The following is a 72,089-nucleotide window of genomic DNA, read 5'->3' as shown; positions in this document are numbered from 1 at the left end:
TTTTATGTGTAGTACAATACAAAAGCTACCAAAAGAGGGCAACATATGAGCCAACAATAAGAAATACATTCTGACAAGTTTACAGTTGTGTATTTGTGACACCCTCCCCCCCCTTTTTTATTTTTAATAGAGAAAGAAATTTTAGCAGATCTGGTCAGTAAACAGAATTTCCATTCTATGGGAAATTCCAGCACTTGGGAAAAAAGTGAAGGTGCTGAATTTTTCCAGGATTGAAAATTCAAAGAAAATATATTTGGCATGGTGGAAGTGTTCCATAAGTGTCAAATCATTCTCACACCAGAAAGCCCAAATTTATAATGACATTAAAATATTCAGTTTAGTAGGAGAAATGTTAAATGTATGAATGCTATATAAAGTTGAAAACAGGATTAAATGAAACAAGGAACCACTTAAATGTTTTCACTTTATGGAAAACAATAATTTAAATATAATTTATTGTAAATAATATTTTAATTTGTCTCCATTTAAAATGTTGTCAAAATAGGTATGCTCTCAAAAAAGCAAGCTGATTAAGATGAAGTTTTATTTCGTTAAAGAATGTTTCCTTTGAACATTGTTTAATTATGTTTTCTCTCCCTGAAATGCCTGAGACAATTTCAAAATACTCTTAATAACCCTGCAACAGACTAAGGTAAGCTGGCCATGTTCCAGGACTGTCCCCAGTGCTCTGTTTGTGAAGTGAGAGAACGCCAAGTGCCCAAACGCCAGGCGTGTGAGCTCAGGAGGTACTATACCCTGGACAACATCGAATGTGCACTCATTGGCAAACAGTTTGTTATAAACAAAGTTCTTTTTTTTTTTTTTTTTTAAACTATTCAATAGCACTCCAAGGAATTACACAGTCTTGAACACATGCCAGGATGGCAATGGGTACAATAAGCAAATATAATCTACCTCACTTAGGGTAAATATTTGGCTACAAATGTATTGGGATCTCTTTAATTCTTTGTACACTTCTGTGATGAGAACCAGAGGAAAGGCAGTGGCTATGCAAGGACTGGAGGGTGATTTTTTCTTCTCTTATCAGCTGCCCAGATAGGCTAGCTGCCAGTCAAATTAAAAACCTCACTGGAGGAAATGAATGAAGACCTGTAGGTGTAGAAATCTGCTGTTTATACAGCTGCTCTAAGTTCTGCTAATGATTAACCAGAATCAGCCACATCTTCACGGAGATATCAAAATTCTGTGACAGTGTCCAGGAGATTAACTATGAAATTTAGGGCATCCTCAGGTTTGTTTTTTTTTTATTGGTTTGTTTGTTTGTTTGTTTGTTTGTTTTCTTTCCCTTTATTTGTCTCATCTCTTTTTTCAAAACAAACTTCTATTTTCTACTTGTTTCTATTATGGCTTAGACTGCTGGAAAATATCCGGGAAGGAGAGGGAGGCAGATCTATTGAACTATTTGAATGGCAGTGAAATATCTGGGAAGTTTGGAAGGACTCACCCATTTTGAAGACAGGATGTTCTGCTCGCAGGAGCAATACCTTATCTTCTCTCATTTATCCATGTCCTGCTTTTGCATCTGTATTTCTGTGGATTCCAAAAGAAGGAAAGATTTATTCTTCCTAGTAAGAAACAAGCAGAGGTTTCTGTCTGCAGTGTTTCTCTACCGTCTGATCTATCACATGAACAACGACCTCACATCGCTCACCTGATGAAGGGCTGCAGAAACACAGGGTATCAATTGAGATGTTCAGAATAGGGATGACAGCTGTGCAAACTGTCTGTGTGGCTGGATTGAGTGTATTGACTCTAATCACAATGTTTTCAGGCAGCTCCTGTATTCTGGATACACAGGAAGATATTTATACTCATAAATATCCTTCATTTCCTGTACTACTCATTTATTTTTGATTAATGGCTTGATACTACCTCCCAGGCAATGATGTTACTTTCGGGAGACAAACAAGGAACAGTTATGGAATATAACACATATATTTTATTGGCACTGAGAGGTGTGGTTTATTATCTGGTTGTGTTTATTTGTAGGAAAAAAGGTAACTCGCCTTAAACAGCCTTTCCTCATGGGTGTGAGCCTACACGTCTGACTGCCATCATATATTGCCACTTTACCCAGCAGCCCAGTGACTGGTGTTTATTCAGGAAAGAATTGGCCCATGCACACAGGCACACTGATTCTCACAAATGGTTCTGTGTATGCCTTGGCTTTTTGACTTCTGCCAAATTCAAGCCTAAATTCTAGGAAGCAACAATAACACTAACAGGAATCACGTCAGACTTGAAAGGGATTGCTTTAGCTCTGTGAGCACAAAACGGACTTCTTTTTCTTCCTTAGAAATGATTTTTAAACATGCCTTGGCTTCTCTGAGCCAGCATAGTTTTACCCTGCCAGTCAGGTTACGCAGAGGAATCTGTTACCCCCTTTTGCAGATGTGGTATGTAAGCCTAGTTACATCACATTTAGAGGCAGATGGATCTCTGAAGGAAGCTCCAGTATCCAATTGTGTGCCTTCTGCCCCTTGCTATTGATTCTTGTGGTTAGTCTGTTTCTGATTTTATTTTTCTGTGTAGTTTAAGGGCAAGTCTGTGGTTTGCCCCATGTGCCCAAACGAGGGAGTAGGGGTGCAGAAGACTGCCTGAAAATAAGTAAATCAGAAACAGATAGACTAATTACAAGGACAAATGCCAAGGAATGGAGAACACACAGCATCCTCATGATCAGATACGCCTGGCCTGTTGGAGGAGAGATGGATGTTTCACCATGTGATGTAACTGCACCACATTGGAGAAGAGAGCCAGAGCATCGTCTTCCTTGCCTGGCTGAGCAAAACCCTCTCATGTGGTTTGCCCACACGGCATGTCCCAGCATGGGGAGGAATGGCTTCCCTGAGGTAGGGGTGGGAAGGAGCAAGGCTGGGAAATGAGAGGCTGCTCTTGCCTCCCCAGTGCCTTCCCCAACAACCAGCAGGGCTAAGCTGACACAAGGAAGGATGTAATCTACTCCTGGTTGTTTCATGGTCAAGGCACATTACTTCCTTCCATGGAATAAGAGGATAGTCATGGATGTCGTTGTGACTCACAGTCTCCTGGGGCAGCATGGCTCTGTGCCATGCCTATAATCAGATGACCTGGGGGGTGAATTAGGAAGGCTTTTGATGTCATTCTCTGAGCACTGCACCACAGGAGACAAAGACTTCTTAACGTAACATCAGGCTATCTCTTAAACATAACCATGAAACTAACTTTGACTTGCCAGCAGCTGGTACAGGCAGTGGCCTCCCTACACCGCTCTGGCACTTAGCATAAGAAATGTCATTATGTGGGTGGATTAGGCAGAACCTGTCAAAGTTGTGTGCGTGTTCTTTGGCTGCGTTTCCCTCCCTGGGCTAATAATGCTGAAGAGGTGGGGAGTGGGTTGACACATTTTCTGGCATCTGTCATGTAACCTCAGTGAAGTGAAGGACACGCCAGTCACAAGAGTTTTGTGCTTTAGTAAGGTGCAGGCAGCAGTGACATGCTGCAGTGGCTAGCAGTCTTAATCCTATGTGTATCTACAACATCAGTGCCTTCATCATGGTTACAGCTTCCCCAAAGTTCTCTGACAGACTCAGTATGTTTGGAGAAAAAGGTAAGGAAATGTATCCAGGCATATATTGTTTAAGCTCATGTTACCTACAGACCCTGAAGCTCTTTACAAGTTGACTGACATGATCTCCATAAGAACCACTGAATTTGGCACAGATATACAGGAGGAAATATTCAGTGACTGTTTTGCAGTGGGTAGAAACGCTCTATACCAGTTCAGCAAAGGATATAAAAAATAGGCACACCTGATAAGAAGAGGTTTTTAGGACAGAAGATTCTAAAGCAAGACAACCAGAGACTGATGAAATTTAGGACAGAGTCACTGTTGCTAGTTCCCGTAGCAAGTATTAGGAGAACTGGGGTGAGAGAATCTCCCAAGGTCCAGCACAATCTCAAGGTAAATCATCCTCAGGAGAATAGGGAAGAGCAGTGTATTCAGCATCACAGAGAAGCCTGGTTTTGCACAGCTCCCTTCTTAACACCCTGGGCTGAGGCAATATGCCAGGTGGGTTCCTCTCAAATCACCATCAGAGTAACAGGAGATGGTATGAACATGTATACCCAGTGTAACAGAAATGCCATCTCCTGTCACTACAGTATGTTGCAAGCTATGTTTTGTTGTTGGGAAAAGATGTATCAGCTTGGGTGTCAGCTGCATACTGGTGATAGGTCTCATGTGACTTATAGAAGGCACAGCACCCAATTCACTGGTAAGAGTAACTGTTCTGTTTTCTTCGTAGTTCACAATCTAAAAAAAATAAAACCCAAAAAAGTAGAGCCAGCAGCTTTTGCAAGTAACTACATCTGAAACAACAACTGCTACTCTGTTGTAGCATGTGTAGTATTTCAGGTTGAGGACTGCCATCCCCAGGTGCCATGTTCTCCTTCTGTGTAAAACTGAAGAGCAGTAGCCGCATAAGAAGTAAAAATATAGCTTGGCAGACACAGAGGCAACCTATGTAGACAGGGGAACTGCACAATAGCCTCACAGGCTGGGAGTGCCTCCTGTCTTCACTTGCTGGTGTTGTCAGTGTGGGTATTATGGGGGCAACAGAAACAGCCCCATCTCCTGCAAACACACATCATCGCTCTGATGTGGGTGCTCCCCTCTGCCAGACGCAGCTTGTTACCAGGTAGTCAGTTGGCACCTCATGTGTGGGGCTGAGGAGCTGGAGAGGAGCTTGAGGGACTGCAACAGAATGCTCTGAGGGATGTCTCATGCCAATTCTGTCATAGGGGAGGAAGAGATAGAGGATAATGATGGAATGGGATATGACTCTGAGAATTTATTCTTGCTTGCACTGCATGATACTTTTGTGAAGTTGAGAAAACCTGCATCAATGCAATGCCTGGTACAGAATTTGTATTGTCCCTTGACCAGTGTGACTCTGCTCAGATTGCCAGATAACGTCACATCTCCAGTTGTGTAATACCACCATGCTCTCTAGATCCTGGGCCTTAAAACGCTATTGAGCTGACTGTACCTGTGGAGGGAATTCAAATGCTGTTTATCAGTGGAAATGTTAACTATGTGTCCTTTGTTGGCAGTGAAGCAACCTGATTTCTCATACGTCCTCGTATTGAAAATAGGAATTCGCTGGAGAGAAAAAATGTGTGCCAGCGGGACAAAGGAAGAGCTTTCATCTGTGTGTGAGTACACAATGTGCAAGGTCCACAACAGTGTTTTGGTAGATACCAGTGTTTTGTAATTCAAGGATCTTAAAAAAAAAAAAAAATCCACTCCTGCCGTGATATTTTTCATTTACAGACAAATAAAAATTAAGTTAAACTCTGTTCATTTATTGCTTTTATTTCTCCCCACCTTGTTTGTTTACCATTTTCTTGTATGATAATGAGTATGTTTTTTGGTTGTTTGTTTGCTTTTATTTGAAATAATTTTGCATGTAATTTTCTGAACTCTTGCAGAGCAGAGAGACTAGTAAATGTGTATGTTTATGCACCTTTGTGCATGTACAAAGAATGATGAATAGTTAATAAAATGCACATCTCTGCAATCCTTTCATGCTTAAGATCCCGAAACAGAAATTGTGAGTATTCAAATAAAATAGAACTGATCCAAAATGTACATATTTAGCTTAGATAATAGCAGTCCCCAGATATGTGCCTCTCTCTGCTGTTGGAAATCTGTCACTTGAACAAAGAGCAGGATATAGTGTGAATCAGGCTGTCCTAAAAGCTTTATGTGATAGACACACTTTATGAAGTTAGTTCCATTTCTCTCACATTTCAAAAGCAGACTCAGAGCCTAATTATCCTGAGGAAAAAATTCGACAAATTCATTTTTTGTAGTCTAGGACTGCAATGTTTTTTAGAAGTCAGAATACACCTTAAAAGAACACAGTTTGTCTCAAGGCTTATGGTTCAACTGTAGGAAGCTTCTTCTTGATCCGTCCATCTGAAAAATTATTCCTGAAAAGTCATTCTGCTAATGGATGCTTTTGCTGTTTTTCAGGGAGAAAAAATATAAATGAGCTGTAAAGCTCATGTTGTTCTGAACTTTTTCTCTTTTTCACCAGTGAGTTCATCAAACAAAATTCCACAAGAAACAAATGTTATTATGAGATTAGCAGAACGAATGCCAGAGTTCAGATACTAAACTTTTTTTTTCAAAAACAGTGAGCTTAATGACGTGAAGGAAGTTGTAGTTTAAACATCAAGGTCAATTATTTCGTTAAATATTATTTAAAAATTACTTGCCTTGAAACAAAACCAGAGCTATCAATTTCTCAAAAATGCAAAGAGATTATTCTGCCCTGTTTGTCAGCTTCACTAGATAACTTCTATTTGATCTTCAAATGAAAACAGTTTCTGTTTCAGATTTATATAACAGGCTGCCTCTAAAAAGAAAAAGATCTTAAGGTTGGACTACTGTTTACTTTCCCTTCTAATCCTGTGAGAAGATTTGCATAAGAAAAGCAAGTAGATTTGAGTCTAGGTTTTGCTGTCTATATCTAAAGCATGAGCATCACTCAGTCCTCTCTATTTATTCAGAAAGAAAACGATTGCTTTTGTAAGTCAGGTGAGTAGGAAATCTTTCAGTAAGTTCAGAAAGGTTCCTCGAAAAGTAACAAGGGCTACTTATCAAGACTAAATGGAGCTTAGTTAAATAATTATAATAGTCAAACACTGAGAGTTTAACACCTAAACCCCCCAGCTGCAGGTCTGTTTCCTCATACCATATACTTAGGTTTAAAACAACATCCAGAATTGGTATTTCCTGGATCTCGCAAAGCAGCCCCTTGTATTTGCAGATAGCCTTCTCTCAGTTCATAACAGCATAGTTTCATGGGGGACCTCACTGAGTAGAGCAGTGCTGGGTGGTGATGTGGGCTCTGGGTATCAGAACCCAGCAAGTGCCCGAGCTACAAGTGTGACCCCTGGAGCAAACCAGTTAACTCCTCTGCAGAATGGGAATAGAGACTCATACCTACAAGAGAGCTGTGAAGCAGAATAGTTCAATGTGTGCAATGTACTTGATTTTTTTTTTTTTTTTTTTTTGTATATAGAAGGGCAAGTTATTATGTTTTAGGGAGAGGATTAGAAGGGATGTTTTGGATCACGAGGTCAAGTCCCTTGCTGTGGGTGGTAACCACATCTCTGAAGCTGGTTCTCAAACCAGTCAAATTCCATCTTCCAGCTGCTTTGATTCCTTCCTGCCTGCGGAAGGTCCCTCTGGGTCCTCACCACTCTGGTGGGGTGAAGGTGCTTTTCTGTTTCCATCTTGAATCCCTTACTGGACAGTTTGTACCAATTCTTTCTCTCATAATTATTTTATTTGGGAGAAGGGGAGGGAAACTGTCTCATAATTTTCAGATTAATTTGAATTTTTCTCTGAGCCCCAGACACCTGGTGGAAAGACGCCAGCAATGCTGTAGGCTGGTTCGATGTACCAATGAAAATAAAATTAAATTAAAAAAAAAAAAACCTCGAGTAAGAAAAGCGCCATTCTTAGAAAGCCTCCAGCGTTCCAGCTAGAGCACAAACAGCTGCTTATTTGGGACTCTGCTCGGGTAAATCAACAGCCCCGGGGCCAAAGGGGCCGCAGCTCTTGTGGTCTCGCAAAAACCCAGACCCACCCCGGTGGGGGAACACACAAGGGAGGGAGGAAGGAACGAGTAGGGAGAGAGGACCATCCTCAAACCGCGGTTGAAACCTCGCCCGGGGAGGGTCGACGCTCCGCTGGGGCGAACGAGAGCGGAGACCCCCCCTCGGGACGAGGATCCCTGCACGGGTTCAGCATCACGCTCCCTGCCCGCCCTTGGAGGGGCGCAGGTCCGCACCCCCCGCCCGCCCTGCCCGGCTCTGCCCCCTCCCTGTCGCCCCCTCTGGAGTTCTGCCCGCGCCCCCTCGCCCCGCCGGGGTTCAGCCCCGCGCCCTCGGGCTCCTGCCGCCGGGAAGAGGCAGCAGGGCTCGGCGAGGAGGCAGATCTCCGTTTTACCCCTTGGCTCGGTTTTCCCCCTGCCCAGGGAACAAGCGCCTTTGTTGGAGCTGCGCTCCCCAGGGCTGGGGGTGATTTTTTCGTTTGTTTGGTTTTGACCTTCCTCCTCCGCTGCCTCCCGCGGTCCAGCACGTCCCCGCACCGGCGGCCCCGAGGGCGGACGGACAGCGCGCTGCCGCCTGTCCCCGGGCGAGCCTAGGGAGCGAAGGGGCTGAAGGGGCTGAAACGGTGGCGAGCGGGAGGGGTTCGGGAGCTCTTCGCCAGGGCAGTCGGTCCGTGTCCCTCGGCGACCTATGTCCCTGCTTCCCAATGGGTGAAGGCAGTGCGTGTCTCCCGTGGAAAAGCTGTGTGGCAGCAGCCCTCCGCTCGCACGCGGGGCACGGGCTACTGTGGAGGGGCGCGGGCTGGAGCCAGGGCCAGGTGTGCCATCGGGAAATACCACTTCCAGCCACGGATCGAAGAGCTTCCAGACCGTGGCTTCCCGGCTCGACAGAGGGCCAAACAGCCTGTCCTCATCCCCCCCTCCAACAACTACACCCCCTGCAGCCTCCAAGGCCATTAAGGCTGAAGCAACAGCCACCAAAAGCCCTCGAAAAGCCTCTGCCGAACATCTGCACCCCCAAAGAAAACTGAAAACCAAAGTGAGAGTAAGCCAACAGCCCCACCAAACGAGCTCCTCAAAACGGCGGGGCGAGCCAGCCCAGGCAGCGCCGCCAAGACCGTGGCCGGCCGCAGGGATGCCCGAAGCCCGGGGACCACCCTCCCCTCCACCGCCGACTGCGGGTTCCTAATTCCTACGAATTCAACCAGAGTCCCCAAATGATAACGGGAGCGGGATGGGGTCTAATGCCCGAGTCCAGTTGCAGTGTAATCACAAGAAAACAGACGCAGGTGAAGGGCTGAGAGCGCACCCGCAGCCGCGAGCGCAGCGGCAAAACTTGTGCTGGGGGGCCGGGGTGCCTCACACAACGACGGGCGGCAACGGGGGAGCCTCTCGCGAGGGCTCCTAGAGCGGAGAGAGGAGCCGAGGAAGAGGGAATTTTCCCGGGAAGGGGGGGTGGGTGTGGCAGCTGTCAGTGCGGAGCCAGCCCTCGGTGCGCACCTTCGGCCCCCGCGCAGCCCCACCGGGACCTGCGCGGCTTTTACATGGGCGATCGCGCCTGGCCGACTCGCATCGAGCAAGAGCCTTTCCGGGAACAGGCTACCAAGAGCAGAAGGAGGAGGGGGGGAGGGTCGGTATGAAATAAAAGGCTAAAGAAACAGTGAGATTTTGGGACCAGGACCAAATCCTAACGTGTTACATAAAAGCCACGGACGGTTCTTATCAGCAAGCCCGGCCTGAAGAAGAACGATCCCCAGGAGCGGCTCCAAAACAACCCTGTTAAAGGAACAATTGTGAAATGCCAACTTCCCACCAGAGTATGAACAGCAGGAGCCGGGCATGTCCTGTCTATAACCGGGCTTCTGACAACCGACAGAGAGGGAGGGGACGGGGTGGGGGGGGGATCCTCTCTTGACAAGATTTATCAAGAAACATTTAACTGGGCTTTAATCATATTAGCAAGAGCCCAATTAGGGCTGAGAGCGAAGCGAGGCGGCCGGCGGGCTGGGGAGAGGAGGAGGAGCAAGCGGTGGAGTCACTCGAGGATAAAGTCCTTTCATCAGGCTCCGCTCTCGGCAAGCAGAGGAGTGCGAATAATCATTGCCCTTCACTGGGGGGACGGGGGAGGGAGCGAGTGGGGAATGTGTGTAAAGGATCATTAAGGCCAGGCAGAAGGGGGTTTTTGTTGTTGTTGTTGTTTATAATTATTACGGCTATTAAGGTGCTATTTGTGGGTTCCCTCAGGCGCTGCTCCCAGGGACGGAGCGGGGAAGAAGCGAAGGGGTTCGGAGGCACCTGCTGCACCGCGAAGATCTGATCTGCGTGTGCGGATAGGGCTCTCCCTACCGGGACAAAGAGGGGCTCCGTTCCTTCCATCCTCTCCCCCCCCTTGCATCCCCGAGGGAGAATTTCCTTAAAAGCCTTTTCCCCAGGTCTCCTCTCCCTGAAGTCGAGCCCTTCTCAGGCTCATTCCGCCTCCCAGTGAGGCTCCTCGGGGTGAGAGCGGCGCCCTCTCCCCACCGCCCCCGCTCCACAGGGCGCGGAATGAGGGCGCAGCGCAGCCCCCGGCTGATGCCAGCCCGGTAGCTAGAGCTCGTCGAAAGCCCCGGGAGAAGTGCGGCACTGGGAACGCCCGGGTCAGGGGCAGAGGGCAGATGTCCTCCCGGGGTTCAAACTTGCCGTACTTTCGCGTGGGCAACCTGCCCCGTCCTTAGGGACTCGCTTGCTCCAGCTATAGGGGATAGAAAGGGCGGACATCAAAGAAATAAAGAAAAAGTAAAAATGACAGGTGGGAGCAAAGGAAGAGGCTGGCTATGAGCCCATAAGCACCCCCCTCCCCGGGTTACGCCACCTCGGGGACACGGCGGTGGGAGCGCGGCAGAGGCCGTGACCCTGTCCAAGGCTTTCGAGACATTGCCAGCAGCTGCCGGCAGCTGCCCCGATTTCCTGCCGCTCCCCGCGGCCAGGAACGGGGAGACAGGGCTCTTGGGCAGCGAGGCACCTTTCGCCCAAGAGGAGCCAGGTCTTTGCACCGCGGGGCAGAGAATGCTGTCGTTTTATTTTTTTAACAGGGCAGGGCCCGGGTGGGGTTTGCCATTCTCACCGACGAGCATCCCTGCTGTCGGGAACGATCTGCCCCCTGCCTGGCGCGCAGGGACTCTCGACCCACACATCCCCCCTCCGCCTCCTCCCCGCGCCCCGGGCCGCCGCAGCCCCATCATCGGGAACGGGCGGCCCGTGGGGCAGCCTCGCCCCCGCGCCGTGCCCTTTGAGTGACCGTGCCCCCGCCGCACCTTTGTTGTCCCACTCTTACCTTTCCGGCCCGGCCGCCGAGGGGCTGCCCCCCCCCGCTCCCGCCCCCCGCCCCGTCTCTGCCATCCCCGCCGCAGGGGTGTCGCACGCCGCCGCGCCGGCACAGCCTCGGCTCTCGCCTTGCGCGCACTCGGCTGGCGCTGGCAGCCCCGCCGGGTTCATCCGAGGACAGCAGAGGCTCCGCGCCGCGGCTCGTCTGGCTGCCAACGCCGCGGCGAGGCTGACGCTGCCGCGGCCGGGGGTGACTCACGGCGGCCCGCGGCAGCCGCCGGGTAGCGGATCCGCCAGTCGAGCGGGAACTGGGCACGTCGCGGCCACCCCTCGCCCCCTTCCCCAGGCACCGCGGGCCACCCCTCGCACACATGTCCCCCATCTCCCCGAGCCCCCCTCCGCTTCTGCCGAGTGGAATAAACGCCCCGGTTTTCCGGCAAATATTCACCCTTCAGACACCGAGCGGGAGGCCGCCCCCCTCCCGGCCGGGCCGGCACCCCTGTCGGAGGCGGGCCGGGGTCCGTACCCGCGGCCGGCAGCGCTCCCGGCGGCGCCCGCCCCCAACGTAAGTGACCGTCGGGCCCGGGAGGGGGTGGCCGCGCCTCGCGCCCCTGCCCCAGGGCTGCGCTCCGGGGCCGGGGCTGGTGCGGGCGGGCGGGCCGGGCCGGGCCGACCCCCGGCCGTGGCCCCAAGCGCGGCCCCGGCGCTGTGCCCCGCGCTGCCCCCGGAGCTGTGCCCGGCCTGCGCCTGCGGGAAGAGCCGCCCGCCTGCACCCGGACAAAGGCAAACAACAGCCCGGAGCCCGCTGAACGGCGGGGCTGGGAGGGGACGCGGGGCGCAGACGCGGACAGGGACCCGGAGTCCCATGTGCAGGGCAGCGTCGGTGTCATCACCGGTATGCTCTGCCCTGCTCGGGAAACAGGCTGCAGGGTTTTAGCTGCCTGCGGTTTCCATGGAGTTCTCCTGGCACGTCCGAGCCAGAACGTATGGCAGATACCTTCACAGGCGAGCCTGCAACAGGTCTCCCGCTTCTGCTCAGAGCTCCCAGGTGGAGCCTTTTCAGGTCCATTACACTGCGTAGCTCAACACCAGCAGTGCTTTTGAGAAACATGCTTAGTGCATGACATCCCTGTTCTGAAACAGAATTTTGATGTGAAGCTGTGGCAATACACATCTCCCAGTCCACATTGTTGGCTGGATGCACAGTTTTAAAAGCAGTGGCTCCCTAAAATGAAGATACTATTAAAAGCTCATTTATTAAGAAACTCAGGCCACGAAGATAATGAGTGCTACATTCTCTGCATACAGGCTCAAGTTTTGGATATAGGATGAAGGCTTGACTGGGCCTGTACTTAAAAGTACTCTAAATCTACTTGTCAAAAATGTGCTAGAATGATAAGCCATGGATTTAGGGACATGGATTATGTTGTCAGTGCTTCAACCTTAAGTTCATTTTTAAGTCCAAATTTCAGTCCTTGAGAAACGAAAGGAGGAGGAGGAGGAAGAGACTATTATAATTGAAATGCTGACATTGCTAACCGTGGCAGTGTGAATTCACTACTATAATAAGACCTCAGCTAGCAGCCTAATTCCAAAGAGATGATGTTATCTAGTAATAATGTAATCAGTTTGTTGGCTGTAACTGGCAATTGGTCTATTTTATTGCTATTTTTGGCCAAATTTTAAAAAAAATAAAAATCCATAAGACGCCAGGATTGAGGCAGAAGAGCTACCTTTGCTATTTGAAATAACAAACCAAAGTTCTTAATGAACATTTTTCACTTCAGTGCAGTTTTACAAAAGCATACTTAAAAAGGGACAGCTAGTGAGAATGCAAGCTTTCAAGCTAGGAATTGAAGGACAGAAAGGCCCAAGGGTGTAACATTGTTAAAAGTTTTCAGAGAGGTCCTGAAAGCACAATGTTCATTTTATAAAATAGAAGTTTTCTCCTGGGTAATTGCTGAATGAGTTTGCATTGATTTGCAGCTGCAAATTTAAAGGAAAAAGAGGGAAAGAAAATAAATGAAAAAGACAAATGCCCTGTTAGTAATTTAGAACTATGCCACAACCATTAGGAAAATTGCATCAGATACAAGAAAAATTCGAAACGACTGCTTAAGCTTTTGAGTTTATATATTCAGGATTCTCGAGCCTACATATCTTTCTTTTGATAGTTATTTTTAAGGAGTAAACATTCTGATAATTGTCTTGGCAGCTGATTCTCAAATTAGAAATAACAGCATAAGTGATCTAACTTGTAAGGTGCATGTGCCAGTGAAACCTTACCTGTGAAATCTTCTACAGAAGGTTGGTCAGTGATGTTAGTGAAGTCAGAATTTCAGCCACTATGAAGGAAGCCTTGTTGCAGAAAATTGCAAGGATAGAGTAATTCAGGTATATTCAGGTTTAGATTTTGCTGTTGCTCTTGATGGTGTTCTGTGTGTTTAAACCAAAATTCACTTTGGTCAGTGGGACTCTTTGGGTTGGGACCATGAATTCTTTGAAGGAGCAAGTCTTAGGTTTCTTCATGTTGCTAGGAAGCCTAGCAGTATCAAGACAAAGATATGGGAAAGTATGTGAAAACAATGAAAGCAAAGTAATGAGTATAGCCAAATCATAACTGCCCATTTTAACAGAGTGGCTTGTAAATAACAGAGCCTTACAAGAATACTTGGGTGTGTCTGAATCAACCCATTCTGAAAACCCGATGATATGCAGCTGCAGAAATGATACAAATTCTGGAAAAACTGCCAACAAAACCTGAGATAACACTGCTGGGTTTTTATTCAGATTTGTTGAAATTTCTTGAAAATTGTGTTTCCTGAGTATCATAAAAGCTCTGTTCTGCATATCAATATATCGCATGTTGTCCAGTAACTCTTGAAAAGCAGACTGAAATTACTACAGTGATTACCTTGTTCATCTGATATTTTTAAGGCAACATTAACATTCTTTTAAGACTTGTAATTTAAAAAGCATTATCATAAGCATTACAACCATTTGTGAATGCGTGTAGTCTGGGCTGTGGAAAATCAGGGGCTGGCATTCCCCGTCAGGCTTACATCCAAAGACATACGAGTTAATTTGCACTACATGGCCATCGACACTACAGAGTAATGAACTGGAAGAGGTATTTTGAGAAATGTGGATGGTTCCAGAGCTGCCCTTATACATTTGCTTGAAGCTAGAAAACAGATGTGATATAATGATAGTTGTTTTGGTTTTATTGTGGAAGAAAATACCAGCTTGTGACTGCTGATTGGATGTGAAACAAACTTTACGGCTGTAGGGATTGGATGCGGCACATCAGCAGTCATACAGGGTGCTAGTGGAAGCATTGCGTATTAGTTCCGTAACAAGAGTCACTAATTATTGTTTCTCACAAATACAAAATGAGAGGGCAATGAAAAATTAATCGAGGAAATTTATGTATGGATGTGCAGTATGGCAGTCTGGATGCCAGCAGCCACACGGGAAATCCCCAAACTACTAACTGAAGGAAATTTTAAGAACTTAACAGGTTAGTCGCCTATGTATTTTCACTTCTTTATTTTTTTTCATAGTTATTCACTCTTGGTCACCACAGAGAGATTACATTAGCCCAGTGTAGACATTTTTGCTCTCTTGGTGCATTGTTCTTGAAGTCCAACCTCCTTCTTTGTCATTACTCACAGTTACTTAGTTTTTTATTTTTTTATGCAAAAGGTCACTTTTTTTATTGGGAGATTGAGTATGATAGTTAGAGGTAAGTCTTTGTGTATACAGGAGAAAAGAAGTGAGTGAAAGAGGAGAAGGGAAAGAAGAGGGTGCTTGGAGAGCACAGAACGAAGATAGGAAATGTGGGGCTTGCAGTGGAATGGCTTCTGGTGGGATGGGACAGGAGGAGCCTGTGCAGACAGCATTCAGAGTTTGTCATTTGACCAGACTATCCCTTATTTACCATGCCCTGCATTTCTCAGCGGGGATGCAACTTGGAATCTATGTGCAACACTGAAAGATTGAGAAAGTAAAGAGAGAATGAAAAAGCAAGAGGCAATTTCTTAATTTGTTTCTTTTCCATTTCTAAAGCCTGCCTAGCCCACACATCGGGTAGGGTACACTTAAAATCTTGGACAAAACTAAGCTGGAACTAGAGAAAATTTGGAAAGAAATTCCAGTAATTTTAAAGATGATAAAAAATATCTGATACCTCTTGTCCCCCCTAAAAAAAATTGAAGGTACTTAATGTCCAGCAAAATCATCTGCCCCATGGTAAATGCCTGACAACAAGAAGACATGTATCTACTCTGAAAGCAGAGTTCAGAATATATATATGTAACTGCAACTCATATCTTGTCCTTCTGATAATATGTTGACCTAGAACTTTCACATTGTCATCTTTTTCTGCTTTCTTTTTCACTCAATTTTCTTCTTTGCTTTTGGGACAGAAAATCCCTCATGCAGTGTGGTCCAGGTTATACTGAACTGTGGATGTCTCATGCAGAGCAGTATCTTATTCTACTCATGACTTACTCATGTTGCAAAAGCAGGGTGAGTAATGGGTGCTGGAATTTAACTCCGTTCTGCATTTTGAATCTGAGGTTTCTGTAATAGGTTCATGAAGTTCACAGACTACTGTTAGTAATTTTTCTTACTCTTCTACCTCCCACTTGTGCTTTTTTTTTTGTTTCTCCAGAGATTTTCTGTGGTCCCGGAGGACTTTAAAACTTTGCAATATGACACAGAACTATATAAAAATGCTCCAAGCATGGTATAAACATACAGAGTGCATTTGTACAGCAGAAAGACCAGGGTTTGACTGGGCATGATCCCTTATAGTTCTAGGACTGTGAGTCATCATTGCACCTTTATCAGCAGCAAGGATTGCAGTGACTGCAGGTCTTAGGGATGTGGGCATAGAGGAGAAGTAGTGCTGGACTATTCACATTGCAAGTGGGATGTTTTAAACAGTACCCTGCAACATCATCTTGAATCTGCTGGGAGAAAAAGTGGTTTTGATATGCCAGTGATGTTCTCAAGTACATACTGTAGGACTCCAAGTAGAGGGGCAAATTTGAATTTAATAAGAAGCTCTGTGATGCACTAAATTGCTGATGTAGGACTTGCAGTGAGAAATATCCTGGTCCAGATAGATCTTTTGGGAGTACCTGCAGGTCAGACAAAGAGGGTCTCAGAAGGAATGCAAACCAAACAAACAGAAGTGTTCAAAATCACAAACAAGTCATTATCTGATCTGGAAACAGAACTGAGGGGTTGCCTGTAGCTGCACTTTGTTCAAACTTCAGTTGGGCTTGTGATGTAACTTACCATCAGCACACACAGTTCATGTCAGACTCTGGACTGTGGGTTTTCCTACTGATGATTCTGCAGCCTCCCAGGGTTCCTGGGGCTAGTGTGCAAGGGTCTGTTTGCTCAGAGATCTCTATTCAGTGCAAAGAGGTGGTGACAGAAGTTACTGTTAATTGTTGCCGTATGGGTAAAGGTTGGGGGTTGCTATGCAAGCAAGTCTCCTCTGCTCTGTTCCAGTTCAAAGTTGAGCCATCTAGACAAAATTAGGGAGAAGTGTTAATACAGCTAGTGTTAGGCCTCAAAAGAATAGAGACAAGGAGGAAGTAAATCATCCAAATGAGTACACAGCAGTGGTAAATCTCTTGGGTCAAGCCCCAAGTTCAGACCCAGAGGGTGCATGCAGTATAGATGTTCTGAGTCCAGCCTTGTGTCTCACTAAGCAGATCAGTCATTTGTGAAAAAGCATTTGATGCTTTCCAGGATAAGCTGGCTGTTTAGTTTGTCTTTCTAACTAGTCAATAAAACTCAAACAGTGTTCTTCTAGAAATTATCTTTGTATTAAAATTGCCTTCTTCCTATGTGTCTAAGCCTATATTTGTATGTGAATTGTAGGACCCAATGTCCTACAATATGTACAGCCCAGTTAAATTTTGACACAGGAGCAACTGCATTATTTTTCTATTCATTTTCCTAATCTGTAAACAAGCTTTTGTGCAAGACTATTGGCACTGAAAGTCTGTTTGAAATTGAGTTGTGGAAGTGCAAGAGTTCATAACCCTTCTGTTGCAGCAACCGTCAGTGCAATCTGAACACCGAGTGCCTGCAGTAGGAAGTGGTGAGATCTTAGCTACTCTGGCAGAGCCCTGGGACAGTGCAGCAGTGTTGCCAGCTACATGTCAAAGGACAGAGATAGTGCATACAACATCCTTTTCTCACCTCTACCGGGAAGAATTAACAAGACACTTTATTATTCAAGCACTTCCCGAGGCTGAGCTTCAAACTCTTTAACCTAAGAATGGATTCAGCAGCATCTAGTGAGCTTTGCAGCTCACCAGGTTTCACTTTTGACAGCAATAGAAGAGTTGTCCATTGTAACCTTTACTTTCTTGTTCATTTAATATATACAAATCACTGCTGCTGGCTTAATATGTTAACAGTTATTGAAAGAATGATCTGGTAAATACTTCAGTTCATGTATGGATTATAAAATATATTTCATTATATTGTCTGGTCACTAACTGTTTTGTTAAAATTTCATTAATATGCTTTTCTTAAATAACAAACAGATCTTGCAAAGCTGGTTAGCCATGTGAGGACCATGTGGTGTAAGCAGTTATAAATACATCAGTAAAAAACATTCCAGAGAATTATAAATCACTATAATGTTCAACTCCAGTGGGTTGATGAATAGTATCTTTATTAACTTATTAACCACTTATCAAAATGATTTGTCTTGTACTTAGACTTAGGTTTATGTATGGTGTAAATTTTATATAAAGCCTGACTTTGTTTTCTTTTGCCAGACGTATTTATTTCTGAGTCAAAACTCAGACTCTTTTGCAAAAAGGAGGAAAATTGAAGAGGCATAATAATCAGCCTAAACTCATCCAAAGCACTTTAAAAATAGCCAGCCCACCTACTGCACTGGGAGATTTTATAGTGCAGTGTACAGAAGCACAGTGTGGAGTAGCTAAGGAACTGTGCAATATGTAAGCATTTCAAAATGTACTCAAGGCAGAGTCTCTCTAACCAGTACCAGATCTGCTCCTGCTAGGGCATCTACCTCTCAGACCCCCACTGCCTTTCAGATTGGTGCCCAGGCTGTTTAATTCTGCTTTCCATGAGAAATGTCCCTGCATGTATTTTTGTTTCCAAATCAGGGGCTCGTCGTGGAGAGGTCTGTGGCAGGAGGTGGTTGAAAAGAGCGAGACGGCATTGCTGCTCAGTCACTGGCGCAGTGGGCGGCGGTGCATCGGCATTGTCACTTGGGCTGTTGCACAGATGGCCCGTGTAAACTTGAGTAAAATTCTAGCAGATAGGTCTGCAACTGCACGCAACTGCACTGTGTGGGCCTTGCTAGGTTCCATAAAACCATACCCAGCTGTCATCTCATTTTCTGAGTGCCTTGGCTCTGCCAGGGAGCGTGTTGCAAACTGCCTGCAGGTTCTGGTAGGGGTCTTGGGTAAGACCTTTCCTGGACAAGTCTTCTCAACAGAGTCCTGTACAAAACCGTTGGACTGTTTGGGTCTCTGCTCATACAGGGATATTGTTTCTTGATGGATCCTATTATTATCATGGTGACATGTAAATACATGCTGCATACAGACACTAAATTAAATTGTTCTAATTTTCAGAGACTATTTTTATCTTTTTTTCCCCGCTCTTCCTTCCATCAAGCTTCCTCTCTCTTGTTACAAACCCCTGCTTCTCTGTTCGTCTAGCCAGCTTTTATCAGTGTTTTACCTTTAATTGGTACACATAGTTGGCCAGTTTACCTGATTTCCCAATAAAGGGTCTAACGGTGAAAGGGTGTTTGGCGTGTGAACACCATATATTGCAAAAGATGCTGCAGGAGGAAGGGTAATATGTATGTGTATTACCACACTATGGCTTAGGTCAGGTGGTCACATTGCTGTATCTGAGTGGAATATTGCACCAAAATAAACTTTGAAGTAGACTAAAAAAAAAGGGGATTTTCCCATGATAGAACAAATAGAATGTACTATGCAGGGAAATGAGGTAATTCAGTCTCATGATTTTTAGCATCACTGATGCTTTGAAAAGAGAAGGCTCTGGGGACCCTATAGCACCCTTTCAGTACCTAAAGTGGCTACAAGAGAGCTGGAAAAGGACTTTTTACAAGGGCCTGTAGGGATAGGACAATGGGCAATGGCTTTAAACTGACAGAGGGCAGGTTTAAATTAGATATTAGGAAGAAATTCCTTGCTATGAGAGTAACAAGACACTGGAACAGGTTGCTCAAGGACGTTGTAGATACTCCATCCCAGGAAGTGTTCAAGGCCAGGTTGGATGGGGCTAGTGGAAGGTGTCCCTGCCCACAGCAGGGGCTGGAATGAGATGTTCTTGAAGGTTGTTTCCAACTCAAATCATTCTTTGATTCTATAATTTTATAAGGGTTAACTACCTGCCAGAAACTGCATCCTATTAATGTAAGGCATACTGGCATTTGCTTTGAATATCTGTTACAGAATTTCATGAAACAGCTTTTGTTTGTTCACACTTTTCTGTCTTAAAATTTGTATATCATCAGTAAATGTTATTTTTTCTGCAACAGCTTGCACTTTCTTCTCTATGAAGACAGAAGTCAAGTCGTCCTATTGCTTTGGTTATCATTTTCAGCTTCATGAAAGATGTAAACATGTAGACTTTTACTGCTCCTGACAACAAGGATTGTAACTAGTTTTCATGTTGAAATTCATTAATTTACTGACTGTATAAGTCGATCACTATAGGAATGGAGTATGATATTAGACCCTTAATACACTTTGTGGCAGTAGGAAAAAGCAATTGATAGAGAGAGTCCAAGCTAACACACGCAGTAGCCTTCACTGTTTCCAAAGGGAAGGAAATTCTCTACTTCTTTACAATGTTTTGCAGACTTTTGGTGCCCTGTGGTAGCAAATATGTTCTCAGGATGAGGGTTGTCTAGACTGTACACTCCAGATTATCGTAAGCATTTTATTCAGCTGAGAGCTGGAGTTCCATAACTGGTTGTTGGGATTTGAAAAGACCTCAATGTGCACGGGGAAAGAGGAACCTGCTGTAGATCTTTTGGGTCCTGAGCTGCCAAGCATATAAATATGGATAAGCATGTCCCACTGACTGCAGCAGAATTTCAAATTAAGCTCTTTCAGAAGTTTTTCCAGAGTTGGGATTTTAAGCAGTTTCTGTGTTAAGCTACAGTGTAGCAAAGAGTATGTGCTCATACAGTGAGCTTCCCTGAGCCAATGCAGAAAATCAGGGAGGTTATTTTGCAATTATTGCTGTATATCTTTCTGCTTTTAAGCCTAAATTCTCCTCTGATTTTTTTTTTTGGTGTGTTTTTGTTTAAATCCTTGAAAAGATGTCATTCTCTCACTGAATGTGTTTTTCCTCCTAAACACAAGCTGTAAGTACATACACAGATAATATTATGTGATTTCTTGAGTCAGCTGCTTGCAGTTGTTATGTGTTTTATGCTAGGAAAATTTAGAAAATTATTTTCAAACCTCATAAGCTCAGACATGGAAGCTCCTTGACTGGTCTTTACCATGGAAATTGCAAGTTTAGACATGTAAGTGTATATGTAAAAGAAAAACCCCAGAGGTAACAGACAAGTAGAATTTTGCAGGGTTGTCATAGACACAGTGACATCTGGTTTTTATTGCAGTTAATGATTCCTAATATTATGTGCCATTTTGTGTTATGTAACCATTTATTATTAATCTACCTCTCCTCTTACAAATCAGTTTTCAATGGTTTTTTCTCCCCAATCGTATACTGAGAGAGTATGTGGGTATACATTTAACTAAAATAAAACTAAAGGTGTTCTTCTATATTAAGAATTTTTGAAGTACTTGGAGATGGATTCTGTGTTCTCCATGAAGTAACTGTTGTCCTAATCATTACCAGGAATTGAACCTGGAATTACCAGAGCTAGAGAATAGTTTGACAATTTGAGCTCAAAAAGGCTAAATCTTCTGGCTAACAGTTGTAGGAGAGTCATGTCTTTTGTGGCTCTGGCAGAAGTTACTAGTTGGAGAGGGAATTATGCTTGAGCAACTCAAAATTTTTAGTGAAATCCAAGGGAATTTGGGGATTTGCAGGGAATGCAAAATTGGGCTCTTCCAGGAGCTTCCCAGTAAGCATGAAAGAGGTTTTTTTTTTTTTGGTTTTTTTTTTTGTGTGTGTGTGTGTGTGTGTGTGTGTGTGTGTGTGATGGGTAGGGAGAAATCCTAGCGCCTGACAATGTTCTGGCTAAGTGTGCTCTTCAGTTTTCCATTAGTGGTGGCGTAGTCCGTCAGTGAATCCTTTCAGTAGTAATCATCTGGCATTTCCTAAACCCTTGTCTGTGTATCATGTAAAACTTAGTGTTACCACTCTAAAGAAAGACCTTGAAAAGTTAAATGCCATTGGAATTTAGTAATGTAGGCCACAGTGTAAACTGTGGTTAAGTTGAGCCGAGACCTTCTTTGGAGAAAGAACCTGTGATTGATTAAACCCTGCCTCTAGTTAGATAAAAATGAGTTCGAAGTAGATTAATATAAAAACAGTTAAAAGCTTCCTTTTTGTTTTCAGTTTTCAAAATTAAACTTGTCAAGAGTTTGGCAGAAAGAGGTCAAAGGCAAATCTGATCTAAACTGAGAAAAACAAACCTAAGGAACACAGAGCAGTGTGGACCTTCTCATGTTTGGTTGATTTAAATGAATTTTCTCACTGAAGGCTGTGATCTTTAAGATCCTTCCAACTCAAATGATTCTGTGACTTTATGGCCTTCATTTTGGCTCGCCAAGCCATTTTTCTCCAGACTACTACCCTACATGATTTGTGTGTCATAGCTTTGTCTAACACAGAAATTTCTTCTGTACTGCCTGGCCTATCTTCTCATGGCCTTCATGAATCTTCTCTGACATTTAATGGGTGTAATTATCATGAGAACATAAACCAAGGGCAAAACTCAAAAGATAGTCTTGGATTCAGTAAGAAACTGTTTGAGAGAGAATTGAAATGGAGACAGCGTAACCTAACAGCTAGAATGATGTCAGACTTTTTGCTGGAATCTGCTTCTATCTGTAACTTTGCATGGTATGTGGCCTCTGTGTCACACAGTTTGTTCTACTGAAGGCACAGCTGCAGTTTGGTGGCAAGGGGGTGCAAATTTCTGTAACTGATATGGATATAAATTCTGTAGCCCAATGATGAGTGAAAAGTGAGACTCAGAGACCATCTCCAACAAATCCCACCAAAGTGTTTATCGAAAAACCATGTTGATTTTACTTAGTGTCACACTGGAAAGTAATTTTAGAACACGTTTGGGCTTTGACACCTTTTCTTAATATTTTTTCTCTCATATCCCTTTGTATGTACAATTAGGTCATGTTAGTGACCACAGGTATGAGTCTCCATTCCATTGCATCAGTTTCATGCCAGAGTAACCCCACTGTTTTTCACAGTATAAAAGTTGGATGGAATGTGGTGAAAAATTGATCCCATACATATTCTAATCTCTGAGTGACTTAATATTTAGTGCTAAAACATTTTCAACCTTTAAAAACAACACTTCTATCAGTCATGTTACAGATTTAAAGTCTGCTGTCTCACGACTTGCCAGAATTGCAGCAAATGCTGGGAAGTGAGCATGTCCTTAATCACAGCAAATCATGGGATATTTGATGCTTACATTTGACAGTCCTGTTGGAGGGTTAGCTAGTGCTCTTGTATATTGACCTCGATGTTGAAATATGTACCTTTTCTCCCATCTCTATTTTAAGGTAAAATTACAGCGTAATTTCTATAGATGTAGGCTATTTGTTCATTTTAAATGGTAGCAGTTTGAAATCTGTATCAGACCTGCAATCTTATGGATCAAGAGATAAGTTAATGGAGACCTCGAGAAAGTAAACAAGGCAGAAGTCAGATGCTGGATATTTTATGGGTCCAAAGGTTGTTCCATGACTACAGAAGTAAAACTTAAGTCTGTTGTTACAACAGCATACGTATTGTAAATATGCGTTTCTATTATTACATATATACATATATACATATTTCCTCTAATTACTAACTAATCTACTGTTCTATTTGCAATATGAGGGAAGCATTGTGGTATCTCTAAATTTCTGAAGTTAATGAGCCTGTCCCCGTTAAAATTAGTTACAAAGCTCCTATTTAGCAGGAGGAGCAATCTCATTACTTTTGATGATCATAAGCTAATACTCCTGATAACTAACTTGGGAAACAGAGACAGACTGTAGTCTCAAAGGAGAGATCATTGAGAAGGTATCAGTGTGTAAAAGGGATGTAGGGATCTGTTGGATTTGAGACTTTGTTACATCACAGATTTCCCGTATGACTTTTAGGCTAGTTAATAGTGTTCCCCTTTGAATCTCTAAACCGGGCATAGCAGCACATCCTTGCATTAAAAGGAGTGATGTGCTCAGATGGGTAGCAGTACCAGATGTATCTGTGGCACATTTTATCATTGGGAGAGATTTCTCATAAGACTCAGGCATAAGTTAACAGTTGGGTAAATAGTACTAGTAGTTAATTAGTTATTAGTTAATTATGTTAGTTAATTAGTAGCTGGTAGAGTAACAGCTGTTGCTCCTGCTTTTTGTGTAAGGTAATCATAGAGTGATAGGATGGCTTGGGAAAGGACCTTAAATAAGGGACTTGTGAGCCTTGGTCTCATGTGGTGCTTCTAATGGTACTGCAGTATCACAGCAAAGTCATGGTGCTGCAAGTCAATTATTGCCTCTTTTCTCATATATATTCAAATTGCTGCAGATTAATGAGGTGTCAGACCCCTTCAACTTGAGATATTCTATGACTCTATAGGTGAAATGTGGTAAGTGTTTATACATTTGGGCTGTGGCATACTTAAGACAATGAAACTTGGTTTAGCCTGTGACAAAAATGATTATGTCAAACCACATTGTCTTGTGCTACTTCAGGGCTGAGGATGTACAAAACTGCTTGGCTCAGATGACATGTGGCAACTTGTTAAGCCCTGGTAATTTGATCTGAGCTCATATAAAGGTTGAGATAAGAAATTGCTGTTATTCCTTCTGGTATCAGCATCTTTGACTACAGGAAAACAAGTCTGGTAATATAAAGGTCTCAAGAAGATTTATACAGGTTAACAGTACTCCTTCTTCATTTTCTCCTTTCCACTTTTTACTGATTTAAATTGGCCAAGGAACAGAAATTCTGTTCATAGGAAATCTTCTTTTCTTTTATTTTTACTGATTTTTTCCTTTTTTTGGTGGGAGGGGTTTTGGTCCAAACTGATTTGGGAAATAAAAAGAAATTTTTCTGCCAACCAGAAATTTTTTGATAATTTGCTTCTGGAAACATTTTACATGTTCAACAACATTTTATTTCTGGAATTCATGCGCTCCCTGGTTCCTGCAGCTTCTCAGTTAAAATGGCATTTGACAGGTGACTTTGACTATCAGCTCTGTAGAGTAGTTGTGGAGCTATATGCCATCAGTGATGTTTTGGCAGCCCTGCTCTGTGGACTGACTGGAAGTCTGTTGCAGGACTTCCAGCTTTCAGTTGGCATTTACTGTTAGGCAAATAGAAACTTTGGAAAATACTGGGATTTCCACGTTTTCTCTACCCTTAATGGGAAGTTACTCCTTTTAAGGTCACGGTTTTCAAGACTTCCAGTTTAGGTGGCTGAAATCGTGGAAGCTTGGTGTTTTCCCTCTTTGGGACACTCCATTGAGCAGATCTGCCTCCTGATTCTTCACTAAACACCATTATTTCAAGTGAGCCATTTCACACCTTGTTATCCAGCATCGGGGTCGTGTTCTTTGTTGTAGGATGCCAAAAGAAGGGGCTCCTGTCTGAAAGTTTCATCCATCTCTTTTGGCTGGGGATGTATCTACCATGCTTTCAACTAGCTTGCTGTAGTATGGGTAGTAATCCAGCTGTGGAAGCATGGAATTTAGCGTGGGCTAATTCCTGCATGCAGTTTACCCAGCTTCTTTGGGTGTGTCCTGCATGGGCTGCTAGACCACAATGGAAACTACCCACGCAGCTTCAGACAGCTAATGAGGCGACCTCGCACCCACCACACCCAGCGACTGGAAGATTCTGGCCCATCTTGCAGAATAGCACTGTGCAGAGTTACAGCATCTGGCTTTGGCAAGTTTGCAGGCACAGACAGTCTTTGAAACAAAAACAAAACCATGCATCCTCACCACTGTTTATTCCCATATTTACATGACTAAATGCTGCAATGCACACATGTGGGTAAGAGCAGGAAGAATGCGCTCCACCAGTGATTGTGAAGGAACTGTAGTGGCTTAGCACCCTGCAAGATCTGCTGCTTGAGCTGATCCACAGCTTTTTCTAGCCACATCAAGGGTTTCACACATCTCAAGCAGAGTTGGTGCTTGCAATGTGAAAACTACCTAAAAGGTGTCATATTTGGCCTTCAAAATTCAAGTTTATCAGACATTCTAACAGATTGCCGGTGCACTTATCCTTAACCCCCAAATATCCATACATTTCACCAGAGACGAAACTCTTTTCTGAATCTCTTTCCTGAAAGAGTGATATGGATCTTCTGTGACTGACATGCAGGTACAGAAAAAAATGGATTTCTTGTAGTCTTGCTTGTGTTGCTACAAATATACCTCTCATGGTGAAGAACTGAGCACCTTCAGCTCTTCTATTGGCCTCAGTACTCTTGGTCTGTGGATAGCTAGATATGGCAGGAGATAGCAAATATTTTAGATGAAAGAAGAAAGCAAGAATTGTCTTCAGTCTTAGTTGGCACACCACGCTGTTTCTGCATTTCAAACACTTTTGTAGAAAGGCTTATTCAGTGTGAACACTGAATGTATCTGATCTTTCAAAATTTAAATGATTTCTGCGTGAATGCATTGTGTTCTCCTCGTGCGAGTACCTGTGGGGGTGAACAGATCTGAGCCCATAAAGTCTGTTATGGCTCTTCAGTTCATCCTTGAAGATGTTTGCCAACCTCAGACTTTTACAGCAGGAATCTTGCGTAAGACCACATGTGCAAGAAAATCATCCGTGCAACATTTAAAAGCCATTGTTTCCTCCATTAGTTAAGAGGAAACACAGACTAATTTCTTACTGAATGTGTTTTTATGGCCTTCTCACAGCTTTGATTATCTCGTGGGAGCATGTAATGATAAATTATTAAAAGGAAATTTAAGCTGCTCAAAGCTAAACATATAAGTTATCTTGTTAAGGAGGAAAATATATGTGAATGGATCAGTAGGGTTAAATCCCTGCAAGACATTATAACCTTCTGTTGTGATTGCATATAGGGAACCTGATAATCTTAGTTGTCTCTGTCACAAAGGAGGAGAAAGATATTTTTATGCGTGCATTTTATTGCAAAATAAAACACGGTGCTCTAGGCACAAAGTGAAACAAGAGAGTGTGTGTAAACACGTATGTACATACTTGCATATACACACATGCATTCTTTTGGTACGCTTCCTTCCAGATGCAGTTGGAGTCCTGGCTGCTGTGAGGATTTGGCAGCTTTCTTGTGCAGTGTGGGTGTTTATCATTCTACTGTGATTGTTCATGTTGTGATGAGTTTCCTCTTGAGTGCATTTTTCAGGCACATGTTCCTGTCATCCAGGGTCAATGCTGAGCCAGAGAAGCACTGCACAGGTGCAGTTAGCCTCTTTCTTTTGGCTGCAGATAGTGGCACTTCTCAATTTAACTTATGATTAAACCATTGCCCTGATACAAAACCAAATAGAATCTTTCTGCATGGATTTCAGAAAAAAAGGTTCTTTATATAAACAAGGGAAAAAATGAGTGATTTCATAAAAATAGACTCTCAAGACATGACCAAGAGCCTGTTAAAATTGATGGAAAGACTCTTTGGATTTTAGCAAGCTCTGCTTCAAACCCTTAATGCATGTTCTGGTGTGTATAATCCCTGGTGGGAGTAGCTCCTTGTTAAGCAGGAGATACTTTTACTCTCACTTAGTGCTGGTATCAGCAGAGAAAGCTCAGGGTGGTGGGAGAGTTCATGACAAAGAATGATTTTTTCTTCTTGGGCGGCAACTGGCTTCTAAACAAAAAAGCCCTAAGGGGAGAAAGGCATAAGGGTCATTACAGCTGTCATTTGGCACTTACTAACAGTTTCTTGAAAGAAACTGTTAACACAATTTTGCTACTTGCCAGACAGCGAGGGCAAGCTGGCAATGTTTTGAAGCCAGAATTGGACTGCAGGCTTTAGAGCTCCTCTCTAGGATCACCCAAGCAAGAAATATGGGAAACTGAACATGACTAACCCTTCTACCTGCAGAAATCCATGCTTGTCCACTCACAAACATGAACCGTGTTTCTGTCTGACTTCAGAGACGGTAGCAGAGGTTATGGAAAGGTCCATTTGGAATCAAATCTGGCAAGGGATGCCAGGGACAACACGAAGAGCTTCTTCAAGTACATCAGTAGCAAAAGGAAGACTAGGGAAAATGTGGGCCTCCTGCTGAATGGGGTGGGTGCTGTGGTGACGAAGGATTCAGTCAAGGCGGAGTTACTGAACTCCTTCTTTGCTTCAGCCTTTACTGCTGAGGCCAGCCCTCAGGAATCCCAGACTCTGGAGGCAAGAGAGAAAGTCTAGATAAAGGAAAACTTTCCCTTGGTTGAGTGGGATTGGATCAGAGATCATTTAGGCAAACTTGGCGTCCACAAATCCATGGACCCCGATGGGATGCACTCATGAGTGCTGAGGAAGGTGGCAGATGTTATTGCTAACGCCTCTCCACAGTCATGGAGAATAGGAGAGGTGCCTGAGATTGGGCCACTCTCCAAGGCCATGGAGAACAGGAGAGATGCTCGAGGACTGGAGGAAAGCCAATGTCACTCCACTCTTCAAAAATGGCAAGAAGGAGGACCCAGGTCAAGGGAGGTGATCCTGCCCTTCTACTCAGTTCCAGTGAGGCTGCATGTGGAGTTCTGTGTCCAGATCTGGGTTCCTCTGCTCAAGAAAGACAAGGAAATACTGGAGCAGGTCCAGTGGAGGGCTACAAAGATGATCAGGAAACTGGAATGTCAATCAGGAGGAAAGACTGAGGGAGCCTCTTTAGCTTGGAGAAGAGACGAGGGGATCTTATCAACGTACACAAATATCGTAAGGGCAGCTGTCAAGAGGATGGGGCCAGACTTTTCAGTGGTATCCAGTGACAGGACAAGGGGCAATGGGCAACAACTGAAACACAGGAAGTTCTGTCTGAATATGAGGAAAACTTCTTTACTGTGTGGGTGACAGAGCTCTGGAAAAGGCTACACAGAGAGGTTGTGGAGTTTCCTTCTCTGCAGGTATTCAAAATTTGTCTGGACATGATCCTGTACAACCTCCTGTAGGTGAACCTGCTCTAGCAGGAGAGTTGGACTAGATGATCTCCAGAGGTCCCTCCCAACACCAGCTGTTCTGTGATTCTGTGTTTTTTGCCTTTCTTTCACAGTAATAATAACCTGTGATGAGGTAATGCTTTAAGATCAAGGATGTTGGTACTAATTGACCTGGAAGGAATTTATTCAGCTATTTAGACGGTATAGTGGTTTTGATTTCACTTAGGAGCAGATAAAAGCCAGATTTTCACTAGGAGTGGATAAAAGCCAGATTTCAGCTTTGTTGGGCCAGATTTTTCCCGTTAGAGCAGCACATACTGTCCAGAGTAAAGGAGGAGTTGCTTATTCCTCCCAGGACCTTGTTGTTTCTCTTTGTCCTGTTTTGCCTGGAACAAATGGTAGAACTCTCCTCTCACTGTGTCTAAATTGTCAAGATCCATGATGTGTGAGAAATTCAAGGCCTGAGAAGGGACACCAGTCCCAAGGGTGGGACAATTTGGGATTCACTGGGAGTCCGGTACTGCTACTGTGCCATGGCTGCATCAGCTCTTTTACCAGGGCTGGTAGGTACTGGAGTACAAAATCAGCAACAAAATATGAAAGAGGGACAAAGCCTTTTTTGTGGCGGCTGTGGTTTAATCCTAGCTGGCAACTAAGTATCATGGAGCTGCTTGCTAACTTCCCCCTCTCTCTGGCAAGATGGGGAAATTGGTAAAAGGTAAAACCTGTAGGTTTTGATAAGAACACTATAACAATTGAAAAAATAAGCAAAATATAATAATAGTAATGAAAAGAAGAGAGAGAGGAATAAAATGATCCTCATGGGTTCCTTCCAACTCAGAATATTCTGTGATTCTGTAAAATCTGAGAGAAACAAGTGATGTACAATACAGTTGCTCACCACCCACTGACAAACGCCCAGCCCATCCTGTAGCAGCGATCGGCTTCTCCTGGCCAGCTCCCCCAGTTTGTATACTGGGCATAGTGTTCTATGGTATGGAATATCCCTTTGCCCAGTTTGCTTCATCTGTCCTGGCCATGCTCCCTCCCAGCTTCTTGTGCAGCTCCTCACTGACAGGGCATGGGAAACTGAAAAGTCCTTGGCTTCTGGTAAGCACTGCTCAGAAGCAGCAAAAACATTTGTGTTATCAGCATTATTCTCATACTGAATCCAAAACACAGCTCTGTACCATCTACCAGGAAGAAAATTAAATTCATGCCAGCTGAAACCAGGACAGTAGGGAGTAATTATAATGTTTATTGAAGCTGGACAGAGAAGGGTATAAAAAAGGTGGGCTGGAATCTAGCTCACTGTTTTCCCATCTCTGCCGTCATTCATTTTTGCAGTTTAATTGTGATTCTGTATCACTGGGTTACGTAAACCAAATATTGCTTGAATGCTTGACTTCAGCAAGTTCAATACAATCCATTCCATTCAATACAGTAAGAAACTTCCCTGCAAGCTTATAAAACAGTTTTGTTATTGATCTGAGGCACTTGTTTTATTGATACTGATTTGGTACTTTTTAATGTGCTTCTGAATTTATTTGGAGCATTTGACTGTGCCAAGCTCTGCAAAACTGGGGGAAATGTAATTCAGTAACTGTATAGTATAGAATTTCTTGTATGTGCTGTGAATGTTGGCACAGATGGATACTGGATTAGGTGAACACTGCTGATCTCAGGGTATTTGGGGTGTTTTTTCTTGCACACATGAAGAAAAATCTCATGAACTTCTTTACTTGATATCATTCTGGAATAAATCCACTTTAATAAATAATGTTAAACTACTAAGGTGTGCTACTGATATGGTTGCATTTTATTACCTGCTTCATGTAAACCATGAATGGCAGAGAGAACCAGTTAAGTGTTTTTAGTTTCAAATGCAGGATGTGTGATGCAATCCATTACAGGGTTTATGCACTTATGCACAGAGCATATTTTTTAGCTACTGTACTTTGAAACCTGTGCCAGACATCTATGCAGCCAGACAGTAAACAAAGGAAATGATACCTTAGGCCAGGAACCTTCAACAGCGCAGAGGGTTTTCCTCAGAGATTGTGAACGGGAAGCATAGCATATGTAAAGTCACAAAGGTTAGTAGGCCAACCAAGAGCAGCACTGTGCCTGTGAGCTGCATATATGGGATCTGAAGTCACTGGGAGTTTTGTAACTAATTTCAAAAGAGGTAGGACTGCCCCAAGTGTTTTGACAGTAGTTTCATTGTATTGGTATCAACTAAATTACTACAGGTTTGGTCAAGGATGTACAAGGTGAATTCCATCTGCTGTCGAACAAGGTTGTGAAATTTTATATGTTTGCTTAATTAAAAAAGTATTTTGCTCTGACTGTCAAGACTCCATGAACATTTTGCCTTAATCTATGTAAAAGTGCTTTCTAACTGAACCACTTTGAATGCAGATTCCACTTCAAGATAAAGGATTCTAATTGCAGTGAATATTAACTGCAGGCACTTCCAGATCCCAAAATGGGATTTTGCAATTTAAAGTTTTGATATGTGACTTACATGTTTCTGGAAATTCTGTAAAATTGAAAAGATTGAAGTGTTTGGTATTTTGATTTTTTTTTTCCCCAAAGCCAAATGTAGGGTTAAAAGCTAAACTTGAAACAGTTTGGTCTGGCTGCAAAATTCGTTGTAGACTTTAAGGAGGATTGAAGAACTATTTCACATTCTTCAGATGCAAGTGAATATAACAATGAAATAAAAATAATTCTGGAAATGGAAAATTAAGCATAAAGTGTATTCATTGAAAGGAAGGCTACTGAAGTATGATAATACTACTGCTGATTTAGGTTTGGTTTTTGAGGTGTGGAGATTTTTTATTTAGTTAGTTTTCAGGTGATTTATTTTTGATCTACTTGTAATAATGATTATTATGACATAAGTACAGTAATATAGTGGCTAGCTAATGGCAGTCTTCTGCACCATCAAAATCAATTTGTGATACCTCCTGAGAAATGTAGTTTCAGGTCTTTTCTCCCCATGATAATGAAAAGTTCTCATGGTGTCAAAAGTTACTTTTTTTGTGTGTCAGTACAATGGAGAATTTTGGAGAGTGTTTAGAGCTCTTGGCTTCTTTCTTTGGAATATTTGAACACTGGCTCTACCGAAGCAGGAAAACTAATGTTCTTTGGGTGATAGAATGGAGACTGAATAGCAGAAGACACTGAATTGCAGAGCAGTCAGATAGGAGGAAAACTACAAGATGGGATTTCTTCCTGTGGATATTTGTAGTCCAGAAGGTTCAATCTCTGAATCTCGTCCAATATCTGAGGACACTGGCAGGAAGTCTGATGAAGGGTTTGTACCAGTGATGTACTGTCTGGGAAAATAAATATTACCAAGAACTGGTCCTTGTATTTCAGTGGTGGTTATGCAGAAAGAATGCTCAGACCTGTAACTGATATATTTAAAGGTATTAATCATACTGATATTACCCTGTCTTCTCTTTTCTCCCTGTATAATATCATTGCCTGAAAAGTAAAGAAAATAATAATCATGGCTCTATCTTCCTGCTTCGCTGGGTAGGAGTGTGCTATAGTCCAAAGACTGCTGCAGTGCTGTACAGAGTACAGAGGAACCAAGTTTACAATCTAATCTTGATCTGCCAGCTCTTTTCTAATATAGAAAAGGAAAAGAATTTTTGCTTTAGATTTATCCTCCGATATGAACTCTGAGCAGAGTTTTGTGCTTGAGTTTCTGCATTTTCTTCAGGTGTGTTCAAGGAGTCCACAACACATCCACAATCTGCAGCAGTAAATAGCTGGATGAGACCTGTTAAATCCAAGAATTGGGTTTTGTCAGAAATATAGAAGTTCATATTATGCTCAGGACCAGAGTGGTGGTTAACCTTCCCAAGATTTTGACAGCTGCATGGGAGCAACTGACTCTCATTATATGAAGAAGAGATTTGCACTTCGAGGGCTGCATTTGCTCCCTCCACTGCAAGCTAATGGCCAAAATTATTTTGCCAAGTTGAGAGCAGAGTTAGTCCTGAATCTGCAGCTTCTCTGCACTTTGTATACAATGGGTTATATGGTGGTCATATGTGTGGGTTGTAGAAGGATGATTAAGGTTCTTTAAACAGAATATAAATAACAGAAAATTGAGGGCCCATTGACTCTTTACAGGAGGCCTATTTAGCTAATACTAACAAAGTTTTTTCCCATTTTAACTGCCATGCATTCAAGTTTTTTTTAGCTGCTTTTGTTGTAATTCACTCTGGCTTTCTCTTAGCCGTTACTCTTTGCCTTTATGATCTGTTTTCCTTCCATCCAGAGTTTCCTTTTCTACGCTTTTCTCAAGCAGATTCCTTCCATCCACTACAAGAATGGGTACTCAAATCAATTGTTGATTGAAATCCTGGTTCCCTGGGTGTTTCTCTCTACTGCTTTTAGTAGTGTCAGGATTCAAGATACATTTGTTTTTCTTTCTTGCCATTACACAAATAGTGCTCCCCAGTAGGACTTTGAAGTTCATATTGTATTCATTAATAAGATTTTAAATCTTTTCAAGACAGTCCCTCCTAGCCTTTCTCCACCAGCAGGATATGTAGCCCATTGCACATGAATTGGTTCCGGGAGTGGGGCCAGGGAGCAAGGGAGTGGGGCTGGGCCAGGAAGCAGGAATAACTGCTTCCCTAAGCGTAGGAAAAGGGATGTCTGGGTCCTAGCTTGTGTGGGTTGAGGAGGTGAGGAGTGCAGTCATCTGTGCTGAGCATGGGTACATCAGCTTCTTAAAGAGCTGGCAGCAGTAGCAGTGAGTGGGATCTGCTAAGACCCTCAGAAGCTCACAACTGGTGAACCAGCTGTGATTTCAGAGGTTGGTTTGACCAAACTGGGATGAACTGTTTCCAGCACAGTTTTGGCTACCCACAACCTCTGTTGGCTTAGTCCTGTATATCTGATGCCAGTGCATTGCTTAATGATGTCAGCGGGTGTTTTTGGGTTTGCAAGGAATGCGGGAATGGGATCTCTGAAAAACAGAATCTGTATTAGAAATGTTCTAAACCAGAAAGATGTTTTGCAGAAACTTGCCGTAAGAATTTTAGCAAAAAAGTTGAGCTCCTTCAGGCTCTTTGCTATTGCTTTTATGAATTATCCTTACAGGTAGCTCACATTCTTCCAGGCTGTCTTTAGACGCTTTTGTGAAAGGCTTCTGAGGGCAAATAATTCAGGAAAATATTTCTGACCGGTGTACACTAATTGCCTGGATACCACCGAAGTTTGCGAGACTTCAGAAGCTTAAGTACTTTCCTGAATTATGCCTTGTGAAATCATCACAGATATTCCAGTGGATCTCTTGTGGAGATGATAACATCTCTCAAGTGTTGAAGATTTTAACTTTACTTGATTTTTGTTCTAGAATTGAACAGTGTGCTATTGTGCCTATGCAGGCCTTTGCTGGGCTTGATGTTTTCATTCATTATTAAAGTGGAATGGAGTCACCACATTTGTTTCTTCCAAGGGTATTTCCTGCCAAAGCCAGCAGTATGGATGTCTGTAACGTATTTGGGGATTCCTTATTAAGTGTTTGACATGCTTAATAAATTTGCCATGTTTATCAGTTATAAGTATCCCCTGGTAATGTTAGGATGAAAGCTTCTAAGACATACCAGCTAGCTAGATGTTAGTTTTTATACTCAAGATGTACTGGACACCCAAGACTTCCTGCTGTACCAGTGTGTTGAATCAATTACTGTGTAGCCTTCAGCCACTGCTGTGTGTTGGTTTTTGTCAGCCTGTGACAACCCCAACTGTGTTGGGATTTTCTTACCTTCTGACAGAAATGTCATTGGCCTTTTCTGACCTTGCCTTGTGGTTACTCATGAGATTTTGAAAGGTCTTTTGGAATTAATTGGCTTCTCCCTTGGTACGATAATATTGCAGGGTACTACTTCCTGGATTTTCCTGCTAGAACATAACAGTTTTTACAGTGGTAAAGTTTTAAATAGACTTTGAAATACTTGGCATCAGGATAGAGGTTTTTGCATGCAATATATTAGTCAGTGTGACTTACTAAACCCCTAAAAAGAGTGGTTTGTGCAAGAAACTGCATATTCCCTAGTAAATCATAGAAGTGTAGGAATGGGAGGGAGCTCAGGCGACCAGTCCATCTCTCTGTTTTGTGGCTGGGCCAAGGACTATTTTTGACAGTGATTTGTCTAACTTTTCCATAATGGACTCTTGTGATGAGGATTCCATGACAAGCCTCGGTGAGCTGTTCCAGTGTATGGCTGTTTTTGTTAGTTATTTTGTCCCAATAGCTAACAAATCTTCTTTTACCACATGGTAAGCAGAACTATTCTTCTAACCTTGCTGAACCTGAAGAACAGTCGATCACTGTCATATTTATAACAGCATCTTGCATATTTGAAGACTTATGTCTTTCCTCAGCCTCTTTTCTAGACTAAACAAACTCAAATCTTTCAGCTTTTCTTCCTAGATCGTATATTCCAACCCAGTGTGTGTGGGTTTTTTTGGTTGCTCTTCTCTGGACTCTTCAGATTGTCTGCATAAATCTTTAAACATATAGTTCAAAACTGGACTGTATTTTTGATTTTAGGCATCATTAATGCCAAAAGGTGTGAACTAGTTACCTCTCATAAAACACCGTATTTGCAAGAGAATCATACTCCTAACTTAGTTTGCACCTAGTTTATGAAAGATTTTTCTACATTTCTGTAGCTAACTTGCTTTTCTCTGCTTTGTAATTGTGCATTTGATTTTCCTGCAGAAGTGCAGAACTTGTCTTTTTATTTCATTCCACCAAATTCACAGCCAATGATTAATTGACAACCCTTTCGACCTGTCCTGTGGATGTTTTTCTGTTCTTCACAGCCAGATGCCCTGCAAATTTAGTGTACCTTAGTATTCCAACATTCTGCTTCTAGCTGGGCTTCAGTCAATCCTTTCAAAACAAAGCAGCAATAATAGTATTTATCCAAGAATCATATAGTAATGTGTTCTGAAGAACTTTCTTCTACTGGTTTGCTAATGAAAGCACTGAGGGCATATTGTGCAACTTGTGTCACAATCTTTCTATACTTAATATCCTATTTTCTGTTTCTCCCTTAAGCTGTGGACTATAAACATGGAACAAAACAGAAAGGTCTGACATGATGTATTTTTCATCTCCATTAGGAAGGCTGGCCAGAATGCTACCTGTGTTCCTGTTTCCCCAGCCCTTCCCTAGAGCCAATAGCCACTCTGGTTGGTCTGGTCTGAGTCACACCTGACAGTTTTATTAGTGCTCATGAACAGCATTGGGCAACGACTGGATCGCTAGCTGAAGCTTGGCACTATGTCTACAATATCATGGATTTGGGCTTCTGGCAGGCAGGCAGCTGACACCCTAGGGCACTGGTTTGACAATGGATGCCTCTGTTCATCTCAGAAATAATTGTAACAGAAAAAAATAATCTTGCTGTGATAGTCATCAACAAAGCAGAAAAAAAAAATAAAAAGAAAACATAACAATTTACCTAGTGTCTGGTGTATTTAATAACGGGTCTCCCAACATCAAAATGGTCACTCTTTGCTTCCCAAATTATTTAAGAGCAATAAACATACTCATCAGCTGACTTGTTCTCCAGCGGCTTTTAGAAAGTTTTTAAAGGGCTGCTTTATTCCCCCCCCTTTCATTCCTGGCAAATGCACAAATATCTAACTGAACTCACATTACTTAAATAGAAACTAATAGAAGATATGGTTGTACAAGCAGTTCAGGACCTGATCACAAATATGCACTAAGCTGCTGGTTCTCCTGGGGTAAAATTCGCCTTGAACAGAGGCAAGAATTGCACCTTCTTAGCTCAGAAAAGGTAACTATTCTTCTTGTCTTTTAGTCAATCCAGCTGTAAAGTGGAAAGGCAGAAGAGGAATCTCAAGAGTGTTGGCCTGATAGCTAGAGAATTATTTACAGCCAAAGAGAATAATCATAAAATAAGATAAAAATATTTTGGTTTTATACTGTTATCCTAAAGTGAATCACAATCTCTGAACCAATAAATAATGGAGAGAAATGTTTAAAAAGGAAAAAAATATTAATGAAAACATGATTTTATTTTTGTCTCTTCTGGAAGAGTGCTGTGCCAGGTGCAGTAGTAAACATATCTCCTTTGAATCACTGGAAATGAAAAACGGGCATATATTTGAGCTTAGGTTGTTCATATGGGTTTATAACTGTTTTGGATCTTTTGAGCACTCAGGAAAATCCGGCCCACAGATTTTTAAACTATGATTCTGGCTACAGAGGCACTACACATTCTTTTTCTGTTTTTAATAAGTCTCTCTCTTTGTGCAACAAATCCTTCTAAAAAAATTGTACCAGCAGTGCTAACCAATGGGTAGCAGCTACAGACTGAGGGGAGAGGAATTGCTTTGGCTGGACAGAGACTAAGGGATCTGTAAACTTGAATTTCTATTGTTTCTAATAGGAATTTGGCTTCAAAAATCACAGCTCTCATATGTATTCAGTGTCTAAGAACTGGAGGTCTCTAACCATGCATTCCTATCTTGCTGGATCCAATCCCCCACTTTCTGGTACACACACCAGGGGAGGCAGGTATGTCATTGCACACATCCTCTGCAAGACTCCTCACTTGTCAGGTGCACATTGCTGTTTTTCTGGTCGAGAGAACCTACCATCTGCTGGCTGGAGCTTATAGCTGAAGGAAGGAGGAACCCAAGCCCCACCAGGAGTGCAGAGGTTACTTAATAATCTTAAGAAGGTTTACTATGCTATAATGTGGATTAGTTTTTCCCGTTCTTTCAGTGGCTTTTCAGAAGATTAGGGGAGACTTTATGAAAATGCAGGACACTCGTGCACTCTACCTGTATTCCATACAGTGTGGCATACTGTCATTCTGATTCTCCCATGCAAATAACCAAAGGAAATGGAAAAATAATTTAAAAAAAGTCCTTTAATAACAACTGAAATTGAATATGTCATTTCAGTTCAAATGGAAAACCTGAACCTGGAAGCTTAAGTATATGACGAGGGGATGATTACTGATTTTCTGAAGACCTTTATGATTACTGGGAACTCTGTGATTTAGGATTATTTACAAGAGGGCTAAGTATTACTGTTACTTTTTTGTAGTCACTTCATCAATAACTGATGAATAAGGCTTGTAAGTAAAGAATGTAACTTGGTAGGGTGGTTGCAAGTGAAGGGAACTTTTGCGATCGTGTTTCCATTTCCACTACCTTTTCAAGAGACTCTTTAATTTGTGCTGAAGAGAACTAGCAGTACAGGGACAGCATTCATTACTACGTATGCTGATGAAAAAATTGCAAAGGAGTAGATTCCTGAGCAGAACTTCACTGACGGCGCAGTTAGATAAACACATGTTGACTGTAAGTTTGTTAATGTTGAGGATGTCAGAAAAATGAGAAACTCTGAAACCTTGATCAAGGCATCAAGACAATGGGACACATAATTTTGACACAGAAATTATTATGGATTGCATGAGGCTGGCTGTACTCCAGAATTAGCTCCAGACTGAATTATAATTCCATTCTATATCTTCCTTAATATTAGAAACCTGAGCAGTGAGTGGTTATTACTCTGAACTGTATTACGTGCACTATTTAAGCACGCTGAGTACAGTACATGATTGTGACTTTATTTTTAAGTACACTTCTCTTTTATGTGTTTTTACTTAGAATGGCTCTGTAGGTTAATGTTGGAGTCAACCTGTACACACAGTGCACGTGGTTCTAGAGGGAAGTCACATTATCTGCCAGTGCTGAGCATAAAGAAGAGGGGAAGTGCTCTCCAAACTATATGAAGAGAATGTATCAACAGGCATAATATTTTTATTTTCCTGTCCATTATGGTTGCTGCTTTTATTCCAAGAAAATAAGTGCTCAGTGCAGACGAGGTGATGGCTGAAATTCTCCATGTCTTCCCATACATAGGCAGCTTTCTGGCAGAATAGCACAATTAGTTTTGCAGGCAACTAAACCCCCATAAATAATGGACTAGATTAATTTTATCTGAATTTTATCTGAATGCCTCTTTAACACTTAGGATGTCACTGGGTGTCACGGACATTCACTGCTTTCCCACCTACCTTCTCTCCCCCTATACCAATTCTTTCTGGGCTAGTTTCTGCTAGTGAAACATCTACAGAACTTATCAGTCTTGTTTCTGAGTCTGTGCCACCTGCCTGTGTCCTGACCACATCAATCCCTGGCTCTGCAGCCCACAGCTTGAAACTGAGACATATGCGTTCTCATCCCCTTTCTTTTCTGTCTCACTTGTGGTTACAGAAAAAAAAAGTGTATAAAGAATATGTACAATTTCATCAGAAAAAGGTCTGTTTTGTGATGTTGAATCAAACATTCCTTAGAGTTCTTACCTTTCAGTCAGGAGATGTTGAGATTTTTTCACCTGTTTTGGTGGACGAAAAGACCTTTTACCCAGGAGAATGCTGTAACACTATCCAGTGTTAGGGTTTTTGTACTTGGTGCCCTCCTACTGATATTCCTGCTGTATTTTCCCTATGCAGTATGCAGAGGGTAAAAAAAAGAATGATTTCCAGAAAATCTGTTTTAGGACACTTACTACAGAGGAAGGAGAGGTAGGCTTCTGTCCTTTGAGACTAATAGACATCTAGAAAGTGGAAGGGTATTTTTTAAAAAGGAAGAAAATAAAAAGTTGTGTATGTATGGATGATGGGCAGGATAGTGGGAACTTGCTGTGGCATGTTGGTGACTGACATTCTTCTGAAAGATGTAGGTTAAATGTCTGTCACCAGAGGAAGAACAGAAAACCAAGGCTGAGATTGATGAATGTCCTGGTGTTTGGGTTACAGAGTGCAGTCTCCAAAATAGTTTGTAAGTGTGTATCTGTGTTTGTGTGTGTGTGTGCAATCTTATATTGCACTTGTCTTTGTGTTTCCTACTGGCTAGCTTAAGCAGCTTCCTGCTTAGCTTGCTGGTGTCTGTGTATCCCATTTCAGTGTGCCTAGAGGCCTCTGACTGATTTATGTGTTGCTGTGAGCTTGAGACAGCTAATGTGGTTATCACCTTTAGCTGTTTACCCCACCCTAAAGTGCTAAGTAAGTCCAGTGTTTCAGCAGCTGGTTTATGAACAGCTCAAATATCAGTGCAGGGGGAGGTGAGGGGGACACTTGGGCACAGTAACTTCATCAGCTGTCTGGGGCTGAGCCATTTCTTCTTGTCCATTCGAGCTAGTGTCCCCTTGCATGGCACAGACCAGGTACAAAGTAGAGTTTCTGTGGCTTGGTCCCCTTTTGAACTTAGCTTAGATGCACAAGAAATGTATTTTATAGTGCTGAATGTAGCCTTTCTAGTACAGTCTTCTCAACTAAATGCCTAAACTCTGTGCATAATGAGGAGCCTCATTTGACAGATGCTAAATTGGGAAGCACTTTGAAGGCTAGGGAAACCCTTTCTGACTATACCTGGAAGTGGTAACCTCAGGAATGTCACTGGTAAAGGAAGACATCAGAGACTGGGATTCAGTTAGGTAATTATACCTCTGCTTCTGGACTAGTTTTTTAGACTCTTATAACTCTAACTGGAGAAATGGACACTCTTTTAGAATAAGCAGCATCTCTTGAAAATGACTCAAGTAGGCCAAGTGAAGTGTGTCTGGAAGAGACCCATTTGCCTGTTATGAGCCTCAGGTGCAGACCCCTAAAGTGAGATGAGATGGATCTCTGCTACAGGAACTGGAACTGAGCTGGGCAGAAGCTTATCTGGAGATTCAGTGGGTCGAAATGTCCTTTCTATCCAGGCACAGTTTCTTTGTCTATCCAGGGCTTCACAGCTTGCACCTTTGAGAAAGACATAATGTTTCTGAGGGCTGGGATTACTTGCAGCAGCATGGGTTTGCCTTTCTGAAGTGTATCAGGGGAGGTGGAGGAGGGCAGCTTCCCTACTCTGGCAGGGGAGAGGTGTAGGGTCCGTCCTGAGTGTTTGCACCTGTTGAGCCTCTGCTGTCTCCCTTTGCTTTGACCCACACAATTAGGTATTAGGAGCATTAGGACATGGCCACTGCACTCTGCTCCCTGGATTTCCTTTTCCCCTCCACATTTTAAGTACTGTTCAATACGAAGTGCACTCTGGTCTGACTGGGAATCCTAACCTGTTTGTTCATGGCCCATTTTTGCAGCTGCCTCCAGCTCAAACAGAAAAAGGCACAGTTCCTCTTAGACATCCAAATAAAAGTTAATTTCTCCAAAAGCTCACCTACTCCTCAGTGGTTTTTTTGTGGTGGGTATGTAGAGTCACTTGGCTTAGGGTTCTCAGCACAGCATTATGATTTAGAGAGAGAAAAGAAACTTTTGGTAGAGATGTCAACCATATCACTTGTTCTGGGTTTCTGGGTGATGCCTAGCTGATATAAACTGTGAAAAAAAATCTCTGTGAAAAGCTGTTTTAAATTAGAGAATTTACCCAGTTGAGGGAAAACTGAAGTTTCCGTTTTCTGTCCAGGCTAGAATTACAAAGGTAAATGCATACAAATAATTTTTTTTCCTTGAATTTTTCCGTCTAGTTATTTTCCATTTTTTTTTTTTTTTTTTTTGTTTGTTTGCAGTCCCCATGCTTATATAACAGCACTCAAGAGGAAACTACTAACAAGCCCATCTGATGGTTTGTGCCAGCTGTTTTAGTGGAGGCATGCTGGATGCAACTGAGCTTCACTTTCTTTGTCGAGGTATATTATACAAGTGACACCATAATATATGGTTCAGTCAGAATGATAGCTACTTAACCTCTTGGTACACTTTTCATTAATTTTTCCTTGGATCAGTTATTGTGTTTTGTCTGTCACAGAACTGGGTTGAAAACTGCTCTGGGCATGGAATGTGTCATTCATTTAAACAACATCAAGGCACACTGTTCATGTTTAATTATTACTTTAATGCAAGTGCTAAACTGTTTTCAGTCACATCTAACAAACATGTTTTCTGGGACTGGTTGCTGGCTGACCTCAAGTAAGGGCATGTTAGGTTAAGCCTTGAAATGCTGCATCAAGCTGTCATCTCAAATAGAAGTCAGCTCATTCATCCTCCCGTGAACTATCATTTAGATGAACCAATGGAAGCAGGATATATTAACTGCCCACCAGAAAGGACATTGCAGCATGCTGATGAGAAAATTCTAGAGTAATACTATTGATGATGTTTAAAAACATCTGTTCAAAATGTCGCAGTAGCTAAGCTAGCAACACTGTGTGGTAGATGAAAGCCACCTGTTGATGCAGTCTTTAAAAACAATATATAAATGTTTCTGTTGCTGCTGTTGCATCAGTTCTTTTTCAGGATATCTATTATGGCATGACACTTTTATTTGGAAATGGTCAGGATATTTATAGGCCCAGTTCCAGCAGACCATGATCTTGCTTTCAGTTGCTCAAAAAACCAGTTTGATGCAACATTTAGAAGTGAATGTCATGCTAAGTTAATGACTGAGAGAAAAAAAATCTAAATAGACTTTTTTTCAGGATAAGGTGTTTGTAGAAAGCAAGGTCTAAGCTGTGTGTATTTGGGAGATCACTGGAAAGGATTAAGGACAGAAAACACCACGATACCTAATGTCTTGTTAAGGGTAGGATTTGCTGGGTTTTGAAGTATTCCAAATAAATTACATTCTGAGCAATAAATTTTGAGACATCCACAATCACTTCATAGGGCTGATGCATTCCAATTTTAAAGTGAGTCAGAAGGTACATTCACTTTAATTGACCTTCCTTTCACCCTGGATCTCACCATTACTCTATATTAACAGTTGACTAATATAATGACAGCACTTATATAAAGATGCACACCTACTTAAAACTTCCTACAGACACGATCCTAAGGCCTGAGAGTCTTGTTTAGAAGTAACATCTGTTGGGAAAATCCATTATATCTGCCAGTGGATTTGTTTTGACATCTGAGACCAAACTTTTCCAAGTTCTCCTTTTTCTTTTCTTCTTTCCTGCCAATCTTTCCTGTTTTTCCACTGAACTGATGCTCATCACTATCCTTTCTTCCTGCTGGTGGCAGTGGGAGCAGCCAGCAGGGCTTGGCTTGACAAGTACCAAATGAAGTTTATATGTGCCAGGAATGTGTACCCATGTTAGTGACAGCCACTAGCTTACCAGTTATTGTACAGGGATCTTTTGAAAAAGGACTTGCAAGTGGGAATGACTGTGAAATCAGTTGTCTTTTGCTGCCCTTAATGTAGAACCATTAAGAGTTTTAAAATTTCAGCTTAACTTTTGAGTTTGAAGAAAGCTTTCTTTGTAAATTTCCTGGCCCAGACTGCTCTTGCTTCATGCTCTTGCCACGGTACTCTGTTGGTTTGTCCTGGTTCGAAGGAATAAATCCTGTTTTAAATTTCCTTGCTTTCTTACAACAAAGGGCTCTGGAGGAAAGAAAATCTTTTAATCCTCCCAGCAATAACCTGACATGACCTTCTAAACACACTATTAACTAAAAAATATTAGCAATATTTTGTAGCTGTCTTAAGAAAAGCTTACAATAGAGATGGACAAAACACTTAGAAGAATAATTATACTTGGATCTGAAGAAATTAGTATCCACAACACAATTACACGTTTAAAAAGAGCTAAATGTTAAAAACTATTTAAAAAGCCATGCAGTGGGGTATTGTTCGGTAGCACTGGCAGAATACAGCCAGTTTTCTGCATGGTCTTTCTAGGCTTCTGATTTCCTGACTACCCTAGCACAAATTATTTGCCTTCTCTGTGTTCTTTAGTTACTCCTATCTGTTTTTCCTTTCCTTCATAACTGCTCCACTTTCAGAAAATGTTCAGAGCTTTTTTTTAATATGCTCAATATGGGATACTTTTGGAAGAGCTGCAGGAGGAGGCAGTTTTCTGCAAATCTGGTCTCTTCTATGTCAGTAGGCTACCAACAATTGAACACATCTTAAATGTCAAATAGGTGTTTTCTAAAAAAATTGTATAGCATTGTTCTGGTATAAGTACATTAACCTAACTTGTTTGGAAAGAAACTTATGGCACTAAATCATCACAAAGGTAACAACTTAAAATTAGCTATCCAGCACTCTACTCTGACTGGGGTCAAAGAGAGATAACATAGCATGGGATGCATAGTAGAGACATTCAGAGAAAAGTCAGTAGGAAAAGCTAGAGAAAAGAAATTCAAGCTTGCTTTCTATCTCTTGGATTAAAATAACTAAATTCAGAGATAAAATAGAGATTTGGAGGTAGAAGTTTGTTTGCTACTTTATGCACCTCATGTGGTCATTTTGGTATTCAGCAGGTAGCACTTGTACATTCCCTCATGAAAATACTTGTTAAGTCCTGCTACCTTTAATCCATCATTCTCCATTACAATTTTCCATCAAATATCTGATCTAAACCTAGTGAAGTCAGTGAGAGTCTTTCAATTGCATCAAGCACAAACTGCACAAAATAACGGCTAGACCTATGGAGAGACATGAGGGATATGATGCCCCAAAGTAGGATGTACACAGGTACCCTCTGCTGCTGTGCACCAGCTGGTTGCCTCAGAGCCGATAATAACTATGTTCACTCTCTGGAGAGAAGAGTACTCCAAGGGTGGAGTTCCCACTTCAGATTCAGATTTGAACCCTGATAAGCAGATCCAATTGAAGCATATGCTCGGTGTCAAGTTCTCCTTCTGCTGTGAGAACATTTTTGGGTCAAGAAGCATAACACAATAGGTAAGGTTGGAAAGGACCACTAGAGGTCATCTTGTCCAACCTTCTTGCTCAGGTAGGGTCCCCTGCAGCCCATTACTCCGGATTGTGTCAAGACAGCTTTTGAATATCTCCAGAGAAGGAGACTCCACAACTTCTGTGGGCAACCTGCTCCAGTGCTCAGTCACCCTCACAGTAAAGAAGTTCTTCCTCATGTTGGGGGGAACTTGCTGTGTGTCAGTTTCTGTCTGTTGCCTCTTGTCTTATTGATCAACACCACTGAGAAGAGCCTGGCTCCATTCTCTCATACAGGATGGAGAAGTGTAATGGTAGGAGAATTGTAGCAGGAATGGTCAGGTATGAATTACCTGTGTCTTTGTCGTCCCAGTTTTGCAGCCCAGTCCCTCTCTCATGGCAGAAAGAACCACCAGCACTGTGGAGGCTGGAGTAGCAGCTCCACTGACTATCCTGCTGGCTCTAACAGAGCACATCTCTTTTGTGGCAGGCAAGGTAGCTGTAGTGTCCCTGGTCACAACTCTGATCAGCGCTATTCTGGTTGCCAAGGTGGCCCCTATTCCCTCAGCCTTGCCATGGGCTTGTTCCCTTGCAGGCAAATCCTGAGTGCAAGCAGGATTAAGTCTCACATTTTTTTGATGGCTGAGGCCTTCTTCAGTGCCTAGCTGGCTGTGAGTGTGCTTTCCCTTCTCCTGCATGGGTTTGAAATACCCTCTCCATTGAGTGTTCTCAGCCACAGCAGGTACAGTCATGTAGCTCTACTACTTGGAGAGTGCCTTACTGAACACGCTAAGAGGTCATTTAGAGGAAAATGTGTCAGGGAAGCATCTCTGCCCCACTGACATTAACTTCGCAAAGACCTATGGGGTCTTACTCTCCCAATTATTCCCCCTTTGCCCTAGTAGACACCCTGTGCATGAGCCTCACAGGTTGCTACTGCAGGGAGGAGATTGTGATAACTGTCAGATATGTCCTTTACACATTCTTGTTTAATTAAAATAATATTCCATTAGTTTTAAGTTCTTTGAACACCCTTCTTCATTCAGTTCCAAGTCCTCCAGCAGCCACTACTTTGCCCAAAAAGCTTTCTGCTTTTCTTTGAGTGTCGAACTGCTGTCTTCACTAGCCTCTGTGGACCCATCTCTGGACTGTCTTCTTGTGTTACTGCATGATTTTTTTCTTCTGAAAATAAGTAGTTCTTACAACAAGCAAGTCCAATTCCTGCTTCTGCATTTGACTCTGGGGAAGATCCCTCAGGCTGCACCGCCCAGCTCCTCCTCCAACCTTGTCATACTGATTCGTGCTTTAGCCTGTAGCTTCTATTGTATTTATTGCTAAACAAAAGGAGTGGTTTTTTGCTCCCTCATTTAGGATGAGTAGAAGATAGTTATGTTCACCAGCTTCCCCAAGCTTTGTGGCTGCCCGCTGATAGACGGCTTGCTTGCTGAGCACCACCTCATTTCCAGGAAGGTAGTGTGCAAGGAGCCTAATGGCCTGACAAATTCAGTAATTTTGCCCAAGTCCATATGGATCTTATGTTATTCATGGCTTCTGATGAACTGCATATTCCTTGCTGACTTAGTGGTTGGCTTGTGATGTTTTTCAATGAGTCAAATCTCTGTAATAGTGACCGTACATCCATGTATGTGGTAAATGTGAAAGAAAACAGATGTCTATAAAAGTCGCTGAGTCTGATTTGGAATGATGAACAGTATTATGATTAATCATAGCTGTACAGCTAATGTGTAGTATTTTTACAGGATAGGGTGGAAATTACTTCTTTCACACCTGTATGACTTCTATCTTAATATTTGAATTCAGCCAAATAAAGTTAAGTACAGGCTATTTATTTGAAGAGTAAAGGTATAATTACTACGGTGTTTTAAAAGTTCTAGTACAGTCTTGCAACCATAAATTCATTCCAACATTGGTTTTTTTTTCTGGCAATATCTACGCTGTGTTTATATGCAAAAAGAAACAAACAGTAGCCAATAATTAACTGTCATCTAGAAATGTGGAGAGACAGTGTAGCAGTTGTTCCCCCATAGATTTCTTCCAATACAATGAAGATGTATTTAATGTTGTTCTTATAAATTGTCTTAGACCAAAGCTGAAACATTTGTTGAACTCTAGATTAAGGACAGAGTCTTAATCCAGATTTAATCAGACACTCTGAAGCACAGAGTTTCAAAATTGCTGAGATCAGAAAGCAAAGAGTTTCACAAAAATAAGTATCAGCCAAGTCCTATTCCTGTAAGACTGCAGGCTGAATAATGAAAGTGCAGTGGCAGAAAGTAATAGCTGAACACAGAAAAATGAAAGGTCTGACCCTGTGAACTAGCTTTAAGGTCATGAACGGGATCTTACAAAATCAACATAAATTCATTACTGGAAGAAGCTAGAATAAAGTCTTAAATAAAGAGTAAGTGTGATGAGTCAGATCTGGTCAAGTGGCGTATATATGCAAAATTCTGAATAAAAATAATCAAATTAACATGCAGTGAAGAGAGAATTTCCATAATGAAGCCTGTAATTTCCTGGAGAGACTTCTCTAGATTGCTAAGTATGGTTTGGACAAGTCATGAGACAAAAGAACTCCTTTTTTTTGGGAGATGGACAGACAGTTTGCAGTGCAGACATTTTGTTGGGTTACCTGCTTTGGTGTCATTACTGAAGAACTCTCATACTCTGTAGAACCCTCTTAAGACCTTGTCCTCTGGCTAAAATAAAGACTATAGAATGTTGTAAATGCAGTAATAAATATTGATTTTCTTTTCAGAAGTAAATGGACACTGAGTGTAGGTGTTAGATATCTTCCATTTTTTGTACTACTTTTTGAAAGACGGTGTTTCTCAGAATAATGTGAGAAGGCTTGGAACACTGATTTATTCCTGTTGGAAGATCATTCTGCAAATGACTCCAAATTGCAGTAATTTGGAAATCTTGAGGTTCTGTCTATATTTGGATTTGTACATTCGGCAAGCTTTTAATACAAATATATGAATCTTTTAATTCATGAATAGAAATTTAATTGAACTAAATACATGAATGTACCTTACAGTGCTCCGGCTTTGTGTGACATTTCTGCTAAATCGGCTTATGAATTTCCTTTTGATGAGCTTAATTGTTGACAGATTTTTCAAAAGCCAACAACAGCTTCTTTTGCTAGCTAGTATTCACATGAACTGGATAGTCTTGTGAAGTCCCTTATGCAATTTGCATAATATTATTCTTCTACTGTAAGATGAAATGAAATCCTTTGTAGTGAACCTAACAATGTTAGACATTGTAAAGACATCTATCCAAATAAAGTTTAAAAACCAGAAAAATCACCCTCCCAGCTTGTCCTTCAACATCTCAGAATATGCATAGCTAGAAAAAATAGACTTTTTTTCTTCTCTTCTTTTTCTCCCAGAGGACTATTTAGAAAAAAGGTCCTAAATAATGAGATGTGATCTCTTAATGAGGGTATTATGAAGATATTTTGCTATTTTTTTCAGCAAAGCAGTAACTAGGTTTTTCATCCGAGATCCCTCAAGTCAGAATGCATTACATATGCAAATATATTCATTAAATAGGTTATATTCATTCATACTTGATTCATTAAATCAACAAAACAAATTAACCATTTTGTCCATCTATGTGAAGCATAAATTCTAGATCTAATCTACCCAGAAATTTTTGTTGTTGGTGGTAATATTTTAGAATTTCTATCTTTGAATTCTATTGTCTGGAAGTAAGAGGAGAATGAAATGTAAGCTAAGCAGTAGGATCTGTAATCCATAATGACGGCTGTGGATGTCTGAGTGAAGTGAAGCATATAGAAGCCTTGAAAACAACTGACCCCTTTTCCTCCAAACATTTCTGAAGAATTTGGGTCTGTTAATAATGCCTTAAAAGTAATAAAGTCTGGGATCTGTGGATTCTAGCTAAATGAGGTCACATCCTACAGTCCTTGCTTTGTCTTACTGGAGTAAATTTCCCATTTACTCAGGATGAGATGGAGACTAAGCACTGAGTAAGGGTGGCAGGATGGGAAATGGTTTGTCACCTCTAAGACTGCATTTGCAAACTGCTGGAACCACAAATGAGCTCAGTGTTTAGCAAGATGGTGGACACCAGCATGAAGCTTGGAAGTGCCAATTTTAATTAAAAACTGCATCTTCAAATCAAGTTCCTAGTTAACAATGGGTGGGAAATTCTTCCCACCATGCAAGCTTTCTGAATGCTGTATTGACTGGCAAGATGGGTGCAGCTTCCCCTTCCACAAAAGTCCTCCTACCATCATCTTCCCCTTCACCTCCCCCTGCCAGAAGAAAAAGACTACATTGTTTGTGGAATGTCTCCTTGTTCATATCCTGCATCTAGACCAGAATAGATGGATTTTATTTTGTCCTCCCCATCCCCCTTTCTTTGTTGTTAACAATGGAGTGAACACATGAGATTAACATGGCTCTTGACATGGCTCAGTTGTTTGCCATTTGGAAAGTACTGATTCTTCAGTTGTATAATTGTTAAAATAAAAAGTATAAAAAGACTCAGTCGTTTTCTGTTTATTCCAAAGGCAGGGAGAACAGAATAGTAGGGGAGAGATGGGGGAAGCCAACAACAAAAAACAAATTAGTTTAAGAACCAGCATGTTCCCTTTACTTTAAGGAACACAGTAAACATTTCAAAAGTGCATGCCAGCTCATTATCTAACTCAAGTCTTCATTGACTTCATGAAAAACAGCAGCAGTTAAGCAATGTTTGCCAAAAGCAAATTTGGGTACATGCATTGCTAAAAAAATGTGACATCCGCTCTGTACAGGTTCCTTAATCTGCCACACAGGGGCAAATCAACATTTCATCGTTATCATTTTTCTCTGTTGTTTAGTCCTTTCATGATTACTCTTCTAGTCTGTTTTGATCATTGTTTATCCAAAACTGTGGTATGACGTATGATTTGAATTCTTAACCAGAAATGAACCTCTGCAAGTGTTTAAAGATGTAGAGACAATTTCAGTAATATAATCTTGACTGTAATATCTGTTTGCAAGTATCTTTCTCACAAAGTTTATTGTTTAAAAAAGTCTTAAATGGATGTCGGATATTTATGAATTCCTTTTTTAAGATTTAAGATTTAGTTTGTCATTAATTTCACGTATTTTTTAAAATGAACTTTCTTTTTTGGTTCAGGAATAGTACAGGTATTTTTCTTTTTCAGTCAATTTGGTGTGGCACTTGCAGTTTACAGTTACATTGTTGAAAATACTGTGACATAGCATTTGAATATACTCTATATTAAAATATTGCCATTTATTGTGGTAAGCAATGATACAACAAATTTCATTAGTTGTTCCTTATGGATGTTGCCCATTCTTTAGTAAACTAATACCTCTGTCTGTCCAAATATATAAATTTAAAAATATTTTGAATCTATTGAACTTGGTTTCATTTGAGAGTAACTCTTACTCAAGAAAAAGGCAAGCATATCTTGAACAATTGTTTTACTAAATAGCTTAAAGAAAAGTTCTGCTTGGAAACCATACAGGCTTCCCCCATAGCCCTCACACTGTCTAGTGTGCACCTTTGGGTCCTGTGGGCATTGATTTTTCTCATCTTAAGTCTCTACCTTTAAAATTATCTGGTCATTTTAATAAGTTTTATTTCTCTCTGGAACCCCCATACCCTTCTGCCATATGTTTAAAATTCAGAGTTGCTGTGCAGTTCTGATCATTATTTATTCTATTCCACATATAGTACATCGTACTCTTACCTTTTATGAGTGAAGGGTGTTGAAAAAATGCTTGTTTACTTGTTCCTTGAATATATAGTTTCCGATTTTTTAATTTTTATTTTTAAAACACAGAAACCCTTTGATTCAGAATTTCTTAATGAAATGAGGAATTCTGCAGAAAATAATGCCACTTTCTTATGTTTTTGAGACCTTTATCTCATTTTCCCTTGGGGAAAGAGAAAACAGCTGGTGAAATTAGGATTTCAAAATGGAAAAAAAGTAAACACCCATTTGACATTTTATCAAAAGCTGGAAAATGCTAGTGAAGTTTATCTTCACTAATTTTCCCCTTCTTCAAAAATTCCTGTTGTTATTCTTGAATTTGTAAATCTTCATGAGAACCAGGTGACAGAATGCAGATCAGATAATTATTTTTTTTTCTGCGGGGGAGATGTGTTTATTTTTTTTTTTTTAGGTAGTTATGTCCAAACCAGAGCATATCAATATGTTCCAATATTTATTTCAGGCTTTTCTTTGTTGTTAAGCAAAGATTACTTCACTCCCATGGTGTGGTTACTTCAGTCAATGCAGTACAATCTGGAAAGGACATTGACATGGAAAATCAAAGTATCACACTTTGAAAGGAGTTTTTAAACAACATTAGGAAGGACATCAGCATTGTCAGTTGAAATAACTGAACCTTAGCTATTAATGTTGATCAGGGAAATGCCAGAGGAAGACCATAAGGGGAGCAATATATGTGTGTACCAAACATCTCAGCAACTTTTTCTTGACATCAGCCAGCAGAAGGTGCTCATGGAGAAGTGTAGGAAAAAGAGTAAGGACAGTGATTCTTCCAGCTTCTGACAGTCAGCAATTTTGAGACTCCCTGTGCTGAAGTTGCATCTTAAGCATTGTTTTTGTGAACCACTGAGTTCAGAAGCAACAATAGGAACAATGGATCACTGTTCAGCATCAGTGGCAACTGCACTTAGAAATAAGTAACATTGTCACTTCAAAATGCTTGACACAGACAACAGAGACAGAAGAGCCAGGAAATTATGGTGGTGCTAAAAGCCACACCCATGACCAGGGGCAACATCTCACAGCTCCTCCAAGTTGTGAACTCACTGGGAGCTGAGAATCCCTACCATGCAGAGAGGTAGGAGCCAAGCTCACCATTATATAATGCAGCAACTTCTGCCCATGTGGCATCTTAATGGGACATGGTGTCTTATTCTTCAATGTAAGGGTTCCTGCCTGTGGGTTCCTGCTGAGATATTTGTTTGGTGAGAGTTGACTGACTTTGCCTCATACCAATACATGATGCCACCAGTCAGCTGATCTCTTGTGGTTGAGGCAGACTTCCACATTCTCTCAGAGTTACTGTCTCTGTAGTTCCTGCTTGGGCATCTGCCTCATGTAGGATGTAAGCAATCCCATATTGTTTCCTCTGGCAGCTCTCTTTGGGGCCTGTCAGCAGGGCTCCCAAACAAGTAGCTCTGTGCAAGTCTTCCTGCACAATGCTTGTCCTAATATGTGATCACCTGTGTGTTTCTTTCCACAGCGAAGCCTTTGGAAAATGTCACAGCCTGAAGAATATTGGGCATTCAAAATCTGGCTCCAAATTTCCTCATGAACCAATCTGCTGCTCTGCACCTGTAGATAGAAGGGGACAGGTGGGTTGCTGCAAAGTAGCCTGCAAACCCCTCCTCAGTGACCCCCACTGTTAGCCAGTCTCTTGACTCTGCATGAGGCAGTGACTCCTGCCGAGTTCCTGTGAGTATTTTGCGTGCAGCACTTCTTGCAAAGTGGCAACATGCTGGGACACAAAATAGAAGGCCCTGTCCTGGTGTGAGCACTGCACAGAACGGGAGGGCACTTGTGATGGATAGGAACTGAGCTGTATTGGTGTTGCGGGTAGTTCCTGCTGGGTTTGGAGACAGCATGTGTATGTTTGAAGTTTACTTGGGGATGAAGGGTAATATGCCAACACAGGCTTTTGAACAGTTCCTTGCTGCACAAATAGCCCCATTCATTGCAGCAGACGGCTCTGCATTTTCATCCCTTCCTTGTTTTACTTAATTTTGCTCCCACAAAAATGTTACTGAACTCTGTAGAAATTTTGCTTGCGTGAGGAGTGTAGTAAATCATGAAAAAATGTCAGGAGCTGAGACCAGATAAGAATGAAAATTGTAACAGTGTCCTCAACATTAACAATTGAAATCGGTTTTTGCATGTCACCTGTCTCCCTTTTCCTCACATTGGGTTGTTGTAAATGACAGGCCTTGTTTCCTTTTGCAGTATGATTATTTTTACTGCATCCCTTATCTTTGCCTCTTGGAAAGAGCAAATAAAAACAAAGCTTCGCTTCACATTTTTGCTTGAAGATAATTTGGAACATTTTAACAGAGTAACTTTAAATGACTGTTTACTTTTGCAGTGATCAGGGCCAGTACTCAGGGCCAGTACTCAGGAATACAGCTGCATGAGTAAACTCCCATGCTCCTTTATAACCATTTAGGGGTCAATGTTTCTGAAAGTGTGAGAAGGATGGCATTGATGCAAATAAGTGGGTATGCTGTCCACTTTGCCTGTGAGAACTGCAAGACTGAAAATACGACTGATGTAGGTCAGTCCCACGGAAACAGCAGGGCACAATCTGTGGATTACGCTGATATACACAGTTATGTGAAGAGAGTTTTTTGTCCTTTTTTTTGTTTTCATGGATAAACTTTTACTACCTGCTAAATTTAGACTCTTAGACTCATTTCTGTGAAGCCGGAGCTGAACCACACCCTTCAAATGTGAAAAGCTGTTGCATTAAATCATTGTAATACTCGGAGGGCTCAGTCAAATGAGGACAAGATTGCAGGCAGGTGCAATTTCCATTTAGAAATAGATAGACAGTGCTTCTGCATTCTGTAATGTGTTGGTTTTAGTCTCTACAAAACACAATTTGCATTCTGTTATAACTAGTAACAAATCACACATCTGGAACAAAAGGAATGTAGCTGAGCAGTATGTTACATTTATCTGCAATCTGTTTCAGATCTCCTGGTTCCTTTCAATTTTAACTCTGCAACAAATGTACTCCCAGTCTTCATTTTTATCACTTGTTACAGTGTTTAGCAAAGGTCATTGTGACCCAGAGGAAGCTTAAGAGGAAAGTGTTATAGTGGATCTTGGAAATGGATTTTTACTCTCATGACAGTGGGCATGAAGCCAAGCCCAGCTCTCCTGCGTGTATTGAATTTACACTCTTTATTTTTCCTTACGCCGGGCTGGATTCAATCATGGAGCCACATCCATGGATGAGGCAGATATCTTCAATAATTAGTACATCTTTCTTCTTTGATGGCTTTTTTCAAAAGAATACTTTAGATTGTTTACTTTTTCTGTGGTTGAATTGTTGAATTAATAACAAAAATGTAGCCACTGTTGAAAAGAACAGTCTTCCAGTGAATGTCTAAAAATATTTAATTCTGTGCCTAGTAACCACCATCTTGTCAAATCTGGTGACAAACTATTTTTAATGGGGCTTTACCTGCTCAGGTCACTAGATTCAACACCATAATGTCCTTGTTTTTCTATTTTATGATTTCATCTGTTTAGATTTTGCCTGCTGTAAGGCTATCTGATTGGACTGGTGCAAAAGAAATTATTTTTCATGATTCAGAAATGCCAAAGCTATCCTGATTTCCAAAATATTCAGATATAAATAATTGCTCATATTGTTAAAATTTATTAAAAATTATTTCACAAACATTTGTGCTATACTTCGTACTATCTTTTGCAGCCATAGAGAGCTGACCCATAAGGTAGGCATGTATGTATCTAGCCGGATTTATAGCTACTGGTGCTTCCAAATACAAAATACTCAGAAGGTTCATTTCTAAGAAATTAGAGCTTTGGTGAATCACATAGTTTAGAAAAGGTTTTCCAAGTTTTTTTAAAGGGCAGTGTCCATGTCTTGCATGTTTTTTTCAAGTGCAGAGATTTTCCTGGCTCCATGAAACATCTTGGTGCTGTGTTTTGTGCTTAGATTTTATTAATTTATGTATTACCGTACTATGGCATTGATTATGATTTCTGTTTCCTCTGGGCAAGCAATAACCTGCAGTGCCTGAGAATTATGTGTTCCAAAACATGGCATACAATAAATATATTGTGTCCAGTGAAAAATGTTCGTATTTTTGAAATATAACCAATTTTCTGCCTTTTCTCCAACTGCAGTTAGAGCACTTTCTCTATTCTTCTGCATTGTTCCTGTAGAGAAGGAATGTTTGGGAGCGGGATTGGCACTCAGATATACTTAATACATTCAGGTTTTTTTTCCTGTGCCCATGTGGTGTAAATATTCTGCATTGCTATGTTCTTTTATATTTGCAAATATATATATGGGTTATTGATTTTTTCCATGAGTGCTATAAATAATACCTGAGGCTTTACATCTATGCAATCTCAAAAGACAAGATCTAAAAAGTCAAACCTGCAAGCTCAGATAAGCTTAGCTGATAATAAGACAGATTTATTGTGCTTTTTTAAAATGAAGGTAGGAGTTACTATTGAAAATAAAAGTCCTTCAGTGCTGTGTATGTCAAAGTACTTAATTTTGTTCTAAATGTAAATATTCTTGTTTTGCTTCTAAGTGTATGTACATCTTCCTGCATAGGAAATACACTTAGTGCTATTATTGACATTGTCTTGTAGTGATATTTCAAACTGAAATTGTAGACTTCCAGGTCTTTGTGATGATGATAATCTTCCTACTCAGGCACTTAGTTCTGATAATTATTGTCAGTGGAATATCATTCAGTCAATGGAAGACCAAAATCCTTTTAAAAACACATTAATCACATTAAAATTTTTTACCAATGCTGTTCATAAAAGTTACAGGACATATGTATCAAATTACAGTATATCAGTAATATTTTTTTCAGTATGCTTCCATTTCCTACCTCCCTCCTTCCATTTTGACTTGTATTGGGCTAAAAAAACAACTGTTGCTTCCAATCAAAGTAAGAAAATGTAGTATTCATAATTTCAGTATGGCATGAGTAACGAACAGTACATTTCCTGTTGTTCTGTAATTAATTTGTAATAAAGTATATTACAGATGTAGCTCTAACATTGTCTCCAGTTAAAGAAAAAAAACTCTATCAAGTCCCTTATTTGCCAGAATCACACTGAGTAAAAGTTTAACTATTGTGTCAAGGCTATCTTCTCAACAACACAACAGGCAAACTGGAGTGAATCAGAGAACAAAGTACAAATGTGTTTGCAACCACCATTTCCATAAGATAATTCACATTTCACTATGTACTTATGGAATACCATTGTGACACTTGGTTGATGTATACATACTGAGCAGATAAGTATGTTGTAGCACACTTCCCTCGCAGACTCATGGCCCCTTCCTCACATTGCCAAATCCATATCCAACTAATTTCTGCCTGTTTTAAGACTAATAATCCCTGTTTTCAAACAGTGCATACAACTAAAAATGTTAGAATTCCACTTACCTGTGAGTGAACTGCCTAGTGTGTTGGCATTTTGACCATGGTAGTCAAGCTGGCCATCTCACAGAAGCCACCTCTGTAAGTTGGCAAAATTGCTTTGTAATGAAGAGACTTCAGAGACAAATCCAGACCCTGTTAAAGTCAATGATGGTTTTGCTGTTGACTCTGATGGATTCAGAATTTGTAAGAACTACTTCAGGATGTCCTAAGATCTGTTTTCTCAGAGCAGGATGTGCAAACGGGTCTCTTCTTCAGCAGCACTGTGGCCCTTTGGACTTTGGGATGAGAGAGTTCATAAGGGGCCAAGAGAAGCTCATTGAAAACTCTCTGGACCATAGAAATGGGCAGTCATTTCTGAAAATACAAATAAGAAGATGAATCATGTTATCTTGTGTATCTTATAATTTCTGATTAAGTATTTAAGAATTTATCCCTAAATATATCAATTCTTTTAACTAAGTGACATGTCGCCACATTGGTTTAGAAGTAGTACAGTCACATTTTATTATCTTGCATGATTCTGTGGAACAAAACCCTTTTAAAATCTTGTAGGATGATCTAAATACCACTTTTTTATTTGCTAGTATTATTTTAAACGTCAGAACAATCACAAAAGAATTTTAATCTTATTAAGGAAATATATTTTTAAAAAGATTAATACTTCTGCTTGTTAAAACAGTATTAAAACAAGGGAAATGTGTTTGTAGTTAACTCCCAGAGGACTTGGTGTCAGAAGAAATGTATTGTCCTTTTTAGGAAGGTGGCCTCTACCAGATGTAGGCTCAGAAATGGCAATTGCCATTCACGTAAATGACTAGCAGGTTTATCCTGCCTTTCTCTGGGGCCATCTTGAATTTTGGCAAAAGGCAAAGAGCAGGCCCATAAGAAAATAGCAGTTCTCATGGGAACAGTAAAAATATGTTGGTATTGTTTAATTCTTTCATAACATGCTAAATTATTTGTTTTTTGAGTCTTTTAAAGTATAATGCCACCAGGGAATGTGTTTTTCATATACCAGTCTTAAAAATATATTAAAGTTTTAGGGACACCAGTCAATGAGTAAACACCGTTGGTTGTCCACATTGGGTGACTGGGAGACAGAAGGCTTGATTTTTTGCTGCTTTACATATTGTATAGTAATTGGCACCAGTGCAAAGTGATCTTATCTGTACATATTGCAATCTTTTTGCGTAGAAGTAGACAACTGTAGAACATGCAGGATTGTGGAGTAGCAGATTCATGTTGTTCATAAATGCTTGCAAAGCACTCTGTCATAACGCTTATCGTTTGGTAGATGTTTTTGACAACTTTTCATGTTTGGCTAGTAATATATGGTTCAACTGTGTTTTTTCCAAGCCTGCTGGGCTATACTCAGGACTAGGCCATTAATTTTGAAAGCTCAATGAAACTTTTTCAGTTAACTTATTGGTTGGTTGGATTATCTTGGTTGGAGAACCTTATTATTTAAGTAAGTTGAAGGAAAACATATTCTCTGTTCAATATGCAGTGGGTACAAAAGAATATCTCAATTTTGCTTCCCGTTGTTCCACTGATCACTCATAAGGCAATAGCTTCCAAATGCCAATACTGCAAATAAATCTAGTTTTACAGATGTTTGGAGAGATATCAACATGAGAACTGTGTATAGTATAATTACTTCTCTTCTGTTTACATGGCGCAATTTTTGATCTCAGAAACTGTACTTGTTAAAGAGGAAAAAAACTCCCAGACTTTTCCCAGAGGATTCATCATCTTTTCCCATTACTGTAAGTATCTTCTGTCCTCTACCATTCAACCTGGCAGGTATTTTGAAAAACAGAAGCAGCCGAAAGCCTCTGGAGCTGTCCAGTTTTTCCAGATACTGCCTGTGTGTCCGCTTATCATCTGTGAGATATTTCTATGACTCATAATACATATCTAGACATAGAGAAAGCCAGGGTATTTTATGAATACTGCAAAGATCAATGTTAACCTATGGGTCAGAAACACTTCATTTATTTGGAAACATGTAAAGCTGTTGATGCTTGGACACAGATTGGCAGGTTTCCCTTAGAATTAACGGAGCACTGCCAACATATGCCATGCTTCTCATTTGCAAAATCCCTCTTACTGAGTCCACTGACTTCTTTTTAGCAGACTTCATCCTTTTGATTTTGTTTTGGTATTGTCATGAAATAAATGCAGCAATGGTGAGAATCATAGAAATAGAAGTTATATACTTTACTATGAAGGCAAAAGAATCTATAAACTAACAGACCAAAATTATAAGGACCTATTTTTTATGCAGTGTTGATTTTAACTTTTGATTTTTTTTCCCCCAGACAATTAACACCCCCATTGTCCCCTACCAGAGCCAATAACAAACACGTTAGCCTGCATCTAGCAGTTTCTGAGTGGTATTAACCACCAGCACAAGTTCACTATGGCCAAAACTGAGATTTTCCAATATCTTCCTACTAGATCACCTTCTTTCCGACTGTTCCTGTCTTTGACCTGGAATGTCATATTCGACAGAAATTTTCTTCTAAGCCATAATTTTCAGATCGTGATGCCTTTTTTATAGAATTATCTGTCATTCTCCTCTATCCACATTCATCCAAATCTCTCCTACCAAATGTGAACTACTTTACTTTTGTTTTGTGGCTTTTTGTATCTTCAGCCTCACCTTCAGATGCTATCTCCAAGCTGGCCTTATAGTTTCCTAATGATGCTTTATTTCTTGTTTTTGATTTCAAGCAATTACCTTTTTACTTTCCTATCTGCTGCTCCTAATGTTTGGAAAGAATTTCCTGTAACTAGCCACTAAACAAATGTGTAGTCTTACTCTTGACCCTAAAACCTCTCTTTTTTTTTGGTGTGTGGGGGAATAGCTAAAAGAAAGCTTTACAAAAACTAGGTCACTGGTGATTGATCCCTACAGGTGGGACTAACTGATGCTGTGTTGTTGCCTCTGGTATTTGTTTCTCACACTTTCTATGCCCGTAATGTAATTTCATTTTGACAAAATGTATATGTTACCGCAGCACCCAGCATGAAGGAATCTTCATCCCTAAATAGTGTCACTAATCATGAAGCAAGGTTAGATAAGTCACGGCGTGTTAGGTACTTTCAAAGTGCCAGTCCTCACTGATTCTGAGCACGCATTCTGCAGAAGACATTAACTCAGAGAAAAATTCAGTGAACATCTGCTGCCTCAGCTTCTGTTAGAGGGGCAATAGATAGGTATGTCACAGAACACTTGTATTATGTAGGCTATCTTCGGCGCTAAGGTTTTAGGTCACATATAAAAAGAAGTTTAAAAGGTCTATGGAAGCACACTAACAAAATCTCTGACAATAGAGTTGTGGGTTCTCTGAGACACAGTCATCTGAACATGTGGGATAGAACTGTAGTGGGATTACTCACAACTTCAGAAGGAACTGTTGAAGAAATTCTGCAAAAAAATGTAGATAAATATTCAAAATATAAGAAAAATAGAGTGCAATTAGGATTAGATAATCTTTAGCATATGGGAGCACTAGTAATCAGCTGATGAACAACGTGTGCTGTAAAAAGAACAAAGCTAAACTCAGGATTAAGCTACGCTTCAGTGAACCAAGAAAAATGTCCCATTTTAAAGATATGACATAACAATTTCACTCCATATTTTGTCATTCCTTGCTGCAGAATCAAACTCTAGGTCTTTATAATAGGAATGTTAGCTGCAGATGAACTTTGTGTTTTTATAAATAATAGATGCTTTTATACCCAGGTTTAGTGGTTTTTCAGTACCCAGACAAATGCTCACCTGGGCATAAAACCTCTCTGTTGTTAAGAGCAAACTGACTCAGGAGCCTGAAATGCAAAGTAAGTTCCACAGGAAAAGTTGAGGAGAGACACTGAGAAGAGAAGCAATGGGCAAAAGAAAGAAAACAGAAGCTAGAAAGGCTGATAAATTAAGAGGTTGGTTTTCTGAAGTGAGGGAGCAAAATAGGAACTTTAATACAGATGGCAAGATATTACAGAAGATGGGGATGAGTGATAATAGGAGATAGAAATGGGAAGAGTATGGTTCTTATTTTTCTCTTCTAAAATGTCTGTTTGTAGCCTTTCAGTGCTATGATAATGAACTTTGGGTAAACTACTGCAGGACAACCCCTTTAACTTGTAGTAAATCCTCCTTTTTAGAAGAAAATTCATAAGAATGTCACTGTTTCCATAAACAGTCATAAAGTTTGTAATCAAGTTCTCAAGCAGTAGCACACTTCAGACTGTAACAGTATGTATACCTCTTCAGGAACATGAATCTTAAATTCACTGTTGGTATTTTCCTGTGGTATGGAAAAGCAACAGCTACAAGGAGAATTTATTTTTTCAAACTGTGGAACAAAGCGTATGATGTTGGAGAGTAAAACGCATTGTTTATATTCAAGAAACTTTGAAAATGCTGCAAAATACAAAATAAAACCATCCTTTCCTTAGGACTTTTAGTGTCTTTGCATCTCTTCTGGTTTATAATAGAATCATAAAATTGTTTAGGTTGGAAAAGGACTTTAAGATCATTAGGCCCAACCGTTAACCCAACACTGCCAAGCTGGTTGTCCCTAAGTACCACATCTACACGTCTTTTAAATACTCCCAGGGATGATGACTCCACCACTTTCCCAAGTAGCCTGTTTCAATGCTTGACAACCCTTTCTGTGAGGAAATTTTTTCTAATATCCTAGCTAAACCTCCCCTGGTGCAACTTGAGGCCATTTCCTCTTGTCCTATCACTTGTTACCTTGTAGAAGAGACTGACCCCCTCCTTGCTTCAACCTCCTTTCAGGTAGTTGTAGAGAGTGATAAGGTCCCCCTGAGCCTCCTTTTTTCCAGGCTAAACACCCTCATCTCTGTCAGCCACTCCTCATAAGACTTGTGCTCCAAACCCTTCCCCAGCTTTGTTGCCCTTCTCTGGAAATGCTCAGCACTTGAATGTCTTTATTGCAGTGAGGGACCCAAAACTCAATACTCTGCTGTGGCCTCACCAGTGCACGGGGATGACCACTGCCCTGGTCCTGCTGACCACACTACTCCTGATACAAACCAGGATGTCATTGGCCTTCTTGGCCATCTGGGCATGCTGCTGGCTCATGTTCAGCTACTGCCGACCAGCACCCCCAGGTCCTTTCCTGCTGAGCAGCCTTTCAACCACTCTGTCTCCAGTCTGTAGTGTTGCCTTGGGTTGTGACCCAAGTGTAGGACCCCTCATACAACTGGCCTTGGCCCATCTATCCAGCCTGTCCAGATCCATCTGCAGAGCCTTCCTACTCTCCAGCATATTGACACTCCTACCCAACTTGGTGTCATCTGCAGACTGAGGGTGCCCTCGGTCTTGTTGTCTAGATCTTTGATAACGATATGAAACAGGACTGGCCCCAGCACTGATGCTTGAGGAACACCACTACTGAACAGCTGACAGCTGTGTTTGACACCGTTCACCACAAATCTTTAGGCTCATCCATCCATCCAGTTTATTACCCAGTGAAGAATATGCCTATCCAAGCCCTGAGCAACCAGTTTCTCCAGGACAATCTGTGGGAAACGGTGTCAAAGGCTTTTATCAAAGTCAGGGTAGACAACATCCACAGCCTTTCCCTCATCCACAAGTGGGTTACCTTGTCACAGAAGATCAGGTTAGTCGAGCTTATCAGCTTAAGTTCTTTTAATTTAATGCTTCTTTTATTTATATTCACTCAGTTTTTATTAGAGCAATAAATTTTTTATGGGCTTAAGAAGAAAACAGGTCTTAAACCAACTAACTCGTCTAGACTGCTCTTCTGAGATTCCCACCTTGACTTAGTTACAAAAAGCATGAGCAGTCCCTAGAATACAGAGGGAAACTAACAGCCCTTCTGGTTATCAGTTTGTGATGTAGTGAACATCAGTTCAAATGGCCTGAATGTCTTGTGTGGTGGAAAGTGTTATAACTTAAACTGAAAATAGTCAAATATTTTGAAACCCCAAGAAATTTTAAAAGCCTTTATAAATGTTGTCAAAACTGTCACTAAAAACCAGCAACAGCTCAGTTTTTCCCTTGTGGTATGTTGCTTGTGAGAACAGTGCAGACTGCATCATGCAAGTCTGAATCACAGGCAATCCACACAACATGATATGGAATTGCATTGTCTCTATACTGGCTTTTGGGAAGGATGCATGTCTTGATGGTCCTCGGTCCAAAGATATTGCAGGCAATGAGTCCAAGCAAGTCTCATGATTGAAACAGGTGTATCTCAAAAAACCTTGTTTTCTAAGTCAGTCTCCCCTCTTACTTGCTTTGGGTCCACTGAGATGATCAGGAAATAGAAGGGAGTAGTCCCTGTAACCTTAGGGATATTGACACGTAAGACTATATTTTCTTGCAGTATGCAAGAATGGCAGAGGGAAACATCTTGCTTTCATCTTCCTCTCCTTGCCAAAACCCACCACCAAACCCAAGAAATATCGTACACAGACCAGGGACAAAGTCACTGTTTACTTCAAGCTACTGTTAAGAAGCTGTTATTTATTTAAAACTTCAAACAAGATTGCAAAATCATGCATAAATCAAGCATAAAAATCAGCAAAGGATGTTCTCTTTCTCCCACCATAACATAAACCACACTATGACAAATCATCAGGGGCCTGCAGCAATCAGAAAACCCCAAAATTTGCTCTTTCTTCACAGAGGTGTTTAAGAATAAAACTCAAAAATATTAAAACTACCCAGGACAGTAGATGAATGAGTTCGCAGTGTCACTATCAGAACCTGGATTTCCCTTGACTACTCTCATAGTAAATCTTTTCAAGTTGGATGCAGAGAAGACTTGTACATGCAAAAAATTCTTTGGTTTTATTTGGTGCCAGCCAATAGTGGGCAAAGTATTTCAAGTGGCTTCAGTGTGGCAGCCCACAGGTGCTGGAGTCCTCCTAAGAAGGCCGTTGTGTTTGTCTTGTCTACTCTTTGTGTTTCCATGAGATAGAGAGGGCTAAACACTTGAGATCTGCTTGTCCCAGGTAAAACTGCACTGGAAATATGACTGCTCAATCCTTTGCTACTGGGCACAGACTGCCCTGCCCAAAAGCTAAATTTGACTACTGGCTTTAGCTCCATACTGGGCATAGCCTCTGTAGCAGGCTAGAAAAGAAATTGGTGGTAGAGTTAAGGTCCTGCAGGACTTGAGTATCAAGTTGGGAAGAGAGGTGAAATCTCCTTCTCAGTTCAGCAGTCCTGCATTTAGACTTTGGTGATGAAGAAGGGAAAATGTAATTTGGTTTGAATAGGCAATTTCTCTTTATGCCCTTTGGCATTAGTTTCCCCTGTTTAGTGTGTGGGTATCATACATGACAATGGGAAAGGAAGAAATACTTTAGAAAAACAGATGACTCCTCCCTCTCAAAAAAAACAACAAAACCAAACAAACAAAAAAAACCCCAGCAACAAAACAACAAACCAAACCCCAAAAACACAAGAAAGAAAAAAAGAAAAATAAAAAACCGTGGTTGTAAAACCACAAAAATTGGCAATGAGGCTCCAAGGCAAGTGTAAGCCTTGAAATTTCTTTTAGCTCTTAAAAAAAATAGACCAGACCAAAAAAACCCCAAAGCACAACAACTCTCTTTCCATGGAATCCAGCTTAATGAGGGCAGCTCCCGCTGCCCTCCCCCTTTTTTAGGAAGATTTGAAAGAATATAGTTTAAACTTTGGCCTAAGTCTTTTTTTATGCTTTATATAAAGAATGTTGATTTTTTTTTCTGTTTGATTTTTACTTAGAAATTTTGAAATTGCCGAGTGAAATTGCTATGTTATGGTTTTCCTGGTGATTTCATGGATATCTCAGAGGATAGGTATTGATTTCTTTCTCAGAAGAACAGCAGGTGAAAATGCTGACTCTTTAACAAAGAAAATCTTAATCAAAACCTATGTTAGTTGCAGAAAAATAAAAAGTAATTTAAAACAAAAGGAAGAATCAAAGACTTCAGAACAGTCTCACTTCACAGCTTCTTTTCCCTGTTTTTTTAGTTTTCACTCTCTTGACTTTTGTAATGTCATGTGGTCAATCCTGAGAGTCATTGACAGCAAACTTTCTAATACAAAGGGAGAAAAGTAAGGGGAAAGAAAAACATACAGAGAGAAGCTGTTCTTTGTGCTTCCAGCTCTGCTTGTAACACACCTGGTGACTCTTTTGTGCTTCAGTTCCTTGTTATATTTAGGTGAAGTATGGATGAGAACACTTACACTATTTTTTGTCAAAGTGCACTGAGATACAAGGCAGTAAAATTCTTCACAAGTTATTCTTCCTATAGTTGGAGAAATGGTATTTGATTCTGGTTTTGTGTGAGGGTGACACAACTTATTAGCCTTTGTTGGCACCTGAAGCACATATAGTAAGCAAGTTATATTAATGGGGAAAAGCAAATCTGATGATTTTATATGATGTCTATTAGGTAATCTAGTTTGACTGTAGTGATACAAATAAAAAAAGTTTAGATTTCAGCATCTTGTCCCTTTGAGGCATCTTCTTTTCACAGGTTACCAAAGGGGTGGAAAATAAAAAAAATGATATTTTTAATGGCACCTTTGAGGAAGAGGACATAAAGGTCAGTTTTGGCAATCTTGGCCAATAATAAGTTGTGGATGAGAGTGGGCATGGTAGGAGGGGTTATGCAGGGAAAAATGCATTTTTGACTATTGATGATACTGCTTTTTCAGTGAGAACTGATAAGAATCTTTAAATGTTGAATGGGGCAGCAGTCACCTTTGGAGGCCAAACAACAAAATGATCCCTCATAAATACGGTGATTCAACTGTATGGATACTCTCTAATGACATGGATCTTTAGCATAAGTGTCTCAAAGAGACTGATTTCAAACTAATTGCAGCATAACTACCATGTAACTAACGCCTCAGGAATCCCAAACTCTCTGTGTTAAGTCTGAAACCAAAGGGTAATTGCAAGCACTGCAGACATTAAGGTGACTGCTGCTATGTGGTTTCATGATCCTTATTAAGGCTGAAAAAAATAAAATCTATTGTAATTTAAAATGTCAAAAGATATCTTGAACTCTTTCTTTCCCTCTGCCCCTATCTGAAACTGGAGAGCCCTACATTTCATGGGCATTGATTTATGAACATAGATGGATTAAATTGAATGATTTAAAAACAGACATTTCCAGCTGAACCCTGTGCTCTATTTTTCTCGTGGAAATTGCTGTCCAACTGGACATCAGAAATGGCTAAAGTGCATGGGTAGCTTCTGCTGAGGAGCCAAAGGTCATTGGCAAAGCAAGGGGTCGGAAATTTCCAGGTACCCAAACATGCCAAGCTGTAGATAACTACAGTTGTGGAGCTGCTTCATGGACAATTTGGTCATCTCTGCCGCTATGGGCACTCACTGATTTAAAAACGAGTAGAAAGGAGCAGTAATAACGCAGCATTTCTACCATCTAGCTATGACTCACCATCATCCAGGGATCAACAGTCACTGTCTGTCTTGTCTACATATTCTCCAGGAGCCTGAGTGTTGTCTTCTGTATACACACCTTAGTATGGACAAGGCAAAGCATCTCAATATCTAAATCACATACTGACCTGAAAGGGAACAGAGTATTCCTATGACTATTTCTTTGCTACCAGTACAGAATATAAAAAAATAGATCAGTTCTGTATGTGTATGGGAACATAATATCTGGTAACTGTAAAAAGCAAATAAATGTGTTTTGGATGGACTTGTTGAGATGCTCTTTTGCATTCCAAGGTGAAGCACAGCAGTTCCATTAGTCCAAGTTAATACCTTTCTCCCCTTTCCCCGTGTCTCTTTGTATGCTTAACAGTGAAATTTTGGCATGTTTGAGATGAATAAGATTGGGGTTTTTTGACCACTTCTTTGAGATAGGGAAGAATGTTTTATAATTTCAAGAGAGAAAAACAAAACTGTTGAAGCAACATATTTTGAAATAAATTAGTTGGTGTTTGAGTAATGTCAGAAGATATGTAAGAAGAAGTTTAAATTAAAGAGGTAGATGATACATCAGTGTGGGAAAGGGTAAAGATGGCACGTTTGTGAATTTTGGGATGGGTTTAATCTATGAGGGATATTTACATGTTGAGATATTCAATCATTTAAAAAAAGAAGAAAAGAGTGGTAGCTGCTGACTTATTTCTAAAGCTCACCTCAAGGGGCTTAATCCAGCCTGCTGGATGAGATACTTGAGCAGGATGAGTGAGAATGCTTCAGTCCCCTTTAACTAATGGGGTGAAATCCTACATCTTCTACTGACTGAGTTATACCTAGCCTCTAGGCTGTCAATTAGTCTTGGTTTGTGTGGCAGAGCATTCATCATCTTACCCCATGAAGTTTTGGCACTGGATAGGCAGTAGTCAACTATTCACTTTGTCATGCTTCACTGTTCACTTGAGCATGTGAGTGAAGAAGTGCTCAGATTACACAGAGACATGTGTTTTTTCTCCCTACTTGCAGGACATATTGTGTATTTTGTGTGAAATTGCTGCTTGATAAAGTAAAGAAAAGTCCTGGTAAAGGAACAAAAGGGATGCCTCTTTACTTACAAGTAAACATACTGGACTGCTGTGCTTCAGTTTTCGGTGTCTGTTTTGAGCCCAGAGCTTCTTGACCACCTGAGGGATTGAGTATACTTGTGAGTAGGAAACTTTCTTTGGAGATGTGACTTTGAGCTCCCTTGAGCTAAGGGAAGAAATGAGATCCTTTACTGCCTGGGCAATTACTGGGTGATTATACGAAGACAGGAATCGATCTGCTTTCCCAACCTGTTTTTAATAGAAAAGCATGAATCACGTTTTGTTTTGTTTTGTTTTGTGTTTTGGTTTGGTTTTTTTACAGAGATAGATATGTAATATGAGTAGAGGCTTCTGGGCCTGTGAAACTGTCCTGAATGGTCAGGATTTAAGGCATAGCCACCTTCTAGGCCACTTCTAGGTGATTAGCTCCTGAATATGTTGCCATCAGGTGTTGCGTGGTGTTGGCAGCTTTGGATTAAATTCTGAGGCATGAACTTATCTTGTGAATTGACTGAGATTCCATTTCCTTTTTGAAATTTTCTGTAGGATCTGAGGTACTGAAAGATACGTGTTATACTGCCTAGCACTGAGACGGCTCAACCACTTACTGGATCTTGCCCAATTTAGGTAGAATGTAAATTAACATACTTTACTTTTGAAAGATGGCTGATAATTTTTATGCATATTTTAAAAAAGGAAAAAGGTCTTAGTAGTCAATATGGTAGCAAGAGGCTCATTCTGTATAAGATTCCTGAAGGATTAACCTTCAGAATAGGCAAGAGAACCCCATTAAACTGTCAAAATGGACATATCATGAAATATCACCTTGCAAAAATATAAAAGCAAAAAACTCAAAGGAGAATCAACAAAGTGCAGTGGTTATTGGCATTATTCCTGGGATTTTTTTTTCTTACCTTCCTCATAAAAACAATTATGAAAGAAGGACAAGTAACTTATCTGGTTCACTGGTATGGTCTGGGAAATCTTTATGGTGAGTGTTTGAGTCTCAAGAGCATGCAAATGAATCCTCTTCATGTACACATACATGCTGTATGAATTGCTATCTTGAGATCTGTTTTCTCTTGTTTTGCACCTCAGATTTCCCTTCCTACCACTAGAATAAGCAGGTAAATATCAGAATGTTAGCAATTCATGTACCAGTGTAAATGACTACACAGAAGGAACTGGATAATTTTGCAGTTGTGATAATCCTAGTGGAAATAATTATCTCCAGTTTAAACACTATAAATCACAGTTTAAAGAAATGGATGTTAAAGTAGACTTTTCTATTTAGTGGCAAGTCTGCTTTCTCTCAGGATTCAGTGCCTGAATGGTAGGTTTTCCTGCTACTGTTTTTCTTCGTTGGTCATGTATTACTTCTTCCCAGCTTGCCTCCTGCTGAAATAATTGTGGTGTTAATAACAATGTGTGGGGGAATGACCAGATGTGCTAGTTTTTTTAGACAATTATACCAGTTTTTCCAATTTTCCAGACATTTTTTCATTTCTTTATTAACTCACCGTTGCCAGGAATTAGATTTTTCCAGTACATAAATCCTAATTAGCAAGCCAGAGAATTGAGTGCTCCATTTTACTCCTGATGTGTCATTTCCCCTCTGTTCTTGGTTAATTGACATTTTTAAAAGCCAGCTCTTGTTTTACCCTTGTTTTTAAGGGTAAAAAAAGAAATATGGGAGTATTTTGGGACAGAAATGAAAATCTGGTAAAGGGACAAAAAATTAAAAGAAGGTGTAGTTGGGATCAGTGCCATCTGCTAGTTTCTGGGATTGCAGGGCATGGAGGCCTGGGGAGTGGCTAAGCCGCTCGAGACTCAGCTGCATTTTCCTGTTACCAGTTGTGACTGAACCCCATCCTGCTATGCCCATGTTCCTTTCTGCTTGCCATGGGTATGGAGTGAGTTTATTAAATGATGCTGGCCCTGAGGAACATCTACAAATTGATTCTGTAGAGCAAAGGCAGTGTTTGGTGCACTGCTGATGTGAGTTGCTCTTACAGGCTTTCCTCGCAGCCTTCGTTTCTTCTTATCGAGGACCAGAAATAGAAGGGAGGAGGAGGAGGAGACAGAGGCTTGTCAGCAGTGAGGGTATCCTCAGATTTTGAATCTAAGGACTCTTTCAAACTTAGTATGTGCTTAGCGATGCCCTGAGTCTGTGGGAGGGGTTGGTGGAGGGTTGTTAGGGCAGGAGAAGTGGTTGTGAGTCCCAGGGAGAATGAAGCGCTCTGTCATATCTGAGAGATGTGAGTGAGCAGGTTAACTGTGTCAGGAGAAGGGAATTGTACAAAAAGGGGCTTTTCTGGATAGATAGGATTATAGGGAACTGAAGAGGTTTGTGAGGTTCTGAGATTCTCCTGGGTGACAGAAGGAAGGTATTCCATTTATGAGTGAGATAAAAAAAAATTTGTGTGTTCCTGTTGGCATTGATATGTTGTGGCTTGAGGCTAAAAAAGATTCACCAAAAGATGAAATGACAAAGTGGAGGTTCTTGCCACCTTGTACTGGGCAGTTTGAGTCCTGGGAGGGAAAAAAGGAGACTGTGAGTAGAAGGTGGTGCTCTTTTTAGCTTCTACTAGGGTGCTATAGAGGACAGAGGTTCTCTATAAGGGAAGCAAGCCTGATAAATGCAATTCCACAACCTAGATATCAGCTGGTAAGAAGGGAAATAGCAAGGCTTTTTGTCAGCTAGGAAGGTAACTCAGTTCAGATCTTACCCCATCTCCATAAAGGCCTTTCCAAAACTTGAATCTTTTGAGGTTCAGAGAAGGATGATTAATTCCTTTTTTTTTTTTTTTTTTTTTTTTTTTTTGTGCTAATGTATTAATTGGTTCCAGGCAGACAGGGAACAGCAGAGCCAAGATATTGCAAGGAAGGCTGCAGTCCAGGTAATTCAAGGGCTGTCAGGAGGCTGAGAAGCACCAGAGGTCATGACAAAACCTGGAGTCTTTCATTTTCCAAAATGTTTCTTAGGTCCAGGAGGTCTGAACAATGTCATGTTTTTGGGTGCTCAAATAGAAAGAAAGAAAGAAAAAGAAAAAAAAAGAGTACTTTGGAGTTACTCCAGCACTGCTGTGCTGCCTTTAAAGGGATCCTCAGGAATTTGTTTCCTGACCCCGGAGACCATATTTCTGTCTCCTGAGATCATCCTCCCAGATGGGTAAGATCAGTCCTTGGCACTGCCTACTAGCATTCCTTGTCCTGAGGTGCAAGTGTTACCTTTACTTATGAGTGCTGGTGTTCTTGGCTGTGTGCATGTGGGTGGCTCTTCACTAGCCAAAGCTTGAGCCTGTTATTTATTTACTACCCACTTAGGTTGTTGCTGTTTGAAAACATGTCATTGCAGAATTCATGCCTAACAGGTGCTCTCTCCTTTTTAGCTGTCTGACTTGCTGTGTCCTCCCAGTATGAACACTGGGAGAAAAACAGCATAACAACAGTCTTTGAGGGGTTGCATCGCCAAATCCTGCCCTGCCAGTCAGCAACAGCACAGTATCACCAAACCACAAGAGATTTTATATGAGGCTTTTATTTAAAGGAAATAAAAAACCATGCTGGTTTTAGTCATATTAATTTCTCCCTTTTATTAGCTTTTAGGGAATGAGCAACAGCTCCATGAGTTGTGTTTGTAACAAATACAGGTTATGAAATAAATGTATTTCATTATTCGCTCATTGTGCAATGAAAGGCTCTCTGAATCTGCCTCCTAAATGGTTTAACTCAACGTTAGAAATGATGTTGCCAAATACCGACTGATTCAATAGACGATGAGTTTCAAATTCCTCTTTTACATGGGGAATGTGATATAGAACAATGACCTCAATTTTCAGCTGTGTCCTCAGATTCACCTCTTTTTTGGCTGTCTCTTTTTCTTTTTCAGTATCTTATCATAGTTTTTCAAGTCTTGAGGGTCTTATGAGGGCACTATTATTTAATAATTAGATACTATAGCTCTGATGGGTGTTCTGGTGGCATCTTTTACAACTAACAAGTATTTAATAGAATGTAATTAGAAGCTCTGATCCTTAGACCTTGACCTGTCTAGACCTTGTATACAACTAAGTGAGTAGACAGCCCTTAACACTCATTAGGAGTTATCTGCACCCCACTTTACAAAGCTATGTGAGGAAACTGTTTAGATTTAGCCTCAAGCCACCTGCTTTGTAATCTGTTGCTGTGCACTCAGTTGATCCCTCTGTCCTTACAGTAACTGGAAAACTACCAAAGATTTAATTTTAAAGAAAATATTCTGATTTGGGAAGCATAGGATGGAAATCTGGTTGCTGTATTTGACAGCATGAGCTCTTCAGAAAGTGTGTGAATAGGAAAGATTATTTCAATGCTATGGAGAAACTGGTCACATTTTAAAATGCAAGAAAAACATCTAAAGATAGTTAGAGAAGTCAGCTAAAATGTGTTTTGATAGAGTATATTCATCTGGGACATATTTAATAGTACTCTTTTTACAGGTAATATAGTTGTCTTGTTCTTACTTCTGAAAGCCCCTTAGATCTTTAAAGTAAATTAACACTTTTTACTACTGGTTTAAAAAAATTTAAAGAAATATGCATTTCTGAAGAACAGTCTATTGGGCATGCCACTAAGAAACACAGGGAGCAGGTTTCTTTCTTCTTCTCCATTAATTTTTGAATGTATATGTGCCTATATTGTCAAATATTCTTAAATATCTTTTATGTATTCCAGATACATATTCCCTCTCTTTCTTACTTTGTCTCACTTTAGTTTCATTTTAATGGGATACACTAGTTGTTGTCTTAGTTTTTACTCAGACTTTGGAATCCATTACCATTCCACATGTCTAGGGGTTTATTAAAGATAAATGCAATAAAGCATGTAACAATGGAAAGGAAAAATTAAATTCTTAGGATTTCTTTGATAAATTTTCAGTGGTTTAGGACAAGGATCCAAATACATTCTTAATATATTTGATCTTTATCCTTTCTGGAAACTATTATATGTAACCAAATGCATCCATATATAGAAGACAGATTTTATTTTTAAAAGTGTCCAAATGATCTTGTTAATGCTGATACAACATTTCAATTATTTGTCTTTTGAAAACGGTTCTGTTTTGTGATGTTAGCTGCAAATAGAGGAAATGAAGTGTTGATGTACTAAGGAGTAATTTACTATGTCTAGAGAGTTCTAAAGCAAAACATCTGGATCAATTTGTTTACAAAGTTCCTGTAGATAAAAGCACTATCTCTCCTAAGGATCAGTTTGTGCCCTTTCTGAATAATCGTTTAAAAAAAAAAAAAAAGGAAAATTTGCTATCACCATACACATAATGGTCTTGGGAATTTGTTTATTAGGGAATCCAAAGAAAGTTTGAAATCATAGGAGGATAGGAGGTCAGCTACTTGCTGAAAATGTGGTGTGGTTTTATGGTCTGAATTTAGCATGGCCTTCCCTGTTTCTCTGCTTCCCTAACACCCTTCATCTTAAAAAGTAATACATTTTTGAAGCTACAAGTAAGCAGAGCATGTTAGAGGTATGCCAAAGCAGGATGTGGAATGGAGACAAAACCTTTGGTTTCATATGAACATCCTATAATAATTTAAGCTTTTTGAAGGTGCATCTCTTGGGGCTATTTAAATCAGAGGGAGATAACCCCTAACTTAGAGAAAGACATATATAGTTCAACATACAAGGTTAAACTTGTACTTGAAACATTCTTCAGTATTCTTCAGCAAAAGAGCAAAACAGTAACTTTTTTGTATTCAAGTGTCTCAATCTGGAAGTGCATAGAATGCCCTTTGTTGATATTGCCTCTAATCTTGAAAGGTATTTTGGGTTCCTCCTTTAACAAAGGTAGCCACAGCAACTAGTATCATCAGTGAAGTTTGCAATGATTTTATCAATAGGTAAATTACAATGGTAATTTTATTTAAAATGCTGATAGTCTCCTGATGGGACTATAGGTGTTCTGAGGGGGTCTTCGAAAGTCTTTTATTATATTTAATACAAACAGCAGTTTAGCTATGTCCAGCCATTAGTTCTGGCTATATTGCTGGAGGTCTGTACCTGAATACTGGTATGTTTTCAAGAGTTGCTTCATGCACTTCCCTGATTTGCTTTTTTTGGTTTATATTTTTTACAGATGTTTTCTCAGATAAACACTGAATGGATATTTTACCCTACAGGACACTTCTTACAGATCTTGTACGTTACCTTAATTTTTTTTTCTCTTCCAAGTTTACCTTTTATATATATCTTTTTAGTTAAAATACTGATCCAAGATACTAACATTGAAACTTAATTTTGTGGTTAAGATC

General features: G+C 40.8%; 1 long non-coding RNA gene across 1 annotated transcript; it reads left to right on the top strand.

The window, feature by feature from the left end:
* The first annotated feature begins 11,727 nt into the window (after positions 1-11,727).
* On the top strand, positions 11,728-51,382 carry LOC116788748. Its single transcript, XR_004357754.1, has 3 exons — positions 11,728-11,826; positions 40,891-41,010; positions 51,290-51,382. It is a non-coding gene; the product is annotated as an uncharacterized LOC116788748 (long non-coding RNA).
* The last annotated feature ends 20,707 nt before the right edge of the window (positions 51,383-72,089 follow it).

This window comes from Chiroxiphia lanceolata, chromosome 6 (assembly GCF_009829145.1).
Source record: "Chiroxiphia lanceolata isolate bChiLan1 chromosome 6, bChiLan1.pri, whole genome shotgun sequence".
Taxonomy (NCBI): domain Eukaryota; kingdom Metazoa; phylum Chordata; class Aves; order Passeriformes; family Pipridae; genus Chiroxiphia; species Chiroxiphia lanceolata.
Note: the sequence above shows the minus strand (reverse complement) of the source record. Positions and strands in the feature narration are given on the sequence as shown.